Genomic DNA, 59,944 nt, shown 5'->3' with positions numbered 1-59,944 from the left:
TACCATTGGTGCTGTAGGACTGTGCCCTGTCAGTAGGGACATTGTCTAGTTTCATGGTTGTCCTTGGCTCTGAGCTTGCTTTCCCTTAGGGAAAACACTGGTTTTGCTATTCTCTGACAGTACATGTAATTAAATGGTTTGCATTATATAATGCAGTATTATGGTGCACATTATTTTGTATTTATTGATATTTCTTTCTAATCTTCAAGTCATTTGAGAGGACCACTCTTTCTAATCAAGAGGAGACGATCCACTCATTGTAATGACAACAAAGAGGCTTCCTCTTGTTAATCATCATTTTTCAGCTGCTCTTTTGGAGTAAGCTGTCAGCGAGCATATCAGAGGATCTGGATTTCTACATGAAAAAGGCAACGCTTTCAGGTTAGAGCAAGCCTTCAGAATCAATCCTTTTTCTTAAATGCTGTGAGGGCTGAGCTATCAGGTTGTAAGTTAATGTTAATGTCGTCAGCTTTGTTTTCTCATCAAACCTTAGCACCAGCCATTAAGAAAAAAAAACACAAATATAAATATGTGGCTTTCTGGGTTGGAACAGTAGAAAGGAAGTCATACTTGACAGATATTATTTTCTTAATTTAACTTGAATTTGAAAATGTATATTAAGTACTGCAGCAATGACAGGAAGAGATAATAAGACCTAAAGTGCAAGAGAACAGGAGGAAATATATCATGTATTCCTATGAAGCTCTCAGGAAAAAAGGGCAAGGAACAGTGATGATGTTAGCTAAGAAGCTAGGGAAACTGACTGATGTATGGCATAAAGATGTGTAAATTCTTCAAAGGGGTAAGAGACTTTCCCTAAAGTCCTTATGCCTTAAAGAATATAGCCCTGTCAGAATTCCAAGTGTTTTTTGTTTTGGTTTATTTGTTTGTTTTTGTTTTTAATCCCAAAATGAAGGGAACTTTCATTTTCAAACACCTGAACAAACAGAAAAGTCAGCTTTGATTTTTGATTGTAGCTCTTGCAAAAATAGAACAAACACCAGACAGAAACTGCATGCTGCATCCCTTAGCTTTATTTGTGTTGTTCTTTTTTTTTTTTTTTTTTTCCTCACTTGCTCCACATATTTCTTCCTCCTACTTGCTTATAGGAAATGCAAGTGACTGTGTAGTGACTTATAATTCTGTGTCAGCTGTTCCCCAGTGTCTCTTCTCTAGTTTCTCTTATTCTTTACATGACAGCTGAAATCTGTCCTTTTTAAACTGTTTAACTAGCACAACTCAAGAAAACAATTTTACCCCTTCCAAAAAATATTGAATATGGATGCAGATGCATAGCAATGCAGGAAGCTAACAAAACCAAACCAAAACAAAAACTGCTGGATCTCAGAAAACCAAACATTTTCATGTTTAGTATTGCATCCCAAATAATTAGAGTAAAACTTAATGGAAGCATGAACGCTTATCCCATAATACTAGATACCAAAGATTTGTCTGTAATGGGTATCTCTGAAATTACAATCATAATCAAAACCTGGCATGGTTAGCAGACTTAGAGAGCCACTTATTTTCTGTTAAGTGTCTTTGTATTGTCAGCTTGGGACATTTCAATGATCAGAAGCCCAAATGTCTCATTTCTAATACACAGAAGCAAGGAGAAATGCAGTCTTGAGGGGATGAATGATATATTCATTCTGGCATTGTGGTAGGACAAGGACAATTCCTGGAAAGCTTACAATATATGCTTCTGGGTCTTTAGTTCTACTATTTGAAGTTTAAGGAGTTAATAAGTCAAAAGTAATAGGTAAAATGTAAGAATGTAAAGAGGTAATGAGATAGAATTACAAAGATGAAGAAAAAAAGGAAACAACAAATATTAATTATCTTATTCAAATTGTACCGTCAGTTTCTTTCCTTTAGTAATTCTGTTCAATGGGTAACCATTCACTTTTCACGCTCTCTACACAAAATGGACATAGTGTGGAGGGTTCTTTTTGTACAGGTTTTTAAATTCCATTGACAGTATTTGGATGAAATGGCTCAAGAAATTTTATTTGTACTCCTGTGGTAGGTAGTTTTCTTTCCTGTCAGTGATGCCCTACACTGACTTCCTGATTTTAAATAACAAACATTATCTGAGACCAAGAAAGTGGAGCTTAATAAATAAAATAGTAACGGGCTGTAAAATCCAATCTGTCATCTAGATCAGTTATATGCAGTAAAATATATAAGAGAAAAAAAGTATGACTTTACAACCTTGCATTTGAAGTTTGATAAGAGGGCAGACATAAAAGTGTAAACCAACACTAAAGGTAGGATTTTTTTCTTTTCTTCTTAAGCACCTAACTACCCTATCTTTCTTAAGGCAGAGTATAAAATTCCATAATCTCTGACAACATTTGCCTAACTTATATAGAAGACTTATTAAGGCAATGATTTTTCCTTGCTTGAGCAAATTAGGACATTCAGCTCAGGAACACTCACATTAAAGAGGTGTTTGACTGGAATGTAGTTATCTATTAAAGTGAACTATTTGAAAGATCTAGAACTTTGCAATAAGGGTGAAAAGTGTGGGATCATGATCCTTCATGGTGTAGCCCCAGACACTTCTCTAATTTACCACCAAGAGTCTTGTAATTCAGTACATCACACTTTGATGATATGCTAATAAACATGGAAAAGGCTACTTCTTGATGACAATTAAATAAAAAATTAGTTTCAAACCTTGAATGGATATTACTTAGCTCACAGTGGCTGTACAGTCATAAAACATTGCAGAATTTTGAACAGTTTTTATAGATATGAAAATACTATCTACGATATCGCTCATCTTTGCTAAGAATAAAATAAGCTTAAAGTATGTACATTCATGGCAAGACATTTGTCTCTAGGAGCCAGATTTGGCACAAAATTTCAAAGTATAAAAACTAAGTTTACAATCTACCTATGGTTTTCTTGCAATAAAATTTTTAGTATTTCTCTCTCTCTCCATTTACTTTAAGAACTAGCTAGCTATAGACAGTGTTTAACCTTTACATATTCTTTTTATCAGATTCAAGTACTGTAAGATAATTCAGAGGAGTAATGTCTGAGTGAAAGACATCTAATATGTTATTTATTGACCTCCTTTAACTTTGTATTCCTTGCTTCAATCACTTGATTGTTTTATTTTTCCAACTCTGCATCCAAAAAAGTAAATTATCAGTCCATCAGCACAACTTGTTATATTTATCAGCATTAACTAAGACTACCTGGATCATCTGTCTCAGTTGAGGTAGTCCTTCTCTAATTTCTTATTTTCATCAGAAACTGTCATGTTCTTATTAAAGTGTCACAAGTACTATTCAAAATAAATTTGATGTTAATATACAGGTATTTTCATCAACTAGGGAGGGTCAAATTTGATAGTCTGCATAACAGTTTGGTCTCTGTGTTTATAAAGAGGTTTCCTACTTGATTCTAGACTTTAGGGCATTTATGAGGCCAGACGGACTGTTAGATTATATTTTCTGAACTGCAATCCTATTCCTTGAATAGTAATTTTTGCTGAAAAATAAAATTTGAAGAGTCCAAATACATTTTCAAAAACAGGAAATAGCTACAGGTATATATATATTTTTAATTATAAAATGTTCATTCATATATTTTTATAATAAGCTATTAAGACAATATCAAATTTTAAAAACACTGAATTAAAGTAAGAACAGAAGGAAAAAGCTGAAGGGTTTACAACAAGCAAAATATTTTGTATTGGCTTGAATTACATGCTTTGGATTGTCCCAAATCTACATTTCTGAAGAGGAAGTGGTGTAGGAGAGAGGAAATCTATTTATATTGTGATAGGAAATTCTATTCTTCACTCAAGTCAAATCACAGACAGTTATATTTTTTCTAATTTAGTTTATCTGACAGATTAAACGATGACCAGTGTTTGATTAGTATTCTGGGAGTTGTAGTTTGTCTCTTTTGTATTTGAGACATCAAAGGTGAGCATGGACATCTTCCTTTTAGTTTGTTATGGTGATTAATCACTCTCAGTGCAGTGAAATTTGCACTCAGGATATTATTCCTGCTCATTTGAAGGTATGTGTGTGTGAAAGTATCTAACAAAAGTAATGCTTAGTTTCTCTGATGACCTTTCTTTGCTATGTTTAGTTTCTTTGAGGACAGTCAAAACTTTTTACCAATGATAATAATGTTTTTATCCATTAGATCTTCATTTGGTTCTTAACCATCTCATCTTAGTTTACTTGTTGTCTGTTTTGAATAATTTCAGCCAAAGAATTTACTCAGTAACTCATTCTACTCCCTCTTTATAATTCCTATTTAGCTGTAGCATTTACCTTTCCAGAACAATAAGACCCCTAAGATTTTTCTCTGGAGATATGATTGCAAATTATACCTAGATTATATTTTAACCTCAGAAAGCTCCAATGCATGCTTTGTTTAATAGTCAAAATTTATCAAAAATTGTGTCTGAATTCCAGTTCTTCATAACATTCTTTTCTCTCCCTTCCCAACTTGTTTTTTTGTTTGTTTGTTTTTTTTAAGATCAACTCTTCAGACTTAGATTATACACAGCTTCTGTGTTTTCACTTTCTGCACCTTCTGTTTAAAAACTTCCTCTTGTAATTCCATAGTTCTCAACTGGCTGCCTTTTGCTCAGCTAAGATTTACAGCAGTCTGTTCATGTCATATACCCTTGCATTCTGTGATGTATAGTAGCAAACTGAACACTGTCTAGATGTTATCAAGTTTAAACAGAATTTCAAGAGGAATCCTGAGTATGGCTCCATCAGGTCATTTTATATTATTTGCTGGACTTGAATATGTACATCAAGAACAGAGAAAGGGTTCTCTCTGAAGCTATGATGCCTATTCCACGTGTCAACAGTTTGGAAATAACAACAATGGGAGATGGCTCATTGAGACTTGAGTGAATAATGTGGGCTTTTTGTCTGAACCCTAGCAATCATCAAAAGGATATTCTGAGACAGCAGTACTATATTTCAAGCAGATTCTATTCCTCATTTTCAGGTATTAGTAATTTTACTGTTCCCTTTAGGAAAGACAAAAATTGACAAGTCAGATTAGATTTGGAATTGTGTAAACCTTTCACTCACTACTTTTCTAAGGCAACACAAATTCAGCAAGTGAAATGTTCCATGCAAAGGATGGTTTTGGATATTGTGAATATCCGTATAGCAACTGATGATGTACAATAGCAGTTTCAGCCACGGCAGAATGTGATCAGAAAGACCTCAGTTTGATAATACTAGACCAGTTTATCACAGAAGTGTCACAAATATCAGTCATTCTCATTAGATGGAGTTAAAACCAGTGAAGTATAATTGAAGCATTGTGTAATAAAGTGCTGTCCAGCTCTATGTCCCAACAAACTTGTCATCTCAAAGGCAGATGCAGTCAAAAACTGAACAAAATAAAGTTTGAGCAAGAAGGATTTATTGACTGAAATGCAGAGTACAGAAGTACATTTTTTTCAGCACCACGTTGTTTAACTCATGAAAGTACCTGTAAGATGGCCATATATATTGCATCAAATGAAGAAACATTATAAAGCCATATTCATCCTTGAACTAAGAAGTGTTAAACATGTCAGGGAGCAGTATGTGAAGCATACAGTACTACCAGAAGAGGAGATCACTGACAGAAAAGGATAATCTATTTATGTAAGACTTATTCAGAAGAGAATAGATGGATCCTGTAATGTGAGAATAACACCAGTGGCATATAAGGGCTGTCTGTCTAGAGGTAAACAAAATAAATTATGGGTATTTTTGGATCTCAAAGACACTATTTCACTGCAGCACGTTTTATTGATGGTGGAAGACAGGAACATTTTTCTTAACAATATAAAGCTGAATCCGATTACCTGTTTATAAGAATCACATAGAAGACTTTCAATGAAAAAGATCTAAGCTGGTCAAGGGATACATTGACCAGATATAAATCTCCATGTAGAGAATTTTATAGCTGGATGGAAAGTGTGTCAAAATCCATTATGCTCAATTTCATGAGATTCCATATCTAAAATATCAAATGTTAAGTAGTGTTTTTTGTTGTTGTTGTTGTTATTTTTTTGCTGCTGCAGATATCCTTATTTATTGATCTTCAAGATTTTGTCCCTCTTGAAAAGAAATCCGTCTTTGTTCCTCATCAGCCTGAAATCTGTTTCTCTATCACTAATTATTTTAAGAATTGGTCAGTTGTATATCCCATGTGAAAGCAGAAAAATGATTTTGGTAATTTTAGACAAGTAACAGGAAAAAAAAAAGATAAATTCAAAATGATTAAATTAAAATTTTCTGAGATAGATGTGCCAGGGGTAGGGATGGTGCTTTCACACACTTTTGTATGGGTTATTCAGGCTGGATATCAAGAAAAGGTTTTTCACCAAGAGGGTGCACTGGAACAGGCTCCCCAGGGAAGTGGTTATGGCACCAAGCCTGCTGGAGTTCAAGAAGTGTTCAGACCACACTCTCAGACACATGATCTGACTGTGGTGTTTTTGTTTTTTTTTTGTTTTTTTTTTTTTAGGTTTTATGTGGTCCTTTGGGGACCCACACGTTGGACTTGATGATCCTTGTGGGTCCCTTCTAACTCAGGTATTCTATAATATTTCTGGAGTTTAGCAATTTGCAATTGTCAGCTCAAAATGAGAATGACTATACATTCAGTGAGATGCTCCACAGCTCATCAGAAGATTTATGACAAATGAAAGCAGAAAAGAAGGTAATATGACACACAAGTTACTGTGTATGTTGCATCACTGGAGAGCTGGTATGCCTGAAAATAAAGGAAGATTGGTCAACAAATAGAGTGGCTTTATTGCCATATTTTTTGTTTTCAAGTAATTTGTGACCAAAAAAAAAACCAAAAAAAAACAGGTATTGGTTATCCTTCTGTACCATTTCAGAATTCATTTTCATTTTTTTTTTTTTTTTTTTTTGTTATTGTTCTCTTCCTTTTCTTTTGTAAATTGTGATGTAATTTCCAGACCGTTCTGAATGCTTGAATATTTTATACTCTGCAAAGGCAGAATGATGGTCTGAAGGGTGCAGAAGGATCCATGATACACTTACCTGGGGTTTAAGCCGTCTAGAAGTCAGACAGCTCTTATCTGATAACAATATTGCTGTGTGAGCACAACACTCAGCAGACAGTACAAGTATCATCACTGTGCACAGTTACATATCTGCTTGGTTTTGAAGTTGCAGCTGCTGCCATGAAAATACTTGGGCTATGGTCAAAAGGTGGCAGAGCCTGTCTTTAAACATTTTGTGTATATACATCCTTTGATTCTTTGCAGACATCTAGTCCCTTTAAAACATTAGAGAAACATATCATTCTGCTGCTTCTAAATAAATACTTTTGAAACAACTTTGGTGTTTTTCATCTAAGCTACTTTGTATGGTTGAGAAACTGCTTCTTTTCTATTGCTTCTTCTTAAAGCTGACATCCTGTCTCTAAAATATTGCCCTCTTTAGAAAGATGGCATATTACAGCAGTGGATGAGGTATTTGCAGAGCTTCTTTAGGGTCCTTGCATCCTACCAGCCTTAGCTCCCAAACTGCAAAACTAGTCCCTTCCTATTCCCAAAAATCAGGAAAGAAAAAAATACATATTTTTTACTCCTGTGTTATTTCAGATTACACAAGGGATAGAAACTAATAGTCTGCGAGTGATTCCTTGAGTTTGCAGACCTATAGTAATTATTGTAGCCGCACAGGAGCTTGACAGACCAAATATTAAATGTTTCTGGATTAGGGCATAGTAAAGTACATGAAAATTGATATTTTCTTCCATTCCTATAGCTTGCTTGTACACCAGCTGTTCCTGAAAGAGGGAGCTTTCGGCCCTCTAAACATGTCTCTCAACTGCTCAATTTCTGATTAAAGGACTTTACAGACAACTATTAAAAAGAGAGAAAGGGAGAGAGAGACCTAACTATATCAAACCTTCTGGATATCAGATTGCCTGCCCAACTAAAACGTGGTCTGAGTTTTCAGTATCATTGCTTTAATGGACAATGTACTACTAAATTTTAAACAAGCTTAAATGTATTTTTGATCTATGCATTAAAATTATTTATTTCAATAATTGATCAAGGATTTCTGCTTTTCTCTTTTCATTTTTATTTCCTGAAACAGTTTTGCGTCCAGTTACACTTTTCAATGTTCACGTATCTTTTTCTGTATTCAGTTAATTACCTAGCATTATATTTCTCATTCAAAAATAAGTGTTTTATAGGAGATATTTTGAAGACAAAATAACACCTGAAGAAGCATATTATGTAATGTGTTCTTTATTTGCCAAGGGCATTTTTCTGATCATCACTGGGATAAAGTTTTCTTACAGAAACAGTAACTCTCACATGTACACACACAACTCTTCTAGTTAATTGTTAACATATGCCACATTTCTGTGCTTTGTTGTACAACCTCTCAATCTTCTGAGATCCCTGCATAAAATTAAAAGTACCTAAGATGCTGATAAAGAAAGGATAATATAGAACAGACTGTATTTACTGTGCACCATTTATATATATGTACTTTAAAAGCTGTGTCAGTAATGAATGTTAGCACTGCATTTTCTCATTTTCTTGCTTAACTTTCCAAGCGATACATGGCACAGGTAAAAGAAGGAAAATGCTCATCAAGTGGTGCATACTGGTGGGACACTAATGAAATCTGATTGTGTTTTTTAGTTTTCATTCCATCATTTTCTTGTCTCTCTTACAGTCTTCACCATACTTTTGTCCTTCGTCTAGAGTGAAATCTTGAAGGTCTTTCTTTCATGCTGGAATTCACAAACTCCTGCCCATTCTGAACCAATGTTTACTTCCCTGAGGGTGTGAGTATTTTAGGAATCTGTGTCTCATCTCTTGAGATAACTGTGACTAGTGGCAGAGTGAATGACAGATGTCTTGACAATATATTTTATTTAAGAGTAGGAAGAAACAACAACTAGAGAAAGGTGGACTTTAAAATAATAAAATTTATGTGTCTCTATCATACCAGAGGTATTATGATCATATGAGTGAACACGACAGGCTTAGCATTTTGTGCTTGATCCCATGGGTTCCTGTGTCTTATGTGTTCTTCCTCTACTGACTTCCCTCAGGAAAAATTGTGTAGTTAGTAGCTGTGTATGAATTTATTTATCCACCTTGGAGTATTTTAATCCTGAACTTTTTCTGACTTCCTTCCTCCAGTACATTCAGCTAGTTTGCAGGCTTCTCAGAAGAGCAGAGTAAACCCATTAAACTGTTCTGTCTGGTTGTTTCTCAGAACAATCCTAAAGCATTGGAAGCCAGGTGTCTATAAGAAAAAAAAAAGAAAAATCCTTCCTAATAGGGATGTTGCTACCTTGGCAGAATCCCAGCTACAATCCTCCTGACCACCTAACAGCCCTGAATTTACATTACTAATTTTTCATGAGCCTTCCTTGAGAGATAAATGAAAAATATTTCTAGGTGGAGTGCCTGTGTTTGCAACTGGTATAATTAAGAAGATAGTAGCAAAATTCAGAGGAATCTGAGATTACGCTGTCACAAGCAACTCATAGATTTACTTGCTAGTCTTGCACAAAACAAAACAAGAACAACAACAACAAAAAACAGGAATAAAAATAACAGAAGAATGCAGCAGAAAATACCATTGCAGAAGCAAATTGTGAATGTTCTCTCTCATCTAAAAATTTTATGTATCTACAGTCCAGTGTCTTGACCAGCAGACAGTTGTCTCCATGGCTTCAGTTTTAATTCACAGATGATGACCTTAAATCCTGCTTTACTTTTTACATTTACATTTACAAATGTTCATGAAATTTCCTTTTCTTAGTAATGCATCACTGCTATACATATATATATATATATTTTTTTTTTAGAAATGGAACAAGGCATAGCTAATTTTTTGATGTTTTATTAAATATCTTAATTCTTTAAATAACAACAAAAACCTAAGGAGAAGTTCAATGAACCTCTATTTTAGCTTTGTGCACTGTGATTTAATAAATCAGCAGATATAAAACAGCATGATAATTAATATTGAGATACGAATCTATTGTTATGTGACAGATTTCTTTTTACAGGGTGTAAGCCACAAACTGAAGCCTTTTCCTGAGTAATGTGAATTGGTTGTAAAATCCTAATAGTCAGTAATCTGTCAACCCATTCTCAACCTATGTATTTTGAGAAGTGATACCCATTGATAACCATCTATAATTAAGATTACAATATATTTATATTATTAAGATAAGTTACAGGAAAAGGCTGCCTTTTTTTTTTTTTTCCAGATAGAATCAGGGCAGGCACTGGGGTCACTTTGGACAATTAGATACTCATAATTAGATAATAGAGATTTTACAGATGCAAGAATACAGCCTCTCTTTTAATTTGAAAACCTAAGGATATATTTCACCCTGAAGAGTGGCTGAGCCAAAGGCTTCTAACTCTGAACAACTTAGGGGGAGTGTTGTAGAAGCTTTCTACTGATCCCATATCTTTCACAGTATCTTTATTTTAGTCTGAAATATCAAAAAGTCTCAGGAGGATGGTTCCAACAAGGAAATGGGAAGTTCATAGAGAAATTCTAGTGAAAACACTGAACTATTTATTGAAGATAGTAAGCTCATTTTTATATCATAAATATCTTTTTTATACATTATAACACACAAACTAAGGCTATTTCCTTTCAAAGTAAAACCTAGAGAAGGAAGAATAAAACCTAGAGAAGGAAGAATGAAACCCAAACAAACAGGAGCTGGTACATTTATAAGTTTCAGTGGGAAAAGCAGTAATCTCTTTGTTCTTCCTTATTTAAAAAAATAATAATATTTGATCAAAAAATAAAAGTAACATACAATGGTCTGAGAGCCAATGTCTGACACTGTTATCCCCGTCTGATGTAAAAGACGCAGAGACTTCAGTAAAGACCCTAAATATATTAAGAAAATGCTTGTAGGAAAAAATTTCTAATCAGAACACCGAAGAACCTAAACAAAGGCCTTTGTGCTCAAGAAACTTGGTTGCTTTTCCTCCAGCTGGTCTGAATGAAAGACAATACACCATATTATAAAAGTTATCTGTCTTGTATCCATAGTACTGTTCTAATCAGACCAACAATATGGAAACGATCACAAGGTTTGCTTGGAATAGGGGGGAAATGGGAAGGAAGGCACACTAAACTGAAGGTGTAATTTGTTTTGGAAATAGGCACGAACTGCCTACTGTGGACCTCTTTGCAGATAGCTGTTTTTTGTCTGTTTGTTTGAGAGAAAATGACACATAAATGTCTGTTTCAAGTGTTAAAATTTCTGCTTCAAAAATTCTTTATTTATACAGTCTTTGGTATTTTTGGTACATCTGTATATGATAAAACCAACCCCTGCAACTCTCACTTCTGAAGGCATTCTAGTGTCGTCTGCTTTAGCCTGGTAGAGTTCTGAAGCCAAACAATAGCTCTATAAATTTGACAAATCTGACAAGCTTTTTGCAGAGCTCAGTTGCTATTACCAGAGTTAATGGTAGACAAGAAAAGCAGAAGTGTACCACTCACCTCTGTCCTGAGAGCCAATCTGAGGATTCTTTATAACTTGTCTTACTGCAGATGTACATTAAAATGTTAGCTAAAGAGTTGGAGGAGGGTTGTTTTTTCTTTATTCTTTTCTTTTTTGGTTGAGGCAGGGTGTGTGTGTAATTTTTCAGGGTATTTTATCTTCCAGTAAATAACAAAATATTTGGAAACTGAGTTGCAGGATGTTTATAACAATTGTAGTTTCAAAATTGGATAAAATATAATGCATTATTTTAGCTGGAATAAATAGGAGGAACTTGATTATTTTGAATTGTTCTGTTCTGAAATACTCTGTTTTGATATTTTCACAGTAGCATATATTTAGTATGTGCTAAAATATTTATTTAGACATATGGAAATTAAACATTTTGATTTTCCTTTTGAAATGACCTTTCTTTAAGCTACAACAAATTTGACTTGTATTAAAAATGTAGAAAAAAGGAGAAATAAAACAAAAGAACTTACAATGTTGTTTCGAGCTAAATCTAGAATCACTTTTTTCCTTTACCAACATTTCTAAAAATATGCTGATTTAGTATAAATTTTTCTTTCTCTGTTCTCTGCCCTGCTACAGAATAGAAAAACAAACAAACAAAAACAAACAAAAAATGTAGCTTTTTTTTCCATGTTTGATTCTACTAATTGGTAACAGAAAAAGGAGGTGAGAATTTGCAACCTGTGAATAAATTTCAAATCCAGTAAATTTCAAATCATCTCCCTGGTCACCAATGACAGGATGAAAGAGAATGGCACAAAGGTGGGCCGGAGGAGGTTCAGACTAGACATTATGAAAAATTTCTTTACTGTGACGGCGGTCAAACTCTGGAACAAGCTTCCTAGTGAGATGGTTAATGCCCCATGCCTGTCAATGTTCAAGAGGCATTTGGACAATGCCCTCAATAACATGCTTTAACTTTTGGTTAGGCCTGAAGTGGTTAGGCAGTTGGAGGTCCCTTCCAAATGAGCTTTGAAGGTCCTTTCCAAATGAGCTATCCTATCCTATCCTATCCTATCCTATCCTATCCTATCCTATCCTATCCTATCCTATCCTATCCTATCCTATCCTATCCTATCCTATCCTAAAGATACTTCTTACTTCTCTTTCTTATCTGTTTGTTGATTTCACAAGTTGTAAGAGGGGTTACCATAACACTTTGCATACATTTTTATAGCTCAATATCTCAAGTAGCTGAGGCTTGTTGAAAACGAGTGGCTAGGAAAAAAGAACTTTAAAAGTAAAGTGCAGATTCTTCTGTCTGTTAGAAAGAAAGAAAGTTTATAATATTTCTTAGAAACTCTTAGGGGCAGTATTTCTTTATGCTCTCTTTCTGTAGACAAATATAGGTGAGTTTGAGTTGGAAAAAATTACAGATGGGGATTGGACAGAGTTTTTGAGCATGGAAGCCTGCATATGTGTGAAGAGAAGCAGAACTTCCATGTGTTTTGAAGAAATGACATCTGGAAAACATCTGGAGAAATTTTTCTGTTTGTGAACTAGTTATAGTGAAAGTGAAGTCTGAAAGAGCAAAACGTGATGGTCATGATGAGCAGGGGAATGCAAAAAGTAATGAAAAATACTAAGGAACTTACTGGTGAATCAGAGATATATGTGTCTGCAAAGGCAAAAGGAGAGGAAGGGAAGGTAGTAAGACAACTGCAAACTAAGATAACTTTGAAGGCAGCCAAGCAATTTTACGGCTCATTGATTAAGGATTAAGTATTACTTTATATGTGATTTGGTAGTACATAGCTTGGATATGTACTTGCATACGTCCGATGTTTTGTTGCTGCTAGCAGCTGGTTGGTTGCTTACATACAAAGTGGTGGTATTTGTGCCTTTTTTTTTTTTTTTTAAGTTAATACAGTAAACACAGTTTATTATTGGAGAAAATTTTACCTGGGATAATTTCTCTTCAGTAAAACTGTGACATTCTCATAGAATGCTCAGGTAGAAGATGAAAATAAAATTATATATATATAATGATATACCATCTTACAGAACATTTTAAGTATTACAGAATTTTCTATAGATTGCATGCCTGCAAACTGTTAGAATTATGGTCAGTCTTTCTGTACTCTAAGGACAACTGATGTAAGAGTCTGCAAAGCTGACTCTTTAGCTTTTGGGTAGCTACAGCAGGAAAAAATGTACAATATTAACAAAGTCAACACAGTTTTCATTATTAAAAAAAGACTATTTTTAAAAACTCAGATGATAAGAACTGATGTTCAAGATCAAATATACATAGAATGTACTGCAAATAGATGACATTAATAGCTAAACCAAAAAAAAGTATTTCAAATATTGCAATCATATGACTTTTAGAGGATATTTTTTCTAAAATTCATACTTCTGAGTGTTCACATTACTTATTAAAAAAGAAATCCAAAAATCCTTACCTGAAGAAAAACATTAACTTTCTTTCTCTCCCCTTCACCAGTCGGAGAAAGAAAAATCATATTTCCCTTTCTGATGTTTCATGAATTTACGATAGATAGATATGTAACTTATATTGTCCAGTTATACAACTGATTATCCAGTTGTCTATGTGGCTTATATGTATATGTATGTGGTGACTTATATGATAAATTTGCAGAGCCATATGATAAACAAATGTTGCTTATAAGGCTTCAGCATTTATCACCTTAGCAAGAGATTAAGTTCTGGTACAGCTATAACTGTTATGATTTGGATTGGAATGAAAGTGAAGTAAAGATGATGTGACATCCATGAAGTCCTTGAAGAAGGATCAAAGGAGGCTACATTTAAATTTTACACAGTTTCTCTTCACTATCATCCTGCTTTTTTTAAAAAAAAAAAAATTTGGAAAAAATAAAACACAGTGTTATGATGATTATGAAGATTATAAATCTGTATTTGAAGATAGAACATCTGTAATTCAGTACATTTTACTACACTGCTTGGAGGGACATTCATTTCTTCCCAACAAAATTAGAATCATCCAATGAAGAACAAAGAAAAGACAGCTCAGCTGCTGCAAATCCTCCAGCCTAACAGTTCAACGATTCTAAACAGCGATCAATCAATGCAATTTTACTTACTTGATTTATCTATAGAAGATCTCAGAGCTTGAGGATCACCAGCCCAAACTGAAAACAAACAAACAAAAGTTTTCGAGAGACTTTCCAGAGATATCAATCATGTTACTATCATTATTATCAATGTCAGGTGCAAAAGTATGGGCTATCAGAAACAAGGTACAGAAGTTGATACTTTGAACAATATCCAGTAAAAGGATGCAGTGGTAAAATGGAAAAAAGCTACACAGAGAAATTATGGTCCCTTGTCTAAAACATGGGGAAGATGTAACTGAGAAAATGTATTGCTTTCCCTGTACAGCCAGACGATCTATACTTTTGTTCAGAATTGCTGGCATGGACAGAAAGGTATACAGAATGAGCTACTTGCTAAAGGATTTCAGTAGCTCAACTTTATTAGCAGTTACTCTGGGCTTTGAAGCAGCTAATATTTTTTTTATGCTGTTCTGTGGGTCACTGGAACTTCTGTGACCCATAGACATGTTATCTCATCCTGACTGGAGCCAACAATGTAAAATTGCAGATACTTTGAAGAGAATGTAAAATCCATCTCAAACAAGCTAGTTGTATTCATTGTGCTGACAGCTTCCAGCTGAGGTGGTATCACTGGAGCAGAAAAATTCTGGTGCTGGTAATGAAGATGAGGAACAAGCAAAAAAGAGGATTTTAGTTGGGGTTCTTGAATCCAGAGATAAAGGAAAGAAGGGGAATAAAAATCTCTAGGAAACAAAACTTTTATTTTTTTATTTTTATTTTTTTTTTTATTTTTAAGAGAGGCAACTTCTGTGTTTTTTGAAGGCTATCACTGACTTCCTCATCAAAAATTCAATGATAAGAGTACAATATTCACCTCCTATAACTGAGCCTCCTCTTACATATGAGGAATAAAAGAGAAATTGAGTCAGAAGTGGGGACTCAGGAAATATGACAATTTATATGTCTGCGTATATATATATATGTACATATTTTTAATATTACTTTCTGTAATCTTTTTGCATAGATTTACTGCATCTTTGCTTTTCAAATGGAGTAGAAATACGGAAGCTTCATGTCATTCTGATACCTGGAAGAACCATATATAGAAAAATACAATTTGTTATGCATCTGAAAGAAGTGAAACAAAAATTAATAAAAATGGAAATAAAAATGTTTGAATGTATATTGCACTCATTACAGGTGCTTGAATGGTCTTACTGTCTCTTCTTTTAAACTGAGCAGTTTTGTTATTTGACTAGACAAGACCTTTGGACCTATTCAGTAACTTATACTCATCTTAGTCTTTGTATGCATATTGCAAGACTCCTAAACACCTGTTTTTCAGAACATACATGTTACCTGAACCTAAAGTAAAACAGAATGCTGCATTGCCCCTGTGACATTTTTAAAAAATAAGCCATGTCACCATGTTACTAGATTAAAAAGGAAAAAATGGTAAAAAAAAAAATCATATATAGATAATAGGAAGTTTGGGGAATCTGAAAACCAAGTAAGAAAACTATGTGAGAAAAAGGAAAAAGATTAGTTTTGTGTGCCATTAGCTGGAGAAGAGCTGAGATGTGTGTAGTCTGGTAAACTAGGAACATAAGAGGAAGTAGTCATACTTGCATTTTTTTTGTTTGTTTGTTTTGTCTGTTTGTTTTTGTTTGTTTGTTTGTTTCCTTTTGGTTTTGCTTGGGATCAGAAATACCTGATGGTTTTCATGCCCAGAATTCTGAATTTCAATAGGCAACTAAATAAGCAAATAATAAGGAAATAACAAAAAGGTATTATTTACCAAGAAAAACTGCCTTGTCACTAAGTGAAACCCCTGCATTTCCCTGTGTCAGGTCTTGAGCCGTGTCAAAAAGGCAAAGGAGAACAGCAGAAATAATGCAGAGAAGAGCTTACAGCTGAATTACTAATGCATTTCATTAAAGAGCTCAAATTGTAAAGAGGATTTCATTGTCACATGGTGAACAAGTAATAGACATTGCCCTGAGCATAATTTTAATCATTTTTCATTTGTTCTATATTGTAGCTTAAGTTAGGGAACTGGCTCTCTTTCCATATAACATTTGAAGCAGTGACATGAGTTATTGACTTTGTTTATTTATTTAGAATGTTATATGCCAGAAAAATCTCAGTATAATGAACATATATCAATTCCATCACCAATGTGGGAGATAACATAATCAGTACGGAGTAGAAAGAATATTACAGAGATTGTGGTTTAGCAACAGAGCAACATATATTGACATTAATATTAAAACATTCAATTTTCCGCAACAGTGAAACACAAACAAGTATATCGTATATTAGTAAACATGAACTATGTAGACCAAACTACGTGTCTTTGAAAACTGTGTCTACACTTGCAGTCTGAGTATTGACTGGCTCAATTGTTTTTGTTGTTGTTGTTGTTGTTGTTGTTCAGAAACAGGATTTACCTAATGGCACAAAGCAGCTTTCAGTTTGCTTTTGTGGGGAAATGTACTGGGTCTGGCTGGGATGGAGTTAACTTTCCCTGCAGCAGCCCATACAGACCCGTGCTCTGCACTTGTAGCTAGAACAGCACTGGTGTTGTATCTCCTTCTGAGCAATTCTGGCATCGTGTCAGGACTCTCCAAACCCCCCAGGAGCCAGCAGGCTGCAGGTGGGCAAGAGGTGGGGAGGGAACATCACCAGGGTAGCTGACCTAAACCCACCAAAGGGATATTCCATACCATGTGGTGTCTCACTTGGCAGTAAAAGGTGGGGAAAGGAAAAGGTGGTGGTGGTGGTGGGGGCTCTCGTTATGAAAATGTCTGTCCTCACAAAGAAGTGCTACACATGTTGAGGTGCTGTGGTGCTGCTTCCTGGGATGTGGCCAAACATCGCTCGTTGATGGGAAATAGAATAATTTCTTTTCTCTCTCTCTGTGCTTCTACACAGCCTTTGCTTGTTTCTTTTCCCTCTTCCTTTTCCCTTTAATTAAATTATCCTTATCTCAACCTGTGAGTTTTTTTGTTTTTTTTTTTTTTTCTTTCTTTTCTTTCCCCAGCATACTTTCTTCCCCTCTTCTTCTAAGGAGGGGGAGTGAGAGAGAGGTTGTGGTGGAGTTCAACTGCCCAGCAAGGTAAAAATCACGAAAAAAAGATATGGTGGCAGATGCTTTCTAAAAGGATATTAATTTTTTCCACAGAGCATGTGAGGTTGTTGTGAATGATAACCCTAATACTTAGCTAATTACTTACTAGTGCTAAATACTTAGCACTAATACTTCATGGAAAGAAAGAAGAGCTGGTCTGAAATTTTCTCACATAAAATGATTTTCATGAAGTATGATTGCTTATGAAAGCTTTTTTTTTTTTTGTGTGTGTGTGGATCATTTATGGAACTTTTACAAACAAAACTTCAGAGAGGCAAGAGAGAGAAAAATGGCAGCTAGTCTCTTCAAAGGTGGCAACAGCAGGGAGCTTTCCAATGTTACAAACAAATCTGCCTCTTTGTACAGTCATTATATAAGCATAGAAGACAGAAATGAACTTTGGTATTATACCTCTGATGTAGCTGTTAACTTCTCTGGACTATGGAATAGATTTGTTTGTTGTAATTAATATGCACTTAATTAAATATATCAAGTCTCACTAATTAAATTTTCCGAGTGGTATAATTTTTTTTTCCACTCTCCAGACTAGTCAACTACCCAATGATTTCTCATACTTGAGATATGGGGAAAAAAAATTAAGTTCAGTTCCTGGTTTGAAGACAAAAGGTTTGACTTCCAGTCTGTTTCATCAGGATTCTGAGAGAATGAAAAGAACAAGTTGTGCTAAGCTCCCCCCTATCCCCACCATTTTTAGGAGAATTTTTTAAGAGCGCTCGATTTCATCCCAATGGAAATGGAGGAAAAAAATAAAAATATGAAAATTTAATGATCTTCTGTAGGATGAGAACTTTTCCCACTGATCTCTAAGAGTGAGTCTTTTGAGCTCTTCAAAATGAATGAAAATTATTCATCTACAAACAGTGTAGGCATTTCCTTACCATTCTTACAACCACAGGTATTGCAGGATGCCAATGCTAACATTAATATGATAGTTTTAACACAGAGATTGAAAGTAAAGTAGACCTATTTTCCATCTCTGTTATCAGTGAAGAAAAATAAAAGTCATATCATCTCTTTAATATCACAAATTCATGTACAACAAAATTAATCATTACTATCAGACACGGTGTGCCCAAGAAAAGGCAGTGAACCAAAAGCAGGAAGCAAAATAATTAGAAAAAATTGACACAATTGTTGTTTTACTCAACCAGGCAAATTCACTCAATTAAACAGTTAATTTAATGTAATCAATTGTAAGCATCTCTGTTTATAGCAACCTCAGTAGCCTACTAATTTACTTTTGCTTTGGGGCTTTTGTTTATGATGCATTAAGATTATGTAGATAGAAGAGTTATAAATTTTCTATATCCACCTGTATAATAGAGATATCAAGTTTCATACAATAAAAGCCCTTGTACTTTCACAGCACTCATCTGAAATAGATCATTCTGATTAGGCCTTATCTACACTAGAGATTTTTGATGTTTCTAGTACTACAGAAACAACTAAAAGTTTCTATGTTGACATGTATTTCAGAAATCTTTCTAGCACTAGGAGCTCATTACTATAAAGAAATCTTTTCAGTATCCTCAGTCACACCCATAGAAACATAAGTATAATGCTTCCCATAGAAACATAACTCCAGTTCTTTAGGTTTCCTTAACTATTTCTTTCCAAATATATTATTATTCTGCTGTTCTTCCTCTTCACTTGATTGGTTAAATATGGTTAAAAGACTGGTGAAAGGAGGAGGAGTAAGGGAGGGGGAGTGTCTCAGAATTGAGGCATATCACTAGTGGATAGATATGTGATAGAGTACATGCTGACTATGAAAAATTGTCAACAGTGGCTGGGCAGTACATGTGTATAGGGTTTACATGGCTAGGTTTGGTAGCAATGGGGCTGCAGGGGTGGCCTCTGGGAGAACAATCCAGCAGCTGCCCCATGTTTTATAAATGATTTGGATGTAGGACTAGAAGGTGTTCTGAGCAAATTTGCCGATGACACCAAACTTGGAGGAGTTGTGGACTCGGATGAGGGTGGAAAGGCCTTGCAGAGAGATCTGGACAGATTGGAGAGCTGGGCGATCACCAACCCCATGAAGTTTAACAAAGGCAAGTGCCGGGTCCTGCACCTGGGACAGGGCAACCCTGGCTATACGTACAGACTGGGCGAGAAGACGCTGGAAAGCAGCCCCACACAGAGGGATCTGGGGGTTTTGGTTGACAGCAAGTTGAATATGAGCCAGCAGTGTGCCCTGGCAGCCAGTAAGGCCAACCATATCCTGGGGTGCATCAAGCACGGCATTGCTAGTCGGTCGAGGGAGGTGATGTCCCACTCTACTCTGCGCTGGTGCGGCCTCACCTCGAGTACTGTGTGCAGTTCTGGGCACCACAGTACAAAAAGGACATTAAACTGTTGGAGAGTGTCCAGAGGAGGGCGACAAAGATGGTGAAGGGCTTAGAGGGGAAGACATGTGAGGAGCGGCTGAGGTCACTGGGCTTGTTCAGCCTGGAGAAGAGGAAGCGGAGGGGGGACCTCATTGCAGTCTACAACTTCCTCGCGAGAGGGAGTGGAGAGGCAGGTGACCTATTCTCTGTTATCACCAGTGACAGGACCCACGGGAACGGTGTTAAGCTGAGGCAGGGGAAGTTTAGGCTGGACATCAGGAAGAGGTTCTTCACCGAGGGGGTGGTCGCACACTGGAACAGGCTCCCCAGTAAAGTAGTCACTGCACCAAGCCTGTCTGAATTTAAGAAGAGATTGGACTGTGCACTTAGTCACACAGTCTAAACTTTTGGGCAGACCTGTGCAGTGCCAGGAGTTGGACTTGATGATCCTTACGGGTCCCTTCCAGCTCAGGATATTCTATCATTCTATGATTCTATGTTAGATAAGGGCAGGTTTCAGCTGGCTCCAAAGGGACCCACTGTTGGCTAGAGCCAAGCCAATAACTGATGTTAGTTGTGCCTTTGTGAGAGTAGATTTAAGAAAGGGAAAAAAATAAATAAATTGCTGTACAATAGCAGCTGGGAGAGAGGGGTGAGAAGCAGCCCTGCAGACCCCAAGGTCAGTGCAGCAGGAGGGCAGGAGGTGCTCCAGGCACGCAGCAGCAGTTCCCTTGCGGCCTGTGGAGAGGCCCCTGGTGGAGCAGGCTGTCCCCCTGCAGCCCATGGGTCCCACACGGAGCAGATCTCCATGCTGCAGCCTGTGGAGGAGCCCCCGGTGGAGCAGGTGGATGTGGCCTGGAGGAGGCTGCGGCCCATGGAGAGCCCCTGCAGAAGCAGGCCCCGGGCTGGCGCTGCAGCCCATGGAGAGGAGTCCACGCAGGAGCTGCCAGGTCTGGGGGGAGCTGCTGCCTGTGGGGGACCCGTGCTGGAGCAGTTTGCTCCTGGGGGATGGACCCTGTGGTACGGAGCCATGTGGGAGCAGTTCTTGAAGAGCTGCTGCCTGTGGGCAGCCCCCGCAGGATCAGTTTGGCAAGGACCGCATCCTGTGGGAGGGACCCCGCGTAGAGCAGGAGCAGGGAGTGACCGTGAAGGAGCGGTGGAGACAAAGAGTCAGAGACTGACTGCAGCCCCCATTCCCTACTCCCCTGTGCCATTCTGGGGGAGGATGGAGAAGAGGGAGGTGTTTTTAGTTTGCTTTTAGTTTCTTACTGCTCTAGCTTGTTAGTAATAGGTAATAGATTTTATTAATCTCCCTATGCTGAGTCTGTTTTGCCTGTGACAATAATTGTTGAGTGATCTCCCTGTCCTTATCTCAACCCCTGAGCCCTTTCCATCATATTTTCTCCCCCCTTTCCCTTTGAGGAGGGGGAATGAGAGTGAAAGAGTGGTTGTGGAGGAGCTCAGTTGCCCAGCTGGGAATAACCACCACAACATGGCAGACAAAATTCAGTGTGGGTAAGTGTAAACTGACATCCATGTGGAAAAGCAATCCTAATTTTACATAGGAATGATTTGTAAAGCTCTAAGCTGACAGTTACCACTCAGAAGGAAGATTTTGATGGAACAAAATTCTATGAAAGTATCATCAGAATGCACAATAGCAGTAAAAAAAAAAATCAAATATCAGTTAGACTGTGTAAAGAACAATACAGAGAACACCATCATTACACCACAGAATCCCTAGTTTACCCATACTTTGATTAGCAAGATATGGGTATGTCCCATATCCTGATTCTTTCATCTCAGAAAGATAATAGTTGAACTGGAAAATGTCCAGATAAAGCTAACAAAGATACATATCACAGGTAAAGAATGTCTTCTGTATGAACAAAGACTGAAAAGGCCATCTCTTTTCAGTCTGGAAAAGAGATAACTTAGAGGGGATATAATATTAAAAAGAATAAGATAAAGTTCTAAGTAATCATTAGTGGCATTTGGAAATAGGTATTAGTTTTTCACATTCCCTTCCTTACAAGTAGTAAGAGTCAAAAGAAAATGGATAGAGCTGGTTTGTCACATATCAGAGAATATGTCTGTGTAATTCATGGCAGCAGCATGACATGGATACTTAAAGTAATAAAGATTGCAAGCAAAGACAGACAAATACATCGATTATTAATCCACAGAGACTTACTAAATGACCAAGACCACTCCTGGTTTGGTTAAGTTTACTAAAATAGTTGGAGGTGATTTTATTGGAAATGTTGAGTACCCCTACCTCCTCTTACTCTTTCCTTGGCTTCCTCTGTTAGCTGTTACTGGGGAAACACATGGCACTGGATAGACTCTTTATCTGATCCAGTAAGTTATTATTAATTTTTTGCTTTCTTAAGAATGTTGAACTGTATTGTTTTGTAGTTTTTTCTGTCCTTGTATTTTGAGTTCAGCCTGATAGACAGGCATTTTTAGTTATTTTGTTGGCCCCAACCTTATCTCAGCTTCCAAAAATGTAACGAGGAGGTGTCTGGTGATACACATAATATTTAGGTTATTCAAGGCATCTACGTTTAACAGGATTTAGGGAATCAGTGCTGAGTTGAGCAGACCCCATGGTACATGTCATAATTAGCCTGAAGCAGCTAGTTTCTCTGACTGTCTCACCTGCAGGGCCTGAGAGTACTACTGGTGACAGAGCCCTTTCTGAGAATTGTATTTGCATCTTGACTCTGTATACAGTGTCTTCCATGATATCTTCGTTTCCAAGGGAGGGAAACATTGAACATATGGATTAGAAGGTATAAGAGGATACCTTGTCATATGCCTGTTGATCAATCAATGCATAGATTTGGTCTCTGTTTTCTTTTTCAGCAGATGTCTAGGAAGCTTCAGGTCCATTAAAACCAAAGTCAGTTCTTTTCTTGATTGGTTCAAATGAAAATCTTATTGATGTTTTCCATCTGCCTAGCAGATATGTGCTATCAATGCCTGACAGCACTAGTCATTAAAGACTGAATTTCTAGGCCTCAAGACATTCATTTTGACAGAATGTGTGGGGAGAATTGATTTAAATTATAGAAGTGTGAGTTATTGAGAAAAGTTCTGTTAGACTGGAGGCACTTCACATTAGGCTTAGAAAATACATGAGTAGCTGTGGCAAATATGAGGAGTTAGTGCAACCTGTCTCATCAAGAGTGTTTGCCTGTCTATTTTTATGTTTACCATTTCTACTCCAGCATTTGTAAATCTTCTCAGAGATCATTTATTTGGCACACCTGTGACATGCTTCTGCTCTATGTTCACTTCATAAAACTGCTTCTGTACAGAGCTGGTGATATAATACCTGGCAGTTTATGTCTCGCTATCGGTTTTATGTTTTAAGCACAGAACATCCATTGAAGGACTTCTACACATTTTAATGTACATAGATATTCTGTTAAACTTTTGAGATTAGTTGAGTTTGATCGTATTTTGTCTATCTACACAGATTCAGATAAGGTTAAATGCTAGCTTAACACACAACCCCTTCAAAGTGCTCTTACTCATTGCCATTGGCAGCGGTTCCATAAAATTACTTTGTTGCCTATTTTTTGGGGGGAACCTTTTCCTGCATAGAAGCAGGATTATAGAAAATTTATGTTTACACAGCAATTATTTATAGGATAATATGTATAGGAAAATGACTGGGCTATGCCACTCCTAATGCAGGCACTTGGTGAATTGATGCATGCAGGTGGTGGCAGCCAGGTGGAGAAGGTAAACTCTTGCATTTGGTACTGGCTGATCTGAATTGCTGTCTTCCAGTTTCCTGTTCCTTTATTGGGACATTTTTTTTTTTTTTAAATTATTATTATTATTATTATTTTATTTTTACAGCCACACTTCTTCCTGGAGTCCTTGGCTGTTACAGACCCCTATCTTAGCTTATGTACTTTCTCACAGCTTGACAACAGTTCATTTTATTTCATTTTATTTCATTATTTATTTTCAATCAGCTGAGCCAAAATCATACAGCAATGCTTCACAAAGCTGGATATTGGCTCAGGAGCAGCTGGGCTATGGACTGTCTTCACCCTGGGAATGGGGTAAACAGGTCACTTCTATCTGGGTATAACTGTAAGAACAAGCTGTCTGAGTCAGTGCTGCAACCTATGCACAGCTTATATAAAATACATCATATGTACTAAAATACACTAAAACCAGACAGACACTCTCACCATATTAAGTGTCAAGTGCTGAGCATAGCCATTTTCCTCTGTGACTGGGCTTTTGGAACATTACCTTTTCTTCATAAGGGTCGTATCTCTTTAGTGGTAATATCACAATTAAGAAGTGATTATAAATCACTGGGGACAGTGTGTTTTCAAAGGTGGAAATCTTTGTTTACAGGATTCTATAGTTAATGCAGCTAACTGTAGCCTATCTCAGAGTCAGTCCTTAGCAATTCATCACCCCATATGCCAAGGCTAGGCTTTTCTCCATGTCTCAGGCAGATTCCCTTCTCTGAATGACATCAGTAAAATCTAATTTGTTTCCTCATATTTTGTCTCTTGATTTCATGTTCTTTCAAAAGTTAACATGCTCTTCTTTACAAAAATTCTGGTCTTTTCGGTAACGATCAGGTATGATTTCATAGGTTGCTCCAAAACCAGCAATATATTTGCTAAGTACTCACATTTCATTCAGATAGTCCAAAAGTGAGATTAACCAATGCAACTCCATTAAGAAAAAAGTGACAAGGAAGTCAATAAAGTTCTAAATGTGTCATTTATCTCAGGTGTCAGTAAAAACATATATCTGTTCAATAAAATTGTTGCAAAAATTTGCATATTTATATCTACATCAAAGACCCAAACTGTGAAGTCTGTACAAATATGTGTTTTGATTCTGTATCACCTCACCACACCTGGGAGTGCTTGAAAATGATTACTTGTGCAAATTCTCATTGATTGATTTCAAGATTTGGGAATATGTCTTTGTTTTAAGAACAGACTGGAACATCCAATTTTATACCATGTATAGAAACTTCTTGGGAAATGTGGAGTGTTTCACACAGTCTCTCCATCAGAATGACATTAGCTAAAGTTACAACATCCTTACTGCTTGACAAAGTTTTCCAGTAGGCATAAATCGAGTTTGATCCCTAAGTTGAGTTGTGGACTATTGGTGTAAGAATTTGCTTCTGCTTCCCTGCCATTTTACTGAAATAGATGTTTGCATTAATGCTGTTTGCATTAAATGGTGTTTTAATTGTGCCAAAGGTGTTTACCATGTTCATTATGACTGTTCTGCAGTTCTGGAATTCAAGAGGAGTATTTTTTGTCCAATAGTACACATATTCAAGATATATTACAAGCCTTATACTTACAGTAGTCTTGGAAATAAGAACGATAAAAAACAGTCTTTCTGTTTGCTGACCTAGTACCAGTATTTCCTTAATTACTGTTTATTTCAGGAAAACAGATTGACCATTATATCTGTAAATTCTTGTAGATCCTTCTTTTCTGATTAAACTGAAATCCATGTATATGTAGATTTTGATTGCTCTTTATGTATAGCTATATTTTAATTCCATGTAATTTAGAAAGATGCATTTTATTTACAAGTATATAGTTTAGTTTATTAGTGCACTTACTAACTTGAAGGATATCTAATAAATTATTTTAGTCATTAATTGCATTATTGCTAGTAAGTAAATACTATTGTCACATACAAAAATGTACATAAATTTAACTAAAAGATAATTTATGTAAACTCAAACCTTCCAAGAGTGTTTTCTATGCAATTAAAAAGAGGGAAATATTTAATGTTACAAAATTCATTTCTTATTTTGAATTCTCTTATGTTTTAAAAATGAAGAGAAGGGTAATTGAACTCTAGGAAAAGCTGATCTAATCATTCGTTCCACATCTCTGATTTATCGCTGAAGAGAATCTCCTAATTAGCATTTTGACCTTTATGAAGATAATTTAGTGAATCTTTCATTAGTAGTAGATCAGGCAGGGGTTGTGGATTAAAATGCTAACTTTTTCTGATGGTACAAAGCTTAGTTTGAAAAGTTTTTTAAAGTTCCTATATTTACTTAATTTGGTGTTTGGTTCTCAGGTGCCCATTGCTGATAGACTGCATTGCTGATGAAATGCAACTTAACAGACAGTGCACAGAATTTCAATCTGGTTCTTAGGGAGGCTTTTTCAAATCAGATTTCCAAGCTCGGTTGGACAGGCATTATTTCTTGCAATACTTTTTGAAATAATTGTTAAGTGTATTAAGAATTAATGAGATGCATCAGTATAACCAAAAGCCTCTGATCAGTGTGTATGTGTCCCACTGAGAGAGCAATCGTGTTTTTATATGTACCATACGCAGAATAGAGGAGGCCAGCTGATATTTTACAGATGTTTGCTCTCTGTTTTCATGTTCTAGACAACAGTTAACATGTGTCCAACCATTTCTCCTGATAAGCAGTCTTTGTAAACTAGTGGTTGTGATGCCAAGTTCTCAGAGGCTTCAACATCACTCAGATTATTAACACTTGTGGAGTCTCTTCAGCTGATACTTGTCTCAGCTCTACTTGTTAGCAATCGATGTAACGCTGTTTCTCCACTCTAGGCTAAAGAGGCTGTGTGAGTGCATATCTCACCACTCCTGAGTTTTAGAGAAGTTCCTGGGAACTACGGACCAGGGAGCATGTCTTCTTTATAGGTAAGATGTCACAGTCTGTCATATGAATTAAGAAAACTGAGAACATGCAGAAACAAGGTCTGTTGGGAAAAGGACATTATGACTCCAGTAAAGGTAAAAACTGACTTAGCCTGCTAAAGTCAGAGCAGACACGGTAAATAAACACGTAGGCAAAGGGAATCCAGTAGACCTAATGCAGCTGACTTTGCAAAATAAAACAACATTGAAAAGTTTCCATACAAAACATTAGTGAAGAAACAGAGTTGCTGTGGAAGTGAGTTTGCAAAGTCACAAGGCAGCATATAAACTGAACATGGAATTTTACTTTCAATGCCCACAACATTAGAGCTAGGAAGCACTTAATAAAACTAGTAAAATTGATTTGAGACAGATAAAGTAGTTTTCACAGTAGACAGTAAACTTGTGGGACTTGCTGTCACAGGAATTTTTTGTGGGGTGACAGCATCAGCAGGTCAAGGAACTAGGCAAATTCCTGGACAGCAGGTCCAGAATGAATGCTAATAGTACTAGGCAGCAACATACTCTCTAAAAACCCTAATGCAATTATGTCTGCCAGAGAAGTATGAGGAGGATAGACAGCAGAAGCTGACCAGTTTTCCATGCTCTGTGTATTCCTAATGTCATCTGCTAATGCCAGCTGAAGGGATGAAATAGATAGCCCATGCTTCTGAGGCAGCAGAATATTTCTTACATTCTACTTTTGTAGGGAGTATTCCTTCATTTTATGTTCAGGTACCTTGGAGTTTGATCTATCATTTCCTGAGTAACTCTGCTTTGCTGAAGGCCATTTTGTAGCACCTTCCACAGAGCACTCGTTACTCTAAAAACGGATTTTTGGCCAGACAGAATAAAAATTCTTTCATTCTGATATGATATGGCACAGCTGTGTCCCTGGAGTCTTTATTTCCTCACTTAAAATATAGAAAGCTTCTCTGAGTTAAAGGATAAACAACATTAGTGTCAAGACACTTCCAGTGGAATGTCCTTGACTTTGTGTGATTCTAACTCTGTAGTCCCCAGTCAAGAGCAATTCTCTTCTTTCAGTCATGGAACATAATCTGTAGTGCACGTAATCTGTTATCTTATGCTTTTGATGTATAGAAGAAAAATTGCATATTGACAAAATGCACTGTGTTTTACATTGGAGCTTTGTAGTCATAAGTAATAGGTTTTCTCTCAAGAAGTCTGTAGGCAGTGTGAACTGTGACTTAACTGGTGGGAAATGAGGGTGGGAAATCTACGAGGAAAGTATATAATTGGCCAATTTGTATGTTGTTGGTGTAGAATTTCTTTGAAAACTGCCCATAGGACAGTCATGTGTCCAATATAATGACTGCAAGCCCCAGCAGACAGATATACTTTTCAGCAAACAACCCAGCATTGACTCCTGATCATAGAGCCATGTTCTAACTACTGATACATCATACAGCAGGATAATGTTTATTCATTTATTTTAAAATTATACCTCAGGGAAGAAATCTAATACCTCTTTAAATTGTAGGGCTTTGCAAGTACCCAAAGTGCAGGAGGCTGTGGGAACTGATGTGTATCTTGAGTTGAAGGTAAATGCTGCAAATACCATGTTGTAATGAATGTGAGTGATCCCTTATAGTGAAATCTCAAGCCTGGGAGAAGTGGAGCATATCCTAGTAACAAACTCCAGATGGAGATAGCAGAAGATGTGAAGAGAAATGGCACTTGGAGGGAATACCTCCAAAATATAATTAAGGGGGCAGAAGGAGTCAAACAAGATGAATGAGCCAACATTTGATTTGAGGTCTTGAGACTTTTTTTTTTGAGGATTTGTGGATATCTATGATTCTTAAAATAAAATGATACTGTTCTTGTTTTAGCACTAGCATTTATATTTGAAATCTGTTGAACTTAAGTGCAAGTCTTACTTTATGACAGAATTCCTACATCTTTCATTTTTTATTTTTCTGTTGATTACATAATGCTAATTGGAGTATAAAACCATGTTCTCCCAAGTAACAATATCTGAGAATTAGACTGTTAAGTATTGCATTGCATTGCTTTTTTGATACTGCCGTCCAAGTATGATGAAGACTATTTAATGAACCAATGATGAAAGTAGGTATTCCTTTTAAAATAGACAAATGCATGAAAGTACAGCCCATTAAAGGTTATTAAATACAAAGGTAATACACCTGATTTAGGAGTGCCTAAACCTCAGGGTGCCTGAATATACACCTTACTGTGCTAAATTCTTTCTTTTGCTTACATGCTTCTTTGAGTATGTATGACCATGGGATTAGACCTTTGATCCTGTATGTCTGTTCTTATGATTCCTATACACTGCTTTTCAATTTCTAAAGAGAATAAAAACTTTTGTGCCCACCGTTCTCCTACCATATAGAGGACAGAAATAATTGGTTTTAAGTTTTTTTGTTTGTTTGTTTTGTTTTGTTCTTGTAACTTTCTAACTAGAAGGGTTGAGGTGATATAAGTAGACAGAGACTTTGGAAAGATTTTCACACTCATTCTGACATACACTTTGAAAAATAACCTTCAGTTGCATCGTATTCAGTGGTGTAATAATTTAAGATTGTCCCTTATATTGAATTCCTTGTTGAAGTTTGATTGAAAAATGTAGATAATATCTCTTCACGGATACAAGATCAATAATTAGATGAGACTCTTAATTTACTCACTAGTTTGGAGTTAGTGTGTCTGAGTTAGAAAAGTAGAAAGAAGAGATTTTATTAACAGAATAAGCTTTTTAAAATTATGGTGATATATGAAGTGAAATTTTTCATTCTGATTTGGAATATAACTTTTATTTTAGATATATCAGGTAAACTTTACTCTCTGTATATTCATTTCCAATAGCTTTTGAAAGGGTAATGCTAAAAAAAACAGCTAACAGTCATATCAATCCTTTGTGTGACCCATGTGGTTAATTCAGGTGGCGCAGATGACACCCCAATATGTAATGCCTGCAAAGTCAAAAGATTGTGTAAAAAATGTAGCGCAGGTCCAAAATATGCTATCAGAAGACAAAACTTGGGTGGCGTTACTGAAGGTGAACTTTGCAGATTTAGGGGCTTGGGAGGAAGCTGCAATTTTCCTTCTGATTTTGGGAAAAAATAAAATATATAAATAATTGAATCTCTGTGACAAATTGCTCTTCCCCCCTCCTCCCCCCTCCCCCCCCCATATTAGCAACTGACTGTGATTTACATATGTTGTAAGATATTTCACTAGCAGTGCCATTGCACACATGCAATCTAGAGGAAAGGTGAATCTTGATGTCCACTTTTTTAGTATATCACCTCCCCAGGAAATATATATATATTTTTTTCCATAGAAGTAATTTATTCCATTTTATATTAATAATCTAAGGTTCTAGCAAGTTCCTAAACCTCAGTTTGTAACGTTGGGGTTTTCATCTGCAGATCACAGTTGTTTTGGAAGATAGGATCTACAATCAGCACACACTTGCTAAATTAGAGAAATGGATTGAATTCCTGAAAAATAAGCAGACTTGCAGAAGAAAATGAGAAGGGTTAAACAATAGGTTAGTTGCACAAATGTAGAAGAGAAGAGCTGTCTAGATAGTTGTATCACACAGTAACATTCGGAGATTAAACTGAATGAAGAAGACATTGATTCAGATATGCTGCATTACGATCATCACATCAGAAAATGAAGGAAGATTGTTCTGATCTATTATTGCTCAATCAGGAGCTACTTTTTTTTTTTTTTTAAGAAAAAAAAAATCTGATACAAGTCAGAAGACACCTAAAATAATAGTCTTTGAAAAGAAAGCAAAGGCCACTACAGATAATGTGAAGACTTCAGAAACATTTGGACTTCAGTGGGTTGGTTTTATGGAAGTGTAAACTATCCATAGAAGATGACCTTTGAGATGGGAGGAATACATTATTTCTATTCATAATTGACATGTTGCAGTGCTGATGATAATGCTGCAAAATAAAAGATTCCTTATAACTCCTGTGCAGCTGAAATTAGGAAAAAATAACAGGAATAAAAACAAGCAAACTCATTTAATTAAAAGTTTATAAATTTTATAGCAGTTTCTACTTTAAAACAGAAATGAAAACTTTAGAGTGAAAGTTGAGAGTAAGAATGTAAAGAAATTCTGCCTTTCAGACTTCCTTTCAGGATACGAAACATGGAAACAAAATCCAGTTTATATGGGAGTTTAAAAATTATATCATATTGTTGCATTCAATAATTTTTAATTTGAAAACAAAGTTCAATAACATTTTCAGTATTCTTGCAGTGTTAAGATTCTATTCCCACTAAGGTTTCCATCTTTTAACATTAATTAAGCAGTAACTCTCATAGAGTATTCTTTATCTTTGTGATGGGTTTATACAACAAAATAAACCCTAGGTCTAAATCTGCATTTAAATCAAGAATCTGAAATTATCGATAGATTTCTATTTTCTTTGGATCTAAAATATGAGATCAACCTGTATTTTACCATGTCGGATTGAGTGTGGAGAAAGCAAGAAAAGGAGAATTCCCCTCTGCCCCCCCAATTAACAAGTGGGTGCTATAGCAGAAACAAAGTGTCTCAGATGCCCCACAAGAATCTGTCACATGAATAGGGAAAGAAAAAACTCTGCATGTAAAAAGTGGTTCATTCCCTATTAAAAATGTGTAGACTTTCAAAGAGAAAGAAAAAAGTTCAGAGGGTACAGAAAGTAAATACTGAGCTCTGTTTTTTTCTGAAGCCTCCGATAAGTCTGAAACCATAAGACTTCTTAACTTTTTCAGAAGTTTTATGATTGCTTTATCTGTATCACAGGATAAATAATAATAATGAAAATAAAAATAACATTTTTTATTTGGATTGTATGTTTAACAAAAGCTACTCTGAGAGGTGGAAGGCCAAAGAATTAGGACAGTACTTTAACCTTCCTCTTAGTGCCTCATCTTTCATATCTCTCTGAACTCAATACTTTCCCTTTGGACAGATTTTGAGCAAATAAAGCTTTTCTGTGGCCTGAACTCTCCTGGGTGAGTAAATGGAAAATCAACATTCTGCTAGATTTTATAGATTATTTAAACAGACTTAATGGGATTCTCTTATATACCAGAAAAGAATATAAAAAGAAAATGTAATGAGGTGAAGATACTATACAGTATCATTAAATAGAAAAAAATATTTAATCACGAAAATGACATTGCTCTGATGGCTATTTGTTCTGAACTAATAAACTCTGAAAACAAACGAGATATAGAGTGTGAGCTATTGTCTGCAGCCTTTTGAACAGTTTGGCAAATTCATACCAGAAATTCATGTACTTCCCAATGCTTTTGTGTCATAAAATATGCACTTTTTAAAGAGCAAGTACTTAACTAATAAGGTTCGTGGTCTTTTGAAGCCAGCCTTTATGATGTTCTTTCTCTAAAGAACAATTTAATTAGATATCAAAATGTCACCTGCATTGAATAAAATCCCTAAATACTTAAGTTAGAGCAGTATGTTATCTGCAGAACTAAAAGGCATTGATATTTCTATTTCACCCTGTTGCTTTAGAGAGTAAGAGGGAAAAGTCACAATACTTGTTTAGCGCCAGAGAAAAGTTGTTGTCAGATAGCAATTTGAGTTGCTTTTTGTTCATGAGAGAATTTCCATCAATTTCACTGAGTTTTGTATATGATTTCAGGGTTTTTGACTTAGCGGAAAAAATAGGATTATGTTCAGTGATTAATGTTATTAATGACTATTAATGATTATAAATGATTAATGCTGTGTTATTTATAAGATACAAAAAGAAATAGAAGACTAAACAAAAAAAATACTTAGAATATACCCAAAGTTATGATTTTATCACACAGTAATGCATGTCCTGGTACAGGTGGGAAGACGTTTTTCCTCTGTTAACTCCTTCAACTATGCCTAGATTTTTTAAAATTAATCATTTTTGAGCACAGCATTATTGTGTGTTATTGAGCATTGCAAGATTTCACTGCATGACATCAAGTGGCAGGGTGGGATATTGGTGTCAACGTAGTTCTACAGTAAACCAGCACAAAAAGCTATTAAGAAGTGGAAATGGTGAATTAATGTATTCTATCTTATGCTTTTAAAATTTCATCTGAGGATCAAATTCCATAGACAGCAGTAGTCTTACAATACATGCCTAGTAGATAAACCATAGTATTCTCCCTGAAAATTTGCATAGGATAGAGAAGGCAACAGACTTTTACGGTTGTTAAAAAATGCAAATCCTTTAGAAACAAGTAAATCAGTATTTGTTCTTGAATCTTGAGATGGGCTGTCCTGGTTTTGGTTTGGACAGAGTTAATTTTCTTCCTAGTAGCTGGTATGGTACCGTGTTTTCGATTTAGGATGAGAATAATGCTGATAACACGTGGATGCTTAGCTGTTGCTGAGCAGTGCTCACACAGACAAGGACATTTCAGCTCCTCATGCTAGCCTGCCAGAGGGCAGGCTGGAGGGTGCAAAAGGAGCTTGGAGGGAACAGAGCCAGGACATCTGGCCCAGGCTGGCCAAAAGCATGCCCCACACCAAGTGATGTTGTGCTCAGCAATAAAAGTTGAGGGAACAAGGAGGAAGGGGAGACTCTGTGTGATGGCGCTTGTCTTGCTAGGTAACCATTATACGTGATAAACTGTGCTTTCCTGGAAATGGTTGGATACCAGCCTGACGCTGGGAAGTAGTCAAAAACTTCCTCACTTTGCTTTGCTTGCACACACAGCTTTGACTTTACCTATTAAACTGTGTCATCCCTGTGATTTTTCTCACTTTCACCTTTCAGATTCTCTCCGCATTCCCACTGAGGGGGAATGAGTGAAAGTCAGTATGGGGCTCAGCTGCCCACTGGGGTTAAACCACAACGCAGGGTCTAGGGCCAAACTTGTGGAAATCAGAGACCTGTCTCAGTAGACCTGCAAGATATTTTCTAATAAAACAAACAGCTTCATTTAAAAAAAAAAAATGTAATTTTAAATGCACATTACATTTTCTTCCACTTCAAGCAAATGCTGACATTTTTAATCTTATTCGCATTTTCTGTGTATTTTGATTACGGATGTAATTTAAGAGCCACTAAATATAGAGCCCAATAGAATTGTGGTTGGGCAATGAGTGCAGAATGTGTTTTATTGTTAATTAGAGTACTTAAAAGAAAATATTAACCTTTTTGTAAAGATACAGAATATTTTATGCTTTTTAATAAAGTTCTAGCCTTTTTAAATTGATATATATATATATTTTTCTTTTCAGGCTTTCTGGATAACAGCTGCATTTCAGACCAAAAACCGTGGCCCAGTTCTTACATTGATGAAGACGGGATAGCAAGTAATAGCAATACAGCTGTAAATGTTTAAATTACTGTTCCACATACTGTGGGAGGATGTGTGAGGATTAGTGTGTTTGCTGCTGAGAATCAAGGTCTCCCTTGTGACAGAAAGAGAGACCAATTCCTTCCTACTACACTGTGTAATTCAGTATAACTGTCCTCTATCAGGACAGGACTGGAAGGATAAAAGTCCAATAAACCATTCTTGAAAGTAGATGACAAGGAGGCATGTATGTCACAGCCTGGGGGCCAGGAAAGGGTAGCTATAGGATGTGTTTTCTTCCTCTGATTTTTAATATATTTTGTCCTGCAGTCTGCATTTCCTATATTGCAGCTGCTATATGGATACACCTTCAACAGATTTCCTGTGGCTTTTCTGTGTTTTATTTATTTTTCCTTCATTTTTCTTGCAGTCTAGAAATCTAATTCACATGGACAGGCTTAAGCAGTGTTCCCAAATCCGTTGTGAGTTCCATATCAGCCAGAGATGAGCAGGCAAAAGCCAGGACTGTGATCCACACAGCTTGTCTGTGATGGTCAGTAACTTCAAATGACCCCAGATCTGACTGCATTTCACTGCTTTCAGAAGCATGTGAACCACACTCCCATGCTAATCAGTTGCAAACTGCCAGTTGATTTCATTGGCAGTAGGACTGGACCAATACATTTAAAATGTGGGTGGAGTATTCAGTGAAATTACCTGTCAAAATCCATTTGTAAACAATCATTCAGTCTGTAGGGTGACTTGTCACCCTTAGGCATAATTAAATAGATCAAGCTCTTCTCTTTCATTTCATGCTGCTTTTTATTTTTATTTATTTATTTATTTCCAGCAAATGTTTTGTTTAGAGCTTGTGGCTTGGTACAAAGTACCTTTTTATTCTGTGCTTAAAATAATTTAATGCAAACACCTTCTAATCAAGGAGAAAGTAAATTTTCTTTTTGTTGGTTGACTCTTCACAGTGAATTACAAAAAGAAGTTAAAAATGTCAGAACACGTATACAAAATCTTGGAAATGAGCCATCCAACTTGTCTATTTTAGTTGATTTTCTACCCTCTCCATCACTTTTTTTTTTTTTTTCCAAATCCTCACTAGCAGTATTTTAATGAGGCTGTGTGTAGCTAAAGGAAAGTACAGATTAGATCAGATACCACAGGGAGTTTGTAAGATCAAAGCTTATCCTTTCAAAAGTCTAATACTGCTAGGTTGTGCTGAAAATCAGAGTTCCAGTTAAATAACAATATTGATTTATCTTTAAGGCACAGTATTTCCTATCTGTTTTACATATATATATACAGTTAACATTTTCTATAATGAATATTATATTTATTTTTGTTAAAGAATATCATGGACACTTTTTTATGGATTTTTTGTCTAATTTTTGTTTTGACAGAAACTAGCAGCAGTCTCCTGGCTGAAAGTATACTGTTTAAAAACATTATTAAATCTGTATTCGGAGCAGCTTAACAGAGTTTCTCAGTATTTTTAGGAGTGAAGCAGTAAACCAAATATTTCATCATTTTCATTCTTAATAGGGTCACTCTGTTTCTGGATGGCTTTGATCTGCATATTCTGAAAAGTAATCTAACATAACCCTCGATTCTAAGACCTAATTTTAAATGTACGCTAAGAGAATCTTAGGAAATCCTCTTGTATTGTAATAAGTTTGGTTTTCTTAAATGAATTTCTGCAATAACACAGTATAAAATAGTTATTTGAAAATTTTGGCTTATCCATCCGGGACCATGAAAAAGTAATTTGGTAAAGTACAGAAAATTCTCACAGCTACTCAAACTGTGAAATACAAATGTTCTTTCATACAATCAAAGACCATTATAATTTTAATGGAATCTGCTGCAAGTAAAAATATGAAAGAAATAATTACAAGTTTTATGTACAGGGGACAATCTGAAATAGTAACACTGAAATGTGATTGAAAAGCAATTGTATTATATCATTCAATACTATTTTAACAAAAAGTAGAGAAAGAATAGTGTTAAAAGTTATTCATAAAAGGGGAAGATATCATATAGAAAAAAAGACTTTTCACTCTTCTTTCATTTGGCAGTGTATTTCTAACTTCTCTTCGTCCTTTCTACCTTTCTAATTTATTTGAAATAAATTAGTTGTTAGTGTACATAAATTTAGATTTACAAGGTGAAATAGACTTTTGCAGTCAAGAAAACTGACCGTTCTCAGCAAATTATCTATATTATATATATTATATATATTATATATATATATTACATAAATAAATGGTATGAAAAGAAGTACTTGTGAAAAATGTTTCATATTCCACAATGTATCTTTACAATTTAGCAAGTTCCAATGTCAAAACTGAGTGAAAAAAAAATTAGAAGCATCATTTTTCCCCCAAAATTTTAACCACTTCAGAATCTGAAGTGATACTCATTGATTCCTTTTGTTGCAATAAATATTTTTTAATTCGTTGTTCATATTTGAAGTCAGTGAAAAATATTAAGGTTATTGTCAATAACTTGGATTGTACTGACACATTATGCTTTGCCTTTTTTTTAAATCAAGTCCTTTTAAGATTTCTATTTTATTTATATTTTTTTCCTTTTTATACGTATCCTAGATAATCACCTGTGCAAAAACAGTGAAATGTTATATAACCTTTGCAAGCTTGTGTCTGTGAATGTACGCTTGTGCACCTGTGTAACTGGACTACTTAGGAAGCAGCTAAACTGAAGCCTTGGAAACTGCAGTCCTCTATTAATCTCTGATAGAGATCCAGCAGGGACCATCCCTCTACAACATTTCTTAGTTCTAGCTTGAAAGTACCATGTTTGATCTTTATAATTTATCAGTTTTCTCCTAGTTACTTTGACCATAATTGTAGCAGTAGATTAATAGCAGGAGGGACTTTTGAATTTTTAGAAATTACAGACATAACCAGCATATTTTATGCGGACTGTGAAGTGGTTATTTCTAATGATCACTCAAACTGCTGAAAATCAAACTACTTGCAGATTAAAAGTATATGTATATATTTATTTTATTATTTTTACTTAAGCTGGCTGAAAATCTTTATTATCTATCTCCAGGATTATGTTTTGTCCAAAAACCTACTGATAAAAATATATGCAGTCATGTATCGAATCAAGATGATGTTATGGCAGATGCTCCTCTGTCTCCCCTCCCTCCTCCTTACCTCCCACCCCCTCACCACCGCCCCTTTTTTTTTTTCTTCTTAAATTCTATACTGGATGGCCAAGACAGAAGCATTAAGATACTTTCAGATAGTCCTACAAAATGTTTGGACACTTAAGTTATTTAACAGAACTCAACAGATCATAAAAAATACTTCTGGAATTTTTTCTTGGTTTTGTTCATGACCACCAAATATTTCACTAGTAAGAAAGGACAATTATCCTTTCAATTATCTACTTCTCCCATTTGCTTCAAATTGACCGTATGGGCAATTGATGTATTCACTGTCTGTTTTGTGTTTTTTTGGTTGTTTGTTTGTTTTTTGCAAGGTCATGTTCCTTGCAAATAATGCATAATCTTGATAGCATGCATCCCTCAATCTGTAATATCGAGTTTGACTTACCTTTACAAATTCAAACTCAAAGAAAATGACAATGTGTTTCAATATCATAAAACATCAATAATATACTGAGGACCTTTATCCTTAGTGATTGTGACAACAAAGTGAAGTCATTAGATCTTATAAATGTTTAATCTCATTCCAGCCTAGTATGGAAACAAAATTATCTGCCTTCTGACTTGCTAAGTCTTGTGTAACAACAGAAGGTGTGGTGGTGGTGTTGATGGTGGTTGTGGTAAAAGAAGTAAAAAATTGACTTATGGTAGTTACTGGTAGAATTATGCAAAGGAAATGGAAGAGATCTCTATATATATGTACCTCTTGACAAAGTGGTAAGGAGTGAAAGATTCATTATAAATTGAGCTGTACAACTACTACAAAAATAGGGTTAAGTGAACATTTGTTTCAGTTCTGCACAGCTGTTTCTCCAGATCATGTTCCTGCTCCTTAATATTCATTGCTAGCAAACACTCATGCAGAGAAATTTTTGTTCAACATGAATATTTAGGAAATTGCTGTTCTCTAGAAGAATATTTAATTTTACATGCGAAATGCCCTGCATTCATGAACAATTCTACAGATTTGTTATTCATCAGTTACTGTTCTTCTCATTCATAAGTTTCATTCCTTTAGTCAAAAAACAATGAAACTATGTCTTTTTAGCAATCATATGCAAATATTATTATTATAACAAATAATCACAGCAAAAAGATGATAAAAAAATGCAATAGGTTAATCTTTCTCTAATCTTTTCAAAACATTATTTACAAAAAACTTATTAAAAATGATATATATTTTTTTTCCTTTTGAAAGCAAATGGCTGAAAAAAAATCATTTGAGTAAGTTCGATACATTTACTTTAATTCTGAATGATATATGCAGGGAGCATACAAAACTTAGTTTATTTTTTTAGAGAACTTGAAAGGCCAAAGATAAGACTGAAAGGGTTCAGCTGACCTATTTAGCCCCTTTAAAATCCAGAAGTTTTAGACTAAAGAAAAATCTCAGAAGTCTGATATTATTGTTAAATATTGATTGTAGTATTTGCTGCTCTAGCTGGATGCGTGTAAGTCTATTGGGCCCAATGGGATTCATCCAGGGTACTCAGAGAACTGGCTGATATTATTGCAAGACCTCTCTCAATTATTTTTCAGTGGTCTTGGAAATCTGGAGAGGTCCCAGTTGACCGGAAGCTGACAAATGTCCCAGTGTTCAAGACGGGTAAGAAAGAAGACCCTGGTAATTACAAGCCTGTCAGTATCACTTCAGTATCTGGTAAAGTTATGGAGAAGATTGTTCTGGAAGTTACTGAAAAAACCCTGAATTACATTGTGGTCATTGGTCAACACAAAAATTGGGGAAAGTCCTCTTTAATTAACCTAATTTCCTTTTATAACAAGGTCACCCACCTAGTTGACCAAGGGAAGCCAGTTGGCTTAGTGATATGGTTTAGTGGAGGACTTGTTAGTGTTAGGTCAAAGGTTGGACTAGATGATCTTGGAGGTCTCTTCCAACCTAGATGATTCTGTGATTCTGTGTAGTCTTTTTGGATTTCAGTGAAGCTTTCTATACTTTTCTTACAGTATCCTTCTGGACAAAATCTCCAGCATACAGCTAGATAAAAATGTAACATAATAGATGAACAATTGGCTGATGGGTCAGGCTCAAAAGGTTATAGTAAATGGGGTTACACCAGGCTGGTGACCATTTAGGTCTCCATATTTAGGGTCAATTTTCTCAGTTTTCATGAATGACTTGGATGCTGGACTTGAATGTATACTAAGTAAAGTTGCAGATGATACTAAATTGGGTGGAGGTGTTGATTCCCCTAAAAGTCGAGAGGCCTTGAGGGGATAAAAGACAAATTAGAGAGAAAGCTGGGTAAAATATGAAGTTTAACAGGAGCAGGGGTTTGGACTACAAGATCTCTGGAGGTAACTTGCAGCATAAGCAGTGTTCTGAATGCAACATGATTACTTCTCATATAAAATGATCTTTGCTTCAGTTGCTAAAACTGAGCTATTCAGGCAAGTCTAATACACGTGAGAGAGGATCTGAGGCTTTAGCCATTCTTTTTGCTAAACCATGCAGTGAGGCAGATTTAGATTAATTTTTATAAATGTATCTAACTCCCACATTTGAGTGGGAAAGACACAGCATCAGTCTAAATGACAAGACTATGCTGTATCATGTACTGTGGATGTTCCTGCTATGCAAACCCATGCTAATGGAAGTTGATATCTAAAGCCCCTCTATTCTTTCCAGTATATTCCATAAATTCTTTCTGGATTTGATTTTATTACCTTTCAACAAACTGATGGGTTCAGCACTCCCTCCTCTTGTTTTTGCTCTATATACTTCTGCTTCTGATCCAGCTCTGCTGGAAGTAATTACATGTCACTTTTTGAACGAGTGGTACAAAAGTACCAAAAAAATAACACACAAAGTAAACCACTCAGAGCCAGCAGCTAACTATACTCATATATAATTGTTTTACTTTATCAATTGTTTTTACTACCATACTTCTAACAAATGCATTGAATATTTCCATTTCTGTGTTTCTTGCTCCAGAAGAGTATACATTCCCAAACATGTATCCAAGTGAAGGGAATTAACAGGTTTCCATTTTTTTGAAAGTTGAGAGAATCAAGATTTGTGTCCTATACTTCAGCTACAGCAGTACTGGGAATAGGACAGCAGAAGGATCTGTTATCTGACAGCAGTTACATGTACACGCAGACAACTTCCCTGATACTGAAGAACATTGGTAGATTTTGATATACTCAAAAACATACCAAATTTTATCTACAAGTTTTTTTAACGAATATTTTTCAGTCTGAATTCCTCTTACAAAGTCTAGGTTGTGTAAGGAGTTCAGATGAGCAAAACGAGTGACCTACTTTTGTATTCACATTCATTATGAAGTTTTTCGTATTTGACATGATAGGTATACATGAACGTCTGGGCTACACATGTATACATTATGTATTTAATACTCCATTCTACTCAAGTTTTCAGACAAGAAAACTCATACAAATTCTCCATTTAAAATATATACCATCTTTGCATTCAGACACACTATTGCTGTATGAGTATTTTCTCAATAGCTTAATAATATAACATTATGTTATTTAATTTAGTGGTTATTCCAGTCCTTTTACTTTGAACCATGATAGTCACTACTGTAGATGGACCAGTGGATACAGCAAGGGGCTGCTGTTGTCTTTCAGAAACTATTAGCTTAGATATCTGATTTTGATACAGTACTCTTAAAGAAAAGAAAAATCCAGAAATGAGATAATCTTAAAAAATAACTGATGAAACAAGGAAAGAAAATGGAATGGCATGAACATATCCTTCAAATAAAAATAGAACCAAGAGACAAGAATGAAACATAAGCAGTCCAAATTTGCTACAGTTTTTGGTTTTGTAGATGTGCATGATCTATTCCCCTCTGCCCCAGTTTACTGTTCTATGTGAAAGCTGGGCCCCATAGAGTAAAATATGTTGCTTGCTCTATCACATTTATAAATAATGAAAAATAACATGACAAGGATTATTAAGCAGTGTAAAGCAAATAAAACAATGGAAGCAGAAATAACTAGGTATCAACATTCTTCCTGAACAGTTATTTCTATGAATTATGACAGCATAGCTCAGTACATCTCTACTTGGTAACAGGCAGAGACTAAAAATGTGTCTGAGCTTTTACTTTTGCTGAACAGTCTCTTGGACTGGGCAAGAATACCATAATAATAATAGTAATAGAAAATCCATAGATTATTTCTCCTTAACTGAAAACATGCCCTTTTTATGACACTCTGAAATATTTATTTAATTTACTTCTACAGATGATATGCAAATGCATTTAAGAATGCTATTTACAGCATTCAATTTATTTAAAAAGTAGTACTAAAAGAAATGTTAATCATGAGGGATTGTAAACCCTTACAGAATGAAACCTGTAAAAAAATGTTTTGGAAAAAAAATTACTACCACCCCCACAAAAAAATGCAGTTACCTGCAGAAATGCCAAAGTGAAGTTATCTTGTTTTCATAATAATAAGAGTGGAAGAAATTTCCTGGGGTATTTAGTCCAGTGCTCTGCTGATTTACTTGCCCTGTTAGCCACTTTCAGGTTCCTTTAGGCGGCTATATCATACTTTATAGTTAACACCTTCTCAACAGTTAACTCTCAATTTAGGTGTCTGTATTTCATATCCCATGGTCAGGGTCCATTGCTCACTTTTTTCCCCTCTCCCCATCTGTTCCCAGCAAGTTAAGTCATCACACTGCAGTGCAGTCCCTGTCACGTTAAAGAAGAAGGTAGGCAGATAAGACTTGGTAAGGTAAACTCAGCTGGGTGGGAACCAAAGGGACCCTATGGGCATCCCAACCCTGTGGGAAGTCCCAGCAGACAAAGCAGGAGTCAGTTGCCACAGATGTATTTGTTCTGTAAGTCTGCTGCAATTCACTCCATGGCACATTTGTGGTGAACTTGTGAGAGAAGACTGGAAGAAAATCCACACTAACCACTTTGTGTCCCTGTTTTTTTAGGTTTGGGAGACTGCAAGTAATATGTTCACTTCAGTATAGCTATCATGCAATTTTATTATCATCTTTTGTGAGAGAGGTTTATCCCAGCTCATGTCATGAATCCCATTACTAATTCACACTGCCACTAGCAGCTGGGGCCCTGATTCCTTATAACAGGCCAGCCAATCTACAGCATCCTCAAGAAATTAATCAGCACTCTCTGCAAACAGATTAGCTCTATGGTGGTCGGGTAAACATTTGGATTACCGTGGTAAAATATGAGAGACTGGGCCTAGGCCAAAACTGGAAAAAAAACCTTCCTTGCCAACGGGACCTTGTTGTTGTTATTACATTTATTATTTACGTTTGTAAACAATTGGCTGTTGTTATTATTTACATTTCTATTATTTACTTTTTTGCATTGTTGGAATGGTTTGTATAGATTTTATACAATTTGCTCTATATCTATACTTGATTCCCAGGTTTCAGAGAAGTTTATTTTTACCGTGGCTATCTTGGTGATATTCTTTCATGATAATGTACAGGTGATGCACATATAGGTGATTCACACAGTTTCAAAACTACTTCAGTTTACAATCACCTCTTTGTTCAGCACCTTGTGCTGTCAGACCAAGCAGTCATGTCCTTGTATCCTAATGGATAGAGACCAAGAGACTTACAGAAGACTCACTTTTGAGATGCAGATTGTTGCAGGTGAGAATTCACTCTCTGCTTTCTGCTTTGGACTCCTTACTGATTGACTTAAAACTTTAGTGAATTTTTAAGTAAAATAAATCAAGTTTATTTTAATAAAATGCAAAGATGGGGCGGGGGGGGGGGGGGGGTGTGGAGCAACTGCTTTATTTTGAGGCAGAGAAAGAGAACATAAAGTTTATGGTTTCCTTTAACATGTTTCTCCTTTAACTCTCATTCTGGCTTGGTTTCAACGTTTTCTGTGTTCTCTTCTGCTAGTGTAATAACAAGTCACTTATCTCTGAAGTCAATTCAAACATCTCCCAGGAAATAAGCAGCAGTCTGTTAGATAAATTTCAGTCTTTTATTTGCTGAGAAGAATAGTGCTCTAAGATGAAGTCTCTCATTATATCCTTTTTTCTTGGATGACTTCTGCTGAATGGAAGTTCAGCCCTGGGTGTTCCTATAATCTCCAATACCAAAAGTGATTTGATAGGGCATTATCTCTTTTCTCCTACACTGCACTGCTGCAGTCACAGTTTCAGTCACTTGCCACCATCAGAAATTTCCTTCCACTCTTGAAAGAGCCATGCAAACTTAACCATTAATTGTCTGCAAAGAGTGTAAAAGAATTTCTCCCTGTCAAAGAGGTAAGTGAGGAAGATTTCTAACATCTCTGAGTATAAATGGAAGTAGGTAAGTTTTTAATTGTTGTAACCTCAGAACATTTACATGACATAGGACTGGATACCTTTAACAACAACAAAACCTTGAAGATGACTGCTTGGAACAGACAACTTCTAAACACAGGTGATATCACATGCAGTGATAAGGTCTGTTAAGATTGTTAAAGGAGAAATAGGTTTTGGAAATACTTTTTTTAAACAATTGCATGAAAACTCAGGTGAGGAAGGTGTTTATGATTTCCTGAAGTGGCACTTTTATCTGTAACCCTGATCATTCAGCACATACCATTATAAACCAGTGCGTGTCATTTTGTTACATTATTCCTATTTAAAATTGGTACTACTTTTCAAAGCATATTCTCAGGGGTGAAAGAAGATGTAAAGTAAAAAAAGTAAAGATCAGAATGATATTTTCACTTCAATGGTCACTAAAACTGGATTCTGTATGTTATATAAGGAATGACAGCTCCTATCTAAAGCAGTTATAATGTGATCATCTGTCTGCACCATCTAAAAATCTGATCTGGGTGCCTACTTATTCTGAATATATTTATCTGATTAAAAACAAACAAACAAGCAGATTGCACCTACGGGGTGAATTATGTCAATGAAATAATCTCAAGGAAATTGGCATCCTCATTTCAGTGAGAGGCTTTACAATGAAGGATCAGACCAAAGTTAACATGAACAGATCTGGTGCACAAGTTGAGATGCTTGCTGGCATTTCTTTCTTCTCCTTGTTCTTGTTCTTCTTCTTTCTTTCTCTTTTTTTTCTTTTTTTTCTTTGCTTTGGATTTTCATGAAGTTAATGTTAATAGATTTCAGAGCTGAGTAAGACATTTCATCTAATCTGAGAGTTCAGAAAAATCTGTGATTTCACAGATTATTCATAAAACTTAAAAGAAGATGACAGAGTGACTTTACAATCATTTTTCTCACTTAATGGTAACATTTTTGGCCCCAGTAACCATTGTCAGAGCCTGTGAAATACGAAATGATTTGCCAGAATACAATGAGCTGAGAGCAAATAAGTTGCTTTCCTTTTCAGTTGTCAGAATATTCAATCCCTTCAACACATCTTGTTATATCCGTAGTATATGGACCAGTAATTATCAGGACAAGCAGCATTTCTTGTACCCCTGATACTGTCACTTTCAATTACTAATGCTTTTTCTACTCTATCCATAAAATATTAAGGACATACATTTCCTTCAAAGAAGGAAAACAAAAACTTCTGAGCATAAGAAGTAGTATAGCAATAGGTATTAGAAGCCCATTGGATATAAACTGGTTTTTAATTAGAAGGACTTTACAAACTCTCATACAAAAGAAAAAAAATGACATTTGGATTGCCACATTCATAATGAGGAAAGTGAGTCTGTGTACTTAACATTAAATAGACATCTAACTCTTTCAGTTGTTGAGCTAAGGTAAATACCCACTGACACTACCACTGCTGAGGCGATGGTCTCCAGGTTGTGTTCTGCAGCAGTGTGGGGGATCACAGCAGGCAGGGGGGTACCTGCATCAAGGTAATACCAGAGAGCAGAGGGAGCCACCACCAGCAGCTCTCATAAGAGCAGCCAACGAGGCTTGTGCAGGTCCAGGAGCAGCATCTTCCACCCCCGGACGTGCAAAGGCAGCCATCAGGGAGTGTGAGCGACCAGGACGTGGCATAGCAGGGTGCTGTCACTGCTGTTTCCAATGTCAGTTGTAATCTGCTTGTGAGAAGTTCCACCATGGTGTCCACCCAGAAGAAAGCCAAGTCCTCTGCATCACTTACTGCCTCTCCAGCCACAGGAAATGATGCTACCCAGATAGAGCTCCCAAGGGAGCAGTGGCCACCCAGATCTGAGGCTGCAGGGTATGCCTGAGTTTTCTGTCAGCGTCTGACAGAAGCAGTGGGTTCACCTGTGGGAGGTGTGCCTAGCTTGAAGAACTGCTCAGCCTGGTGGCAGAGCTTTGGGAGGAGGTGGGCAGGCTGAGGAGTATCAGGGAGTTGGAGAAGATTCACTGGTGGAATCATACTTTACCATCCCTGGGGCAGGCACATTGGCCAGCCACAACACAAGAAATGGAGGATCCTCTATGCCCTTGCCAACAGGCAGTAGGTGGGGACCTAAGAGAGGGGGGAATGGAAGCATGTTTCTGCTTGGGATGGCAGGTGAACCCTTTCTGTGCCTATCTCACCTTCCTGGGTGCCCTTACAAAACAGGTATGAGGCTCTGGAACTTGATGGTCAGGCAAAGAATTATGTGGATGAAGGTCCATCCAGGTTGGAGGGGATGCCTAGGGTAAGTCAGCCCACCTCTCGTATCACAATCACCTCCATCAAGAAAAAAAGAAGGGTTGTTGTCATAGGGGACTCCCTTCTCAGGGTGACTCCCTTCTGAGGGGAACAGAGGGCCCAATATGCTGTCTGGACCCAACCCTCAAGGAAATCTTCTGCCTCCCTGGGGACCAGGTAAGATACATGACTAGCAAAGACACTTGGGTGGTGTGGCCCTCTGATTATTATCCATTAATGATTTTTCATATTGGCAGTGATGAAGTAGTGGAGAAGTCCAAGAACTTCATTGAGACGATTGGTTAAAGGATCAGGTGCACAGGTAACATATTTCTCTATTCTTCCAGTAGCAGGGAACAATATGGAAAGGAACAGGTAGACCCAGCTGATTAATATGAGGCTGATGCTACCAGCAGTGTATTTGATTTCTTGGTCATGGGAAGGTCTATGTGACACCAGGACTACTGGCTCCTGATGACATGGACCTTTCTTAGAGGGAGAAAAGAATTTTTGCACAGGATTTAGAAGGGCTGATCTACAGAGCTTTAAACTAGATTTGAAGGGTGAAAAGGATAAAACCAGGCCCGCTGGTGATAAGCCATGAGACAGCATAACAAAATGAGAGGGACTGCATGCTAATGAGGTCCTTCAGTCTGCTCCGTAAATTGCTGGTGCAATGAAGCACATTTGAAATGTTTCTACACCAATGCATACAGCATAAGGAAAAAGCAAGAGGAGCTAGAAGCCTTGGCTTAGTCCCAGAGCTACATTACTGGCATAAGAAAAACCTGGAGAAAGGAGTCCTGTGACTGGCAAGGATTGAGGGAAAAGCAAATGAAGGAGATGTCATTGTGGGAGTTGTCTATAGACAACCTGGCCAGGATGATGACACCAATGAGTAATTATTTAAGGAACTAAGAGATACCTCAAGGTCAGCCACCATTGTCCTGATGGGAGACTTCAACTTGCCGGATGTGAACTGGGAATATCACACAGTTGATACAAACAGGTGCAGGAAATTCCTAAACCACGCTAATGATAACTTCTTGGTACAGATACGAGGAAAGGTGCCCTCCTAGATCTGTTGCTTGTGAACAGAGAGGATCTCGTGGGAAAAGTGGCAATTGGTGGCCATCCTGGCCATATTCACCATGAAGTAGTCAAGTTCCAATGTTTGGTGACAGGAGGAAAACTGCCACCCAAACTTCAATCCTGGATATAAGGAGAGCAGACTTCATGCTGCCCAGGGAACTAGTTAGTAAGGTCTCCTGGGAAACTGCTTTTGAAGGTTTGGGGGTCCATCAGTGCTGATCACTTTTTAAGTGCCACCTCTTAAGAGTACAGGATCAGGCAATTCCAAACTGCCACAAGTCAAGCAGGTGGGGCAGAAGGTTGGCTTGGCTGAGCAGGGATCTTTTAGAACTTAAGTGGAAAAAGAAAGTATCTGGTGACTGTAACTGAGGTCGGTCGGCGTGGGAGGACTATAGGGATTCTGTTTGCCTTTGTAGGGAGAAATTTTGTGTGGCCAAAGCTCAATTAGAGTGGAAGCTGCCCAGTAGTCTGGGGGACAACATATATGTTTTAATGTATTGAATATATTTAATAAATATATTTTTAAAATATGCCAACAGCAAAAGAAGAACCAGTCTCACTTCAGTACCTGGTAAAATTATGGAGAAAAATTATTCTGGGAGTTATTGAAAAACACCTGAATTACAATATAGTTATTGGTCACAGCCAACACAGGTTCATGAGCGGGAGCTCCTCCTTAACAAATCTAATTTCCTATTATGACAAGGTCACCCACCTAGTTGACTAAGGGAAGCCAGTTCGTGTAGTCTTTTTGGATTTCAGTGAAGCTTTTGATACTGTTTCTCACATTATCCTTCTGGACAAAATTTCCAGCATACAGCTAGACGTAAAACGTAACACGATGGACGAACAATTGGCTGTTAGGTCAGGCTCATAAGGTTATAGTAAATGGGGTTACACCAGGCTGGTGACCAATCACAATGGAGTTCTGCAAGGCTTCATTTTAGGGCCAGTTCTCTTCAGTGTTTTCATAAATGACTTGGATGCTGGACTTGAATGTATACTAAGTAAAGTTGCAGATGATACTAAATTGGGTGGAGCTGTTGATTCCCTTGAAGGTAGAGATGCCTTGAGGAAATAAAAGACAAACCAGAGAGCTGGGCAATCACCAAAAAATGAAGTTTAACAAGAGGACATGCCGGATTCTGCACCTGGGACTTGGCAACCCTGGTTGTACATAGACTGTAGGACAAGAAGCTGGAGAGCAGCCCCACAGAAAGGGATCTGGGGGTTTTGGTCAACAGGAAGTTGAGTATGAGTCAGCAGCATGTCCTGGCAGCCAGAAGGGCCAACCATACCCCAAAGTGCATCAGGCACAGGATTGCTAGCTGGCTGAGGGAAGTCATTGTCCCACTATAGTCTCCACTGGTGCGGCCTCAGCTTGAGTACTATGCGCAGTTTGGGGCACCACAGTATAAAAAGGACATACAAAGAGTGTCCAAGGGTGAAAGAAGATGGTGGAAGTTCCAGAGGGGTAGACATATGAGGAGCAGCTGCGGTCCCTTGATTCGTTCAGCCCAGAGCAAAGGAGACTGAGGGAAGGCCTCATCATGGCCTGCAGCTTCCTCACAAGGGGAGTGGAGAGGAAAGAACTGATCTCGTCTCTCTAGTGACCAGCAATAGGACCTGAAGGAATGGCATGAAGTTATGACAGGGAAGGTTCAGATTGGATGTTAGGAAAAGGTTCTTCACCAAAAGGGTGATTGAGCACTGGAACAGGTTCCCCAGGGAAGTAGTCACTGTGCCAAGCCTGCCAGAGTTCAAGAAGCATTTGGAAAATGCTTTCAGAAATACATTTTACTTTTTGGGTGGTCCTTTGGGGACACAAGAGTTGGACTCGATGACCTTGTGGTTCCCTTCCAACTCAGGATATTCTGTGTTAGGACCTTTGATAGAATAAGGAATCATAGCTGCACTGAGTTCTGCACATCATGAACAAAGAAAGCAAATGCAGCTTGGAGGGAAAAGGAGGTTCTCCAGCTATTGCTGTATCAAGGAGTGGCATGATTGTTACTGCGGGAGGCTACAGTCTCCTGTTTCACGTCCTAAGCAATTCACATACCATCTATAGTGTAATGAAATATAATATGACTAGGTAAATTGACAGAATATACATATACATTTGTAATATGTATATATATGTTTAGTTCAATTTAGGTCCATAGGAGCAGTAGCATCCTTGCTCTTTTAATTGAATTTTGTACAGGTCAGAAGTTGGCCACATTACTTACCATGTAATTAAACATTGTCAAGTAAATAATGCTGTTGGGGATGTAAACCATGACTTTAATAAGCCCACAGGATCAATGAAAAACTGCTAAAACTGTAGAATCATGGAATGGTTTGGGTTGGAAGGGACATTAAAGTTCATCTGTTTGGAACCCAAGGCGCACCTCCCACTAGACCAGGTTGCTCAGAGCCTCATCCAACCTGGCCTTGAACACCTCCAGGGATGGGGCATCCACAATGTCTCAGGGCAACCTCTTCCAGTGCCTAACCACCCTCAAGAATAAAGAATTTTTTCCTTATACCTAATCTAAATTTACCCTCATTCAGTTTAAAGCCATCACTCCTTGTCCTATCATTGCACTCCCTGACAGAGTCCCTCTCCAGCTTTCCTGCAGGCCCCCTTTGTGTACTGGAAGGTCACTATAAGGTCTTCCTGGAGCCTTCTCTTCTCCAGGCTGAACAATAGTCTTATGTACCGTGATTTTACAAAAAAATAGTATCACGTTTATATGCTCTTATGCATGTAATAAAGTGTGGCCTGATGTGTGCACCCAACTTGTATATTTTCACAGTTTATGGTGGGATAGGTTTCTACTGAATGGAAAAATTAATTCTACCTACACATGCCAGTGTCATATACTGACACTGTAACAGGCTTTACCTATAGGTCAGTCAGATGCCTTTAACTGTATGTTGAAAACATTTGCAAATGTCTGTTACACACTGCAGTCATTTTGTATGGTTTTACAGATGCTATCTCCCCATGTACTGGAACAGGACATTATATCTGCCATTCCTTTTCCTGGAGATACCATAACTTATTTTTCTTTTATGTGTCCCTTATATTTCAAAGGAAAGAATACATAGGAATAAACACTGTATTTAGAAGCATGGCAGCAGAAGGGGAGTTACCTAAAACAGTGATTGAGACAAAGAATATTTATATATTATTGTTTTGCTACTTATAAAATACTTTTATTGACTATACAGATCATCTTGTGTGGCAGCTTTTATGCCATTTGAGTGACTTGAGACAATTTTACTGCTAAGAACCAACTATAGTGTATGGGTGGTGATGGTGTTATCAGCTTTATCCTCCCCTTTTTTTTTTTTTTTAAAAAAAAAAGCATTTAAAAACTGAGTGTGACTTGCCTTCAAGACTGGGATACTAAAAACCTGTTTTACAATCAGTATGGAACACAAATGGCCTGCTGCAAGAAAATTTCACCATGTTGATAATATGTTGCACTGGTATGGCTTTGGCTCACATAGAGAGATTCATCACATCAACAAAAAGGAACTGATGTACTCTTTCTCTAATCAATGCTTCTTTAGAAGTATTAATGTAATTTATCAGTTGGAAATTACAGAGCAATATTATTAGGGAATTACAGTGACAACCCCTTGAGAATGTTGTTTCTATGTCCTTAGTCTCGTTTATAATTAAACCACCTACAAGTAATACAAAATGTTAAGCTTAGACCACATAAGTGAATTTATTTATGAAAAAGATGTCTTTTTAAGAAGGTGTATAACCTCTAATTTGAGTTGACAAATGAGTGGAAAACTGTTTTACATACATAAAAATCTATTTAAATATAGGGTTGTGTATGTATATATACTCATTCATAGGAGAATATAGGTAAGTATTGTGGTTTAACCTGGCAGGCAGCTAAACACCACATAGCTGTTAGCTCACTCCCCCTCAATGGGATGTGGGAGAGAATCAGAAAAAAATAAAAGTAAAACTTGTGGGTTGAGATAAATGCAGTTTAATAGTACAGAAAAGGAATGGTATAACGATGATGATGATGATACAAAACAAGGGATACACAATGAAATTTCTCACCACCTGATGATTGATGTTGATCCCATCCCTGAGCAGTGGAAGCCCACCCCCAGACAATTCTTCCTCTTTTATTCTTCAGCATGATGCTGTATGGTATGGAATATTCCTTCAGCCCATTTGGGTCAGCTGTCCAGTATGCACCCCCAGCTTCTTTGCTGGCAGGGCACCATGAGAAACTGAGAATTCCTTGACTCTATGTAAACACCGCTCTGCAACAACTAAAACATCAGTGTGTTATCAGAATTATTCTTACCCTAAATCCAAAACACAGCATCATACCAGCCACTGGGAAGAAAACTAACTCTATCCCAGACAAAACCAGGACAGAGAATATTAATGGATTGTAGCAGAAAGTCTAAATTTGTGATTCTGAAAACTTAAAATGAGCAGTTGGGAAAAACCTTATCCAACTGCTTAATCTTTTAAAAAAGTACTCCAGTCAACCTATATTTAGGAGAAAAAAAATACGTTTAGAAATGCTGACTTTGAATATAATGAAATATTTCAAATTATTCCACAGCTTCTAAACATTTTTTACTTTTAATCTGGGTTTGGCAATACATACATGCATACATACATACATACACACAAACATACATACATATCAGTAATAACAAATTGAAGTAAAAATATCCTGATCATTCTTACCTTCTCTTTTTATGATATTGAACTTCTGAGTAATAGTGTTTAAGTATTGTTAAATTCTATTAGCAACAATTTAATATGGGGGTGCTGTCCCAGTAGTAGATTTGGTAGCATATGCTGATTATATAATAGTACATGATATTCTAAGAACTCTTCATTAATAGACCATTTTTAACATGGGTGTGTGGGTGTCTAAGAAGTCTACAAAATCTGAATTACTTTTCTGTTGTAGTCTTTATTTTTAATTATCTTGAAACTTCATCATTACTTTTTCGTAATTTTTCAAAATATCTATTCTGCAGAATGAGTATGTATACTGTCAATGACTCGTGTTTTCATCCTTACTAATGCCAGTGACTCACTGTGGTAAATCACTGTATCAAATCAATCACGCTATATTGATCTTGCAGATATTGCATTATAGAGTGGAATGATATTTCATTTTGATATTTGAAACATAACTTACAAATTAAGTTATCTGAAAACTGTAAATTAAGTGTTTTTATTATTATTTTAGCAGGAAATGCATGGTAGTACAACCTTTGAAAAGGAAAAGCAACACAATCAAAATTATGCAACTACAACTCTACTAATTCACTGACAAAAATTTGAAGCTTAGCTACAGCTCATGAAAATTACTCTGCAACCTTCTTGAAATGAAACTAAATAATTGGTAAGAAAAATAGCTTAAATGAATTCAGAACTAGCAAGTATTCCACTGTAAAAATACCTTAATTTGTTATCTGTCATCTACAAAATTGTATGTGTCTAATACAGATGAAAGGACACATTTTCTTTCATAAACAGTTGAAGTTTTTTGTAATTCCTGTTGAAACTTCTGCTTTGGAAAGAGTGGTAAAATAAGAAAGATAAATAGGTCCAGGTAAAAGTCACAAAACAGAGCATCTCTACAACAAATGTGTTTTATCTAAGCTTTGAAGCGGGGATCTCAAGCTTTTATTTTCTACAACAAAGCTGTTTGTGTGGATCACTCCAAGCAATTGTGAAGCAAAAGTACAAAAAAAGCCAAAACCCAACATAACCAAGGTTCTTAAAAGAGCATTTAATTCCCTCTTTGTATATAACTAATAAGAACTTAACTAATAAGAACTTAATCTGCAATGCACTCAGTTCAGCAAGATGTAGCAAGATTAGTAGATGGGCAGCATATTATTCTGAAATAATAAATGTTTTCTTTTTAATTTCACACCACATGGAAAAAATAAAGATTGAAGTTGCAATATCTTTTTTCATGCATGTAAAGTGATTTTTTTCACTGTGGCAAGGAGGCCACTATATATATATATATATATACATATATTCTTTCAGCAGTTTCAATTTGATTATAAAGCTTTCTACTCAAATAAAATGGGAATGAAATACTAGTAATATGGAGTTATAGGCTAGAAGATAATCTTCTATAAGTCTTTCTCCCTAAACACTATAATTAACCAGGTAGCTAGCTAGGTTTCTTTTATGTATAGTTACTTAAACTGCATATAAACTATTCATTGAGTAAAAATAGCAAGTAAGCAAGTAAGTAGTGAAAAGTATGTCAGAGTCCTTCCTTCAGCTGCAAAATCACAACAGTTTTGCATGTGATCTGTTGTTTCTTGTATCTTTAGCAACTGGCTGAGATGAGAAGTTGATTAATCAAGGTATGTTTCTTTTCCCTTCATGTTATCATTTTGATTAATTATTAATTATATATGTATAATTATTAATTATACACCTATTTCCTGCCTTTATAACCTCCTTCTTGTATACTGTCAAGTTTGGATTTATCATGACTTATCTCCTCAGATCATATTCCAATTCTTTCTTAAGCACAGAAAACCAAGGCGTTAGGCACTACACTAGGTCAGAGAACTTTGATTATGAGAACAGACAATTGGATTTGGTGTATATTAAATGTATATATACACATTAAGTGTATATCTGCTAATGTATATTTAATGCTCAAACCCATGACATTTAGCTGATGCACTTCAGCATACCTGGAAATGTTTCAAGTATATGATGTTTATTCAAGCAGAATTCAAATGTTCTTTATATATGAAATATAATTATACTTTTTGTTTGTTTGTTTGTTTCCCTGAGAAAGGTACAACAATTATTGAAGGCAGCCAATTTGGTAAAATGATTAAGTTAATTTGGTTCTACTGCATCTCATTTCAAACCCTCAGGTGAATGAAAATAAATTCTGATATTACAGAGATAGATTTATATGCAAATTAAATAACATTCCTTGCAATAAATGAATGGCAGACTGTCCTAGTCTCAGCTGAGATAGAGTTAATTTTCTTCCTAGTGGCTGGTATGTGCTATGTTTTGGATTTAGGAGGAAAATAATGCTGATAACACATTGATGTTTTAGTTGTTGCAGAACAGTGCTTACACTAAGCCAAGGACTTCTCAGCTTCTCATGCTGCCCTGTCAGTGAGCAGGAGAATGGGAGTGCAGTAGGAGCTGGGAGGGGACACAGCCAGGACAACTGACCCAAACTGGCCAAAGGGATGTCAAATGGGATGGCAAAGGGATGGCAAATCTTTTTTCTCCTCCTGTTTTCATATAGGAAAATTGAAATAGGATGAAGGAGTAACCTACTCAAATTCAGCTTGAAAACTGTGGCAAATTTTGAAACTGAACCCTTACCCCCAAATCTTTGTTGAGGAACCAGAAAGAGCTACTTCTCTGCTGAAACTGCACATCTACAAGTGCGCTTGAAGTGTTGATAAAGGAAGGTTAGTGGCAACAACGGTCTATGAATGATACCTTGGTCCTGCTTCAAGCTTACCCAATGGAAGGAAGGCTGGGACACTGTGGACCTGGCTTGAGGAAATATAGCGGAAAACCTGAACAAATGATTTCTGATTTAATGTGCTCAAATAGATGCCCATGGGTGGTACTATCTATAGTGAAGTCATTCATGTCTATAGGTCAAAGATACACATTTTAAAAGGTCTCCAAATATAATGGTATACTAATTAATATGGGTGGCCCTGCCTTTTTTTTTTTTAATAGAAAAATATGTCTGAACTCTGTTTATTCAAATTAGTTCAAAATGGCTGTGAACATACTCTCTGATCAACTTTATTTGACACAGTATAACAGTTCCTCTGAAAACATTTCACTCTGTGTCATCCTCACACATATCAAATATATTTCTCTTCAAAATTAGGTTGTTCTAATGCCCCCTTTTCCTGGAAAGAGTTCATCTATTAATAGAGCTACTTTCATAAACCATAACAATGAAAGGAAATGCTTCATTGGCCTGCCTTTGACAAGATTCCTATCACATTATTAAATAAAATAAAATAAAAATGTTGCACTAAAACCTATCAGGAGTTAATTTTAAATGGATTTTTTTTATATTTTATTCTGCAGGTTTGCTTCTTTTGCATTGCCAAAGGACTGTAATTAGATAAAAATCTGATGCTGAAAATCAAATTAGCCTTCAGTTAAGAATCAGTGACTCACAAAAGGTGCTTGGTTAGTTAATACTTCAGAAGTTGAAATTTAATTAATGCAACATAGTTCAAAATGTTCACCCATGCCTGAATTTTGCAAAATAGCAACTGATGAACAGAATATTGGGAAAATAAAAGAAAACACGAAGGAGCAGTGTGTCTCAGAGGGTAAAACACTAACTTTAATCTCTTCTTTGATTCTGTGTTCGATCATCCACGGAGGAAACAGTCTGGATCACAAACCCACACTTAATTTATCAGCATGGGCATGATCCCCACCTCTGCTCTCTTAACGTTTATGACTAATCTATCATGGAGTTTTAATACCCTCCAGCAGAAGAAAGAATTCTGGCAGGTCAGCATTGCAGTCACTATACAATGAGAAAGATCCATGGTCTGCAGATAGAAATATTGTCACCTTTACACTTCCCTGGTACATACGACTTTGAACAATTTTCAGGTGAGTACATTCACAGCCTCAGTTCACATATAATCTATGTCCTGAAAAACTCAATAATATTCTCCACCTTATTCATCTCTGCTTCAGAGAAAAGATTCTGAAATCTGACTCATAAAGACCTAACCATTTTCATTGTTCCCCATGATACCTCAAACGATATCTCTGCTTTATGTTTCCATATAATTAAAACAGACAACTATTAGCAAATTCACCTGACAGTGTATTTATTCTCTCCTTAATCTTTCATCTGCATTGGACCAAAGTCTGTTCTTCATATTACTGACCGGTAAACATAACTCAAGAAATCACATCTGAACAGATGAAGGTATTCATTTTAGTACTCAAGTTTTAAGTAGTTTTCAGCTACCTTATTTATTATCAGATACATACAATATCAAGGCCTGTAACTCATACTGTTTTCTGCATAGAGCAGATGTAAGCCCAGTGCCTATGGTATTGCGACTGCTGGGGGCAAGTTCAAGGCCGTGCCAGGACTCAGGGGTGGCCATGCTGCCCTGGGCCTAAGCGGGCCTGAGCTGGGTTTCCCTGGCACCCTGTGGCCCAGTGCCCATTGCGGGGCCTGGCTGAGCTTCAGCTCTGTGAGTGCCCTGGGGGGAAGGGGCTGACAGCCTCAGGCTGTCCATGTGGGGCACACAGCCCTGAGGGCATGGTCGGGGAGGGTGGGGGGGTGCTGTGGGGAGGGCAGCAGTCTGGGTTGGGAAAGTGCATGAACAGAAAGCCAAGGGGACTCTAGCACAGAGGGAGGAAGAATATTCTACCATCACCATCATACTCCTCCAGTGAAGACCTCAGAATACTGATAACTCACCATAAACACCCTCAGTCTTCTTGAAGAAGACTGAAAACTGACAATTTTGGGACACATTGGAACCTTGAAAGTGTGAGCACAACCCCAGAAAAATGGGGTAGATACTAGAAACATTTACTCAGATAACAATTTTAGTATTTTATTAACATGGATTTTCTGTTTTGCTTTGGGCTATTAGTGTTACAGTGTTACAAACATACTCTTTGCTCTGTGGATATAGGATGTTTCCTTTTGATTTTGGTTGTAACAGAGCAACTAACAGAAATCCTGCAGAACTACTGAAATGCATAGTTTTACTTAGCAGAATTAGCAGTTAAGCTCAGTTAATTAGCTCATGTCTCTGCATCACTTTTATTTCCTCATACCAGAAGCTTTCCATCTTAGAAGGAGACATGATTAGCAGATAGAAAGTCAAGAATTTGACAACCTCTATGGTTTGCTTCTCCCTTCCTTGGAATTGCTTGTAGTACACTTCTGAAGTGAATGGTACAGTCACTCCCACATTAGAGTCATAGCATCACAGATCCATTCAGGTGGAAAGGTACCTTGGGAGGTCTATAGTCCAACCTCCCTCCCAAACAAGGCCCAGCTCTGGGGGCAGACCAGACTGCTCGCGGCTTTCTCCAGGCAGATCTTGGAAACCTCCAGGATGGCACCTGTATAAACTCACTGGGTAACCTACTCCCATGCTTCACTTCCCTGTGAGTAAAATGTTTCACATACACACTCTGAGGCCACTTGTTTCAATTTATACCTGTTGTTTTTGTTCCCCTGTCCTCACAGGTGTCTTCTCCTGCTCCCTGAGCCTCTCCTTGGAAGCACTCCAGCCTTTACTAGCTTAGTACTCCTTCCCCTATAAACTTATTCCAGTTTATAGATGCTTTTGTTGTACTGCATGGTCCAAACTGGATACAGTTTCTAGATATGAGCTAACGAGTGATGAATACAGAGGAATAATTGCTTCCATCAGTCTACCATCTCTGACTCTATTCATATGGTCCAGGATGCTGCTGGCCATCTCTGCTGCCAGGGTAGATTGCTGGCTCATGCTCAGCTTTCTGCCAGCCCCAGAGCCTTTCTAACATAGCTACTCCCCAGTCAGCCAGTTACCAGGCTGTACCATTGCCAAGAGTACTTCTTCCCAGGGGCAGGTCTTCCCATTTGTCTGCAGTGAATTTCATGGGGTTCCTGTTGGCCCATTCCTGCAGCCTGTGTAGATCCTCTGCATAGAAGTTCTGCCCTTGAGCATGTTGACAGGCACCCCTTAATTTGCATGTCATTTGCAAAACTGATTAGAGTTCACACTGTCACCTCCTCCAGATCATTGATACAGGTGTAAAACAGGATGGATCCCAAGATAGACTTCTTACTGGCATCTAGATAGAATAACAACTTATTGACCCCTCCCCTCTGAGCCTCATCATCAAATCATTTTCTTTACAACCTAGCTTGTCCAAGCATCCATACTGTCATGTGTCAAAACCAGAATCTTTGTCCAAGAGAAATCACCTCTGCAAGGAAACATTTTAATCATTGGGCTTCTCCTTTACCTGCTTCCTACCACAGCCAACATCTGTATAGCCTTCAGTACCTCTCTGCCTGTTACATCGAACAGAGTAAATATACTGATTTTTATAAATATTTTGCAGGGTGGGTGAGAGTGGTTAGAGTTTCAGGTAGAATGAAGGCATTGCTCTAGTTGTCCACAAAGGGGTGATGAATATTGCTATGATCTCCTATATCTTTAAATAAAATTATTCATGGTCCATGGATTGCAGGAGATATTGTCTGTAGAACAACTGGATACATAAGGGACTCCTGTGCACTATGTAAAAAAATAGATCAGTCCTAATGACTGAACAAGTTATAAATGGGTGCAATTTGCTACTGTCAATAAGAACATATTCTGCTTCTATTCAACAATTGGGCACTTTTGCTGGTTCATGGATTGCTTTCATGAACACAGGGATATAGCTACAGGCTCATTCATTCTTGCTTATTAGCCACACATCTACCCAGTTTCTGACACTGAAAAAGGAACAGGAAAGAGAGATTGTGGGAAGTGGGTATCTGGTATCACTGCTGGAAAAGCAGAAGTGAAAACAAGCCAAGTACAGGATCAGGAGTAGATAATAGGGCCTGGGACTGTGTAAATAGTTTTAAAGGAAGCGTGTATTGGGTAGTCACATGTTACTGCCACCTGTACAGAAGAAATAGCATGATTCCCTGCCCCCGCCTCTAACCCCGCTCCGATGCATGGAGTGGTTGTCAGGACTTTAGCACTAGCTGTCTAATTACACAGGTTCAGTCGTAATGTCGGGACACAACAAAGGCCAAAGACTCCCTGGGTCCCATAGGTTCAAGATGCAAGAGGGGGGTCTCCAGGCTCGCAGAACAAAGATTTCACAAGTCAGGGCCAATCCCACAGTACCTGAGCAAGCGAGCAGAGCAAACCCAGGGTTGGTGGCCAGATCCAGCCAAAGTCCAGATCAGAAGGCAGTATCATGGTGATAATGCAGGTCTGAGGTCAAGGCAGTAAGTTGATCTGTGGGTCAGGTTTAGGACTGGGTCCAGTGGTGGACAGAAGGATGCATAGTAACAAGGCAGGGCCAAGGTCAAGGTAGGGAGCCGGTGTGCAGGTCAAGGGGCTCAGTGACCAGGCCTGGTCACAGCCGTGACTTGAGCTGGACACCCACATTCTAGCATTGCTCAGTGAGAAACTGAGGGCCCTGGACTGAGCTTAAATATTGTTCCTAGGTTTACTGGTGTGGAAGGAGGATTCAGGTGAGGCTATTCATGCTTAGTACTATTCAGGGCCCTGATGTATTGCTCTTTTGTTACTGTTTGGCAAAGTAGAAACAGTCTTTGCCTGCCTGCTCACAGAATCCTATGGTCCAAACAATTCTGAGTACTTGAGATATGATAATTCCTTTTAAACACCCTTTTTCAGGGTGCTGTAAAGGAGCAAATAATAAGTACATTTATGGATAAGATGTTACATCCTAATGCTTTTTTTTTTTTTTTTAAATTATTCAATATTGTTAAGTGTGTGCTTGAAAAGGTTTTTGCTATTGCTAATTTGGACCAGGAAATGTTTATGATTTCATAAGCAAACAGTGTGGCCAAAGGTGTCATTAAGTGCCAGTATTTATGTTGGCATAGTTTACATATAAGTTGAATAAAAGTTGATAAACAACTTACATATAAGTTGAATAAAATTTGAAATTTTAGAGGATAATTTAGATTTGTATTAAGAAAAACAAAATTAATATGCAAGAAGCATTTCCTTCTGAAAGTGATGTGGGAATTCTGAAGCAAAAATATGCTATTCTGCTTATTGTGATAATAACTCCATTTAAAATTGGACTCAGTAAGTGATATGCTTAATTATTTGTAAAGATCTCATTTCCCAGAAAAAAATGCTTGATATATATCCCCAAAGACTTCATTCTTCTGCTTAGTCCAAAAACTAGGTTCAGCATGAGGAACGGCTGTA

At 36.9% G+C, this 59,944-nt stretch overlaps 1 long non-coding RNA gene across 1 annotated transcript; it reads left to right on the top strand.

Moving 5' to 3' along the window:
* Nucleotides 1-16,089: 16,089 nt before the first annotated feature.
* LOC310880900 lies at nt 16,090-36,631 on the top strand. Its single transcript, XR_014571978.1, has 5 exons — nt 16,090-17,709; nt 26,682-26,774; nt 28,276-28,336; nt 34,021-34,095; nt 35,492-36,631. It is a non-coding gene; the product is annotated as an uncharacterized lncRNA (long non-coding RNA).
* Nucleotides 36,632-59,944: the final 23,313 nt, after the last annotated feature.

This window comes from Anser anser (assembly GCF_964211835.1).
Source record: "Anser anser genome assembly, chromosome: 1".
Lineage (NCBI taxonomy): Eukaryota > Metazoa > Chordata > Aves > Anseriformes > Anatidae > Anser > Anser anser.
This window is presented reverse-complemented; position numbering and strand designations above follow the sequence as displayed.